This window comes from Neofelis nebulosa, chromosome 1 (assembly GCF_028018385.1).
Source record: "Neofelis nebulosa isolate mNeoNeb1 chromosome 1, mNeoNeb1.pri, whole genome shotgun sequence".
NCBI classification, from domain to species: domain Eukaryota; kingdom Metazoa; phylum Chordata; class Mammalia; order Carnivora; family Felidae; genus Neofelis; species Neofelis nebulosa.
The window spans coordinates 89616047-89688135 of NC_080782.1; the positions used below are offsets into that span (position 1 = coordinate 89616047).

General features: G+C 36.4%; 1 long non-coding RNA gene across 1 annotated transcript; it reads left to right on the top strand.

Annotated features, from left to right (window-relative positions):
* The first annotated feature begins 14899 nt into the window (after positions 1–14899).
* LOC131511645 (uncharacterized) lies at positions 14900–45938 on the top strand. Its single transcript, XR_009261646.1, has 4 exons — positions 14900–15053; positions 30613–30671; positions 45191–45364; positions 45826–45938. It is a non-coding gene; the product is annotated as an uncharacterized LOC131511645 (long non-coding RNA).
* Positions 45939–72089: the final 26151 nt, after the last annotated feature.

Sequence of the window (72089 nt, forward strand, 5' to 3'; positions counted from 1 at the left end):
TTTTTAATAGGTACTTGGAAAATATTGCAAAAATACTGGCACCAGGTGTCTATGAGCATTCCATCATTTACAGGCCTTGAGAGTGTCCTCTTGCCTTTATTCACCTCCAGCCGATTACAAAAACACAATTGGTTAGATGGATTTCCAGAGTATGTTATTTTATGTTAATTAAAATATCACTTGCAAAATGGTGAGGGAATTACTGATTGTGCCAAAAATACTTATAATTTGTACATAAAGGAATCGTACAAAAATAACAGAGCTGAAATTTCTCCGACTTCTGGTAGGAGTTCTTTGTCAGCCATATTATAAAGTAATTCAAAGATGACATAACATACAGTAAGAAGACGTTAAGAACAGAACATCATTCATAGCTAACCTTCCCCTAAATGTACATATTTTCCTTGAAATAGCCAATGAAAATGGAAGATATATATGCATAAAAATAAGTAGATATTTCTACACTGAGCTTGTATTTTTTAAATTTTTAATTAATGAGGTGCATGGTCAAAAGTCCAGGGAGTACTTTTTAAAATTAAGTAATTTATATTACTGGTTCTATTTTTAAGATAGTAATTCCTTATTTCAAAAATAAAGTTTCTAATGACCTAAAAATAATTATTTTCTCAGAAAAGCCAAATCCTAATTCTATAATACATGTTCAATATATGTGTTTTGAAGTGCGCCAATATTTCATATGGCCAACATAGGCAATATGTATTTCCATCTGTCTACATTATTGACACTTCCCCATTTTTCAGAATTGTACATCAGTTGCACAGAGTTGGATTAATCATAACCTATAGTTCATTATGTTCTCTCATTATCAGTCTAGGCATGTCCTATGTTTTAGTATTATTTAATTATTATTTTAAATAGTAAAATAAACAGTTAAGAACCCACCACCCAAAACAAAAGCTAGACACCGAACAATAATCTTACTTATGATTTTCTCCAACAGTCCGTTCTTTTGCCATCCTATGGTTTTGTTTTCATCAGGATGTCAACAGACTTTTCACATTTTGTTTTATAAACAGTGTCTCCATGTTTTCAAATTTTGAAAACCATTTTTAATCTTCATTTTAGTTTTCAAATGAATACTTTGGTTGGTTAGAAGTGAAATGGTAAAGTTTTTTTTGTTTTTAGTTTTGGTTTTTCTGTTCTAGAACCTAATCTGATGTCATATTTGAAATCCAATCCAAGTAAATAGTCATAAGCATGTTGGACAGGTTTTGGTGGCTTTGTAATGCAAATCATATAAATGGTGTCCTTTCTGCTGTAGAAAGTATAGAATTGCTGTGAACCGTCCCATTGGATCTAAAGCAGTGAAAGTTAAAAAAGGGCTTATAACAAACAATAGGCTTGTTTTAATTAAGTTCGTTAAATTTTATTAAACACCCACCAAGCAGGATGTATAGAGTTTGGCATTGGTGGTGGTGGCGGTGACTCAAAATGAGTAGGATAGGGGCGCCTGGGTGGCGCAGTCGGTTAAGCGTCCGACTTCAGCCAGGTCACGATCTCACGATCTGTGAGTTCAAGCCCCGCGTCAGGCTCTGGGCTGATGGCTCGGAGCCTGGAGCCTGTTTCCGATTCTGTGTCTCCCTCTCTCTCTGCCCCTCCCCCGTTCATGCTCTGTCTCTCTCTGTCCCAGAAAAATAAATTAAAAACTTTGAAAAAAAAATTAAAAAAAAAATGAGTAGGATAATGACTTCTTCCTAAGAACTTTAAATTCTAAGAAGGAACCTAGAAACAGAACCATACACATATTGACACTCAACGTATGAGAGAGGTAGGGGATTAGGCCAATGGGGAAAAGATGAATTATTCAATATGTAGTATTGGGATAATTATTAAATAATAATTGAAATTATAATATAATAAGAGAAATTATAGGGATTTTTATCTGTAAAATAAGATTGCATCTGTATATCACACCAATAAAAAAATTAATAGAAGAGAGACACACCTGTGATTCAAGAGAAAATGACGGTAACATGGAAAATGTGACATTTAATGTAAACCTTCAAGGCTGAGTGGGATTAAAATAGGTCTAAGAGATGGAGGTGGAAATATGGGAGGAGTTTTTCCAAAAGGTTGTTTTCAAGCAAGGTGACTAGTTCTAGCACCGAAAAGTCCCATGTCATGGGAAAAGGAAAAATCAGGACAGTTGTTTACCTACAAAAGAAGAAATGGTAGCCATACTTTCCATACCACTCCTCCCAGTTTCCTAAATAAAGAAGCAAACACACATAGTTCCATAAACCCAAACTGAACTCAGCCTTCCCTGCGCCTACCACCTTCTCCGTGAGAAGGGAGATTTAAGATTCCTTAAGTTCCTTGTCCTTTTCTGTTGCCTCCAGCAGTGTTTCTGTTGAAGCTTACTCAGGCCTTAAACCCTTCCACTGCTAAGATGTCAAATTTGGACCTTTCTCTGATGACTACTTCTCATTCTCTTTGGAGTTGGTCATCTATCTACACCTGTGTTATTTTGTATTCACCTCTGCCTTTTACTATCCATGTGAATTAAGCAATAGAGTTAACTTCTCTGAACATGTTTTCTCAGCTGGAAAATGGGAGTTAATATTGCGTTCTATTTTATAGGGTCCTTGTAGAAGTAAACTGGATCACCCATGAAATAGTGTTTTAAAAAAGGAGCAGGTTTCAGAATGGTATGTTCAGTATGATCATACTTGTTTCTAAAAAACATATCGAGTATGTCTTTGTGTATTAATGTTTACAAATGCACTAAAAAGAAAAAGAAAACCAAATTCTTACAATGATTACCTTCCATAAAGGATATGAAAAAGGAGAGACATGTTAAGTAAACTAGTTTTGTGAATATTATGCAATAAAGTTAGGTTAAATTAAAACATAAATGAAATCAGTACAAAAATGAACAAACATTAAGACTTCACAGGGGGAGTTGGCACTTGAGTCTCGAAGAATGCATGCTCCTTATGTGGAAGATAAGAAAGGGAAGGGTTTCCCAGCACACGGAGTAGTGGGAGCCACAGAGTTGATAGGGCTGTGCTGCCAGGACCCTCCAGAAGTCTTGAATGATGAGGGGATGGGTACAGATAGATGTGAGTGTGTGGGGTGGGGGGGGGGGAGGCTCACAAGACAAGAGGCTGGAGAGTTGGCCAGGGCTGGACCTGGGTGTCCTTTGAATGTCATCCTCAGGATTATGAGCTTAATCCTCATAGTAATGGGAGAACCTTGAGGGGTAATACAAATGGGAAAAATAATAGAAGCTTGCATTCTAGAATGCTTCTGTGTTGAGGATTGAGGGGGGTGGGCGAGACTATAGATTTGAAAAGGAAATCAGAGACTTCTAGTAGTCACAACAAGAGTCGAAAAGGGCCTGAGTTATCAACTGAGACCAAATAATATGTCAATTTTATGCTGTGACTAATATTAATAGCTAGGATTTATTGAGATATTTGTTTATGGCTAATATTTATTTAGCCAAGCTTAAATTTGATAAGAATTATAAATGGCTATGTCATTTATTTCACATAAGAACTCTGTAAGATAGGTACTATTAATATTACTAATATATAAATGAGGAAACCAGGATTCGGAGGGGTTAGGATAGTCGCCCAAGCACACCTAGATAATAAATGGTGTGGCTAGGATATGAATCCACCCCGCTTGGTTGCTTGGACACTCTTTTAAATAGTCATAAACCCTTAAAGGGTTTTTAGTGTCAGAGAAAATAGGCATGGAAAAATTTCTTTAAGACTATTGCAGTAAGGGAGAGAGATTGAACTCAACTCCACTCGGGGGAAAGCAGAGGATTTTTAAGTGCTGGTGTAAGTCAGTGAAAAAAATTTCTGAGGGATAATAGAGGGAATGTTGGTTAATGTGAGTAGGTAATCTGTGTTTTTAAATTGTTGTATACTGAAGTTATGCTCCACCTTCTCACCAAGGATGGGATATAGAGATGCTACATCCTTTGATGCTTACATTTCTATGTGTTGGCTCTCAGGTCCTTGAGACAGAAATTCCTGTGTTGTAAAATTGGTAAAAGTCTGGAGGAAGTTTTATATCTTGAAAAGGCAGAAAAAGAACTTAGAATTTCGTTTGTGAAACTCAATGCTCTAAGAGAAAGGATGTCAGAAAACCTAGAGTCAAGAAGAAGCCTGTCTAAAGATCTATAGTCTGAAAACTATAGAACTCTTCTGAAAGAAGTTGAAGAAGACACAAAGAAATGGAAAAACATTTCATGCTCATGGATTGGAAAAGCAAATATTGTTAAAATGTCTATATTACCCAAAGCAATCTACACAATCAATGCAATCCCTATCAAAAATTTTCACAGAGCTAGAATAAATAATCCTAAAATTTGTATGGAACCAGAAAAGAGCCAAAGTAATGTTGACAAAGCAAAGCAGGAAGCATCACAATTCCAGACTTCAAGCTGTATTACAAAGCTGTAATCATCAAGACTGTATGGTACTGGCACAAAAACAGACACATAGATCAATGGAACAGAACAGAGAACCCAAAAATGGACCCACATCTGTATGGCCAACTCATCTTTAACCAAGCAAGAAAGAATATGAAATAGAAAAAAGTCTCTTCAACAAATGGTGCTGGGAAAACTGGATGGTGACATGGAAAAGAATGAAACTGGGCCACCTTCTTACACCACACACAAAAATAAATTCAAAATAGATGAAAGACCTAAGTGTGAGACAGGAAACCATCAAAATGCCAAAGGAAAACACAGGCAGCAACCTCTTTGACCTCAGCAGTAGCAACTTCTTACTAGACATGTCTCTGGAGGCAAGGGAAACAAAAACAAAAGTGAACTATTGGGACCTCATCAAGATAAAAAGCTTCTGCAAAGCTGAAGGAAACAATCAACAAAAGTAAAAGGCAGCCTATGGAATAGAAGAAGATATGTGCAAATGGCATATTGGATAAAGGGCTACTATCTAAAATCTATAAAGATCTTACCAAACTCAACACCCCAAAATAAATAATCCAGTTAATAAATGGGCAGAAGACTTGAAAAGACATTTCTCCAAAGAAAACATACAAATGGGTTGACAGACACATGAAAAAAATGCTCAACATCGTTCATCATTAGGGAAATACAAATCAAAACCACAATGAGATACTGCCTCACACCTGTCAGAATGGCTAAAATTAACAACTTGGCAAATTAAAGATGCTGGCAAGGAGGTAGAGAAAGGGGAATCCTCTTACACTATTGATGGAAATGCAAACTGGTACAGACACTCTGGAAAACAGTATGGAGGTTCCTCAAAAAGTAAAAAACAGGACTACCCTATGACTTAGCTATTTCACTATTACACATTTATCTAAAAGATAGAAAAATACTGATTCAAAGGGGTACATGCACCACAATGTTTACAGTAGCTCTATCAACAATAGCCAAATTATGGAAAGAGTCCAAATATCCATCGGCTAATGAATGGATAAAGAAGATGTGGTATATATACACAATAGACTATTACTCAACCATCAAAAAGAATGAAATCTTGCCCTTTGCAATGATATGGATAGAGCTAGAATGTATTATGCTAAGTGAAATAAGTCAGTCAGAGAAAGATAGCATATGATCTCACACATACGTGGAATTTAAGAAACAAAACAGATGAACTTTGGGGAAGGGAAGGAAAAATGAAGGTAAAATGAAGAAGGAAACAAACCATAAAAGACTCTTAACTATAGTGAACAAAATGAGGGTTACTGGAAGAGAGGTGGGCAAGGGTATGGGTTAAATGGGTGATGAGTCTTAAGAGCAGCCCTTGTTGGGGTGGGCACTGGGTGTTACATGTTAAGTGAGGAATCACTAAACTCTGCTCCTGCAACCAGTATGACACTATATGTTATATCTTAACCAACTTGAATTTAAATACAATCTTGGAAGAAAAAAAAGATAAAAATGTGGGGTCCCCTGTTCAACAATTATTGAGCCTCAAGAGGCAAAAGAAGAGCATTAAAACAAACATAGGACCCTCTAAGTGCAGGGCACTGTGTGACTGCATAGGTTGTCAGTGCTCATGAAGCTGGCCCTGCCCTTAAGTTCATGCTTTCAACCTTTAGGTGGGCTATATTCCCTCTCTCCTGAATACGTTATTAAATAAGGAGGTCCCTGGGGGTAGCCAGAGTTCTTAAGTGGTTATCAATTGACCTTTTTTAATGCTCGGAAAAAAGAAACTTTCTCACAGACAGGATTTGGATATTTAATCCTACCTGTATCACACAGCTTCTCAGTGGGATATCAAAGTATTAGAAGACTTGAAACTCCCTACTGAGTTTCTGTCTGAAAATAGTAAATGCTGGGAACAAAGCAGATTCTTACATACAAATGGGAACTACAGCTAAATACTAGCCTATGTAGTGTGGCTCCTTTCACAATGTATTTTAATAGCAAGTATCACTGCATCCAATTAGAACTGAACTTGGGATGACCTAGTACAATATGTAGATGACAAAGAACATTAGCAATACAAACAAACAAAGTGGTTTTTTTTTTCATCATTAAAGAGAAAGATACATGATAGTACTGAAGCTACTACCGGAAAAGGGGTAGATTAGTACTGAATAAAAAAGTGTCCCCATTCTGAAGCACAGCATGGTTGAGCATTAAATGAAGACATTTTCTAGAGTACAATTCCATTGTTCATGGAGGTGAGTATGGTCCAAAGTGACTATTATCGCTACATGATGCCTTACTGGGGCTTGGGTAGCAACACTGTAAACAGCAATGACTGAGAGTGGCAGATTCAGATTTCATTATAAAGGAGGTTAGTTTTCATTGTAAAAGTCCATTTTGCTTTTTAATAGAGGTAGAACTAAAATGAAGCTAACCATGGACCAAATATAATATCCAATGTGAACTGAGGTAAAGCTTATCAATGTAAGTTTTTTTTATTTGTATATCTCTAAGATCAGCTACCTGAAACAATTATATGAATTTTATAATTGAAATTTGGCATTAGGGGAGTGCCTGGGTGGCTCAGTTGGTCGAGCATCCGACTCTTGATTTGGTTCAGGTCATGATCCCAGCATCCTGGGATAAAGCCCCATGTTGGGCTCCATGCTGAGTGTGGAGCCTACTTGAGACTCTCTCTCTGTCTCAACCCCTCATCCCTCTCTCCCTCTCTCTCTTTGAAAAAAAAATGGTATTAGAGAAAGACAAGAGAATATTGTCAGAGTGACACATATTCACATATTCAGTTGTTTGGCATTTTGCATCATTTTTTGAAAAGTAGTATTCTGAATATATTAACTAAATGCTAAGAAGACTTCTTGAATATTACTATGAGCCTTGACTTAAGTATAAATATTTTTGTTCAAAACGAAGCAGCTCTATTATGTAAGGTAGTTTGTTATTAACTTCATTAAGATATAATGGACATAGGGGAAGATGGCGGCGTAGGAGGACGCTGGGCTCACCGCGCGTCCTGCTGATCACTTAGATTCCACCTACACCTGCCTAAATAACCCAGAAAACCGCCAGAGGATTAGCAGAACGGAGTCTCCAGAGCCAAGCACAGACGAGAGGTCCACGGAAGAGGGTAGGAAGGGTGGCGAGGCGGTGCGCGCTCCACAGACTGGCGGGAGGGAGCTGGGGTGGAGGGGTAGCCTGCCGGCAAAGCAGAGGCCCCGAGACTGGCTAGCAAAAGCAGAGGGGCCAGATGGAGTGTGTTCAGACAACAAGCTCGACTTAGCATCTGGGAGGTCATAAGTTAACAGCCCTGCTCAGAAAGCGGGAAGGCTGGAGGACAAAGGGAGGGAGAGCTGCTGAGCCCCCGGACAACAGAGCTCAGTTTGGCGGGGAACTTGCCAGGGAAGTTCCTTCCAGGGAACTTGCTTGCTCCGTGCAAACACCCAATGCTGTGCTTCTGCGGAGCCACCCCTCTGGCAGCGGGTCTGACTCCCTCCAGCTGCCACAGGGCCCCTCCTGAAGTGGATCACCTAAGGAGAAGCGAGCTAAGCCTGCCCCTCCTGCCCCCGTGCACCTTGCCTACCCACCTTGCCTACCCCAGCTAATACGCCAGATCCCCAGCACCACAAACCTGACAGTGTGCAAGTAGCCCAGACTGGCCACGCCACCCCACAGTGAATCCCGCCCCTAGGAGAGGGGAAGAGAAGGCACACACCAGTCTGACTGTGGCCCCAGCGGTGGGCTGGGGGCAGACACCAGGTCTGACTGCGGCTCCGCCCACCAACTCCAGTTATACACCACAGCACAGGGGAAGTGTCCTGCAGGTCAGCACCACTCCAGGGGCTATCCAAAATGACCAAACAGAAGAATTCCCCTCAAAAGAATCTCCAGGAAATAACAACAGCTAATGAACTGATCAAAAAAGGATTTAAATAATATAACAGAAAGTGAATTTAGAATAATAGTCATAAAGTTAATCACTGGGCTTGAAAACAGTATAGAGGACAGCAGAGAATCTCTTGCTACAGAGATCAAGGGACTAAGGAACAGTCAGGAGGAGCTGAAAAACGCTTTAAACGAGATGCATAATAAAATGGAAACGACCATGGCTCAGATTGAAGAGGCAGAGGAAAGAATAGGTGAACTAGAAGATAAAATTATGGAAAAAGAGGAAGCTGAGAAAAAGAGAGATAAAAAAATCCAGGAGTAGAGGGGAAAATTAGAGAACTAAGTGATACACTAAAAAGAAATAATATATACATAATTGGTATCCCAGAGGAGGAAGAGAGAGGGAAAGGTGCTGAAGGGGTACTTGAAGAAATAATAGCTGAGAACTTCCCTGAACTGGGGAAGGAAAAAGGCATTGAAATCCAAGAGGCACAGAGAACTCCCTTCAGACATAACTTGAATCGATCTTCTGCACGACATACCATAGTGAAACTGGCAAAATACAAGGATAAAGAGAAAATTCTGAAAGCAGCAAGGGATAAACGTGCCCTCACATATGAAGGGAGACCTATAAGACTCGTGACTGATCTCTCTACTGAAACCTGGCAGGCCAGAAAGGATTGGCACGAGATCTTCAATGTGATGAACAGAAAAAAATATGCAGCCGAGAATCCTTTATACGGCAAGTCTGTCATTTAGAATAGAAGGAGAGATAAAGGTCTTCCCAAACAAAAAAAACCTGAAGGAATTTGTCACCACTAAACCAGCCCTACAAGAGATCCTAAGGGGGATCTTGTGAGACAAAGTACCAGAGACATCGCTGCAAGCATAAAACATACAGACATCACAATGACTCTAAACCGGTATCTTTCTATAATAGCACTGAATGTAAATGGATTAAATGCGCCAACCAAAAGACATAGGGTATCAGAATGGATAAAAAAACAAGACCCACCTATTTGCTGTCTACAAGAGACTCATTTTAGACCTGAGGACACCTTTAGATTGAGAGTGAGGGGATGGAGAACTATGTATCATGCTACTGGAAGCCAAAAGAAAGCTGGAGTAGCCATACTTATATCAGACAAACTAGACTTTAAATTAAAGGCTGTAACAAGAGATGAAGAAGGGCATTATATAATAATTACAGGGTCTATCCATCAGGAAGAGCTAACAGTTATCAATGTCTATGCGCCGAATACGGGAGCCCCCAAATATATAAAACAATTACTCATAAACATAAGCAACCTTATTGATAAGAATGTGGTCATTGCAGGGGACTTTAACACCCCACTTACAGAAATGGATAGATCATCTAGACACACGGTCAATAAAGAAACAAGGGCCCTGAATGACACATTGAATCAGATGGACTTGACAGATCTATTTAGAACTCTGCATCCCAAAGCAACAGAATATACTTTCTTCTCGAGTGCACATGGAACATTCTCCAAGATAGATCATATACTGGGTCACAAAACAGCCCTTCATAAGTATACAAGAATTGAAATTATACCATGCATACTTTCAGACCACAATGCTATGAAGCTTGAAACCAACCACAGGAAAAAGTCTGGAAAACCTCCAAAAGCATGGAGGTTAAAGAACACCCTACTAACGAATGAGTGGGTCAACCAGGCAATCAGAGAAGAAATTAAAAAATATATGGAAACAAACGAAAATGAAAATACAACAATCCAAACGCTTTGGGACGCAGCGAAGGCAGTCCTGAGAGGAAAATACATTGCAATCCAGGCCTATCTCAAGAAACAAGAAAAATCCCAAATACAAAATCTAACAGCACACCTAAAGGAACTAGAAGCAGAACAGCAAAGGCAGCCTAAACCCAGCAGAAGAAGAGAAATCATAAAGATCAGAGCAGAAATAAACAATATAGAATCTAAAAAAACGGTAGAGCAGATCAACGAAACCAAGAGTTGGTTTTTTTGAAAAAATAAACAAAATTGACAAACCTCTAGCCAGGCTTCTCAAAAAGAAAAGGGAGATGACCCAAATAGATAAAATCATGAATGAAAAGGGAATTATTACAACCAATCCCTCAGAGATACAAACAATTATCAGGGAATACTATGAAAAATTATATACCAACAAATTGGACAACCTGGAAGACATGGACAAATTCCTAAACCCCCACACTCTTCCAAAACTCAATCAGGAGGAAATAGAAAGCTTGAACAGACCCATAACCAGCGAAGAAATTGAATCGGTTATCAAAAATCTCCCAACAAATAAGAGTCCAGGACCAGATGGCTTCCCAGGGGAGTTCTACCAGATGTTTAAAGCAGAGATAATACCTATCCTTCTCAAGCTATTCCAAGAAATAGAAAGGGAAGGAAAACTTCCAGACTCATTCTATGAAGCCAGTATTCCTTTGATTAGTAAACCAGACAGAGACCCAGTACAAAAAAGAGAACTACAGGCCAATATCCCTGATGAATATGGATGCAAAAATTCTCAATAAGATACTAGCAAATCGAATTCAACAGCATATAAAAAGAATTATTCACCATGATCAAGTGGGATTCATTCCTGGGATGCAGGGCTGGTTCAACATTCGCAAATCAATCAATGTGACACATCACATTAATAAAAGAAAAGATAAGAACCATATGATCCCTTCAATTGATGCAGACAAGGCCTTTGACAAAATTCAGCACCCTTTCTTAATAAAAACCCTTGAGAAAGTCGGGATAGAAGGAACATACTTAAACATCATAAAAGCCATTTATGAAAAGCCCACAGCTAACATCATCCTCAATGGGGAAAAACTGAGAGCTTTTTCCCTGAGATCAGGAACACGACAGGGATGCCCACTCTCACCGCTGTTTTTTAACATAGTGTTGGAAGTTCTAGCATCAGCAATCAGACAACAAAAGGGAATCAAAGGCATCAAAATTGGCAAAGATGAAGTCAAGCTTTCACTTTTTGCAGATGACATGAAACTATACATTGAAAATCCGATAGACTCCACCAAAAGTCTGCTAGAACTGATACATGAATTCAGCAAAGTTGCAGGATACAAAATCAATGTACACAAACCAGTTGCATTCTTATACACTAACAATGAAGCAACAGAAAGACAAATAAAGAAACTGATCCTGTTCACAATTGCACCAAGAAGCATAGAATACCTAGGAATAAATCTAACCAAAGATGTAAAAGATCTGTATGCTGAAAACTATAGAAAGCTTATGAAGGTAATTGAAGAAGATATAAAGAAATGGAAAGACATTTCCTGCTCATGGATTGGAAGAATAAATATTGTCAAAATGTCAATACTACCCATAGCTATCTACACATTCAATGCAATCCCAATCAAAATTGCACCAGCATTCTTCTTGAAACTAGAACAAGCAATCCTAAAATTCATATGGAACCACAAAAGGCCCTGAATAGCCAAAGTAATTTTGAAGAAGACCAAAGCAGGAGGCATCACAATCCCAGATTTAGCTTCTACTACAAAGCTGTCATCATCAAGACAGCATGGTATTGGCACAAAAAGAGACACATAGACCAATGGAATAGAATAGAAACCCCAGAACTAGACCCACAAACTCATGGCCAATGCATCTTTGACAAAGCAGGAAAGAACATCCAATGGAAAAAAGACAGTCTCTTTAACAAATGGTGCTGGGAGAACTGGACAGCAACATGCAGAAGGTTGAAACTAGACCACTTTCTCACACCATTCACAAAAATAAACTCAAAATGGATAAAGGACCTGAATGTGAGACAGGAAACCATCAAAACCTTAGAGGAGAAAGCAGGAAAAGACCTCTCTGACCTCAGCCGTAGCAATCTCTTACTCGACACATCCCCAAAGGCAAGGGAATTAAAAGCAAAAGTGAATTACTGGGACCTTATGAAGATAAAAAGCTTTTGCACAGCAAAGGAAACAACCAACAAAACTAAAAGGCAACCAACGGAATGGGAAAAGAGATTTGCAAATGACATATTGGACAAAGGGCTAGTATCCAAAATCTATAAAGAGCTCACCAAACTCCACACCTGAAAAACAAATAACCCGGTGAAGAAATGGGCAGAAAACATGAATAGACACTTCTCTAAAGAAGACATCCGGATGGCCAACAGGCACATGAAAAGATGCTCAACGTCGCTCCTTATCAGGGAAATACAAATCAAAACCACACTCAGATATCACCTCACGCCAGTCAGAGTGGCCAAAATGAAGAAATCAGGAGACTCTAGATGCTGGAGAGGATGTGGAGAAACGGGAACCCTCTTGCACTGTTGGTGGGAATGCAAATTGGTGCAGCCCTTCTGGAAAGCAGTGTGGAGGTTCCTCAGAAAATTAAAAATAGACCTACCCTATGACCCAGCAATAGCACTGCTAGGAATTTACCCAAGGGATACAGGAGTACTGATGCATAGGGGCACTTGTACCCCAATGTTTATAGCAGCACTCTCCACAATAGCCAAATTATGGAAAGAGCCTAAATGTCCATTAACTGATGAATGGATAAAGAAATTGTGGTTTATATACACAATGGAATACTACGTGGCAATGAGAAAGAATGAAATATGGCCCTTTGTAGCAACGTGGATGGAACTGGAGAGTGTGATGCTAAGTGAAATAAGCCATACAGAGAAAGACAGATACCATATGTTTTCACTCTTATGTGGATCCTGAGAAACGTAACAGAAACCCATGGGGGAGGGGAAGGAAAAAAAAAGAGGTTAGAGTGGGAGAGAGCCAAAGCATAAGAGACTGTTAAAAACTGAGAACAAACTGAGGGTTGATGGGGGGTGGGAGGGAGGGGAGGGTGGGTGATGGGTATTGAGGAGGGCACCTTTTGGGATGAGCACTGGGTGTTGTATGGAAACCAATTTGACAATAAATTTCATATATTGAAAAAAAAGATATAATGGACATATAATAAACTGTACATATTAGAAAACTAGAATATAAGTTTTGAAATATATATATTAACCCATTAAAATGTCACCAAAACCAAGATCATGAACATATCCCTCACTCCTCAAAATTTCCTTGGGTTACTTGGTAATCCCTCCTTTTCCCCACCCGGTTACCCAGGCAACCATTGATCTGCTTTCTGCCACTATAAATTAGTTTGCATTTTTTTTCTCATTTCATAAAACTAATCCTACAGTATGTACTGCTTTCGCTAAGCATAATTTTGGGATTCACCCAGATTGTAGCACACATCAATAATTCATTCCTTTTAATTGTTGAATAGTATTTCATAATATGCATCTACCACATTTGTTCATCTCTTCACCTGTGGAAGGACATTTGTGTTGTTTCCAGTTTGGGGCTATAAAAAATGAAGCTGCTATGAACACTTGCGTATAAATCTTTGACAGGGTATGTTTACACCCTGAGTGCATAGTCAGGGTGGAATGAATGGATCATTTGGTAGATGTATATTTAAAATTTTAAGAAACTTCAAAACTATTTACCAAAGTGGTTGAACCATTTTATATTTCTTCCAACAGTGTAAGCAAGTTCTAGTTCCTGCACATCCCTGCCAATGTTGGTAGTAAATGCAGTTTATATTTCTTCTGTAAATGCTCATATTTTAATATTCATGTCAGATAATATGCATTGATAATGAAGATATAAAGCACAATTTATCTGAAGTTGAAGGGCAGAGGCAAATATATTTCATAGCATCTTGAGATATATTTCAGATTTCTGTTAATTTTCTTGTCACTATCAGTAGCCATAATACCTGAAATTTAAGTAGAGATTATTTAATGGTAGAACTATAGCTTCTATTTATGTATGAATGTAACAGTTACAAATAAATTGATCAGAACTATTGGCAAAGGTCAAAATGTAAACAAATTAGATAAAGTGCAACTTCTCAAGAAATAGGAATATAACTGGTATGGTTCTAATGCATCAGCTGAATGAGAAGTATCTATGTGGTAAGGACATTTGTGGTTAGATTAGAGTAGCATTTTTTTTCTCTCTTAAATAAATTTGTATTGGATTAAAATAATCCAGAGTACCTTGAGTCACTAGCCAGGCCAATTTTGTTTGGCTAATTACTAGCCAGGTAATTTCACATCAGTTTCCTTCAGAAGACGGAGTATGCTTTTGTGAAGATGCGAAGTAAATATCAGATCTCTATTTCAAAAGTTGGAGAGGATAAGGTTGGCACTTGTGACCCCACAAAACTCTGGTGCATTTTTCTCTTACTGGTTGATGTGGACAAAACATGAATCAATCCATGTGTAGCTCCCTGTGGGTGGTACTCACAATCCGACTCTGGTGTCTTCCCTTATTGCCCTGCAAGGCAACTAAAGATGAACAGCATCAGTCTGGTGTAGTCGCACAGTGGTGAAGGGGTTACGGGCCCATCTTTCCTTGCCTTCCCTGGGTGCTGTTAAGAGTGATATATACCTACCTGACTCTTTTGTTATAATACATTGAATTGCATGATAAAAATCCCATTCTTAATTTATTTTATCATGATTATAGAATATCATAGTAGACTCATATGATCTTGCAGCCAGAAGAGATCTCCTGAGAAAATCTGTTTTGCTTGAAGAGTGTTTAATAGATAGAAGGTGCTTCCTTTTTAGGAGCTGAAATTTACCTTCTAACCATTCCTTTCAGTCCAATGAAGATTCCCTACTGCAAGAAGGGTGTAGGAATACCACAAAAAGGGTGACTGTAAATCACTGTTCCACCATTTACTTCTCTTTACAAGTCCCAGATAATATTTATCTTTTTGAATCTCTGTTTCTTTATCTTATGAAAAGGAGATAATAATCACATCTTAAAGTTGTTCAAATGCTAAATGAAATTATTATAATGCACAGTCCCTAATTGGTAACTACTAGTTCCAACAACAAGTTCCATTATTCTCTCCAGTGCACCTGATAACCTAGCTTAAGTTAGAAAGGTCAGGCTTTATCATGGCAAAAACTGTTACTGCTGATATCATTTGATCTTGATTCACTTTTAGAAGTTTCCCACATTGGGACTTTTAATGAGAATTGAGTGTTAAACTTTGAGTGCTTCCAAAATGATTTCTGTGAGGTTATTTTGTTCATCAGTTCCTTTTTGGTTTTTAATTTCTAAAATTGAAAAGACTGTCTAAGTAAGAGCCATCGGATAAAAATAAACTGGGAATTTTACACAAGGGCCTAGAAAATATTTTCACCTTCTTTGGATACAACATTCTGACCACAATGGTCCCAGTGCCTGTCTACCTACCTACCTGCCTACCTATCCATCACCGGTGGTTTCACCTCTCACTGTGATCTGTCACAAATCAGCTATATTCCAGATAGGTTGGATTCCAGATTCCCAGTGGAATCAACAGTAAATACCGTTAAATCCTAGTAGTGTTGACTATAGCGGAAATGGAGTAAACTCCTCAAACTCAGTGAGCAAAATAGTTGATTTGTGTTTATCTGTGTGGTGCAAAAGTGCCAGTGTGTGAAATACCCAAAGTCTCACTGCATGCCTACTGTCAGAAGCTATTGACAACACACTTAATCACCGAGTTCTCTACATTTGGGAGGTTTCACTCCTTTTCTCTGGTATTCTTTAAAACATATCTTTCTCCTACCTTTCAAGCCATTCGCAAAGCTGTCAATTTTCTGTTATGTGCTCCTTCCTCTGAATGTCTATCTTTTTGATGGTACCCTATAACTCAAAAATAAAATATACCTAGCATCCTACTGAGCACTTTCAACTTATCCAATCTGGTTTTATACATTTTTAAGTTGTCAATTTTTTAAAAAATTTTTCTTACTATAATTAAAATTGCCAGTTGCCAGGGGACAAAGTGAAGGTCTGAGGCAAAATAAAAGTAGCAATATTCGACATTTATAATTTAGAATCCAGATCGTTTACATTGTTTACAAAATAATGATCATCCTATAAGTTATCATTCTTTATTTTTTCTCCCTCTACCTCCTGATTAGCCACTTAAAAGAAATACTCGCCACCAATAAGAATTCTTAATAGTATTCTCTGACTCCCTTTATCCAGTGACAGTTGAAAGGCAAAATCTTTTAAGGAAAGCTTTGTTCTCTCTGGATGAAATGAGAACATTTTATTGAGTACCTCAGTGTGTTATATTGTCACTCTGGATTTCATGTGCTCTATATGTTGACTCTAACCAAAATATTGCCACCACATCGCCTACATCAGCAAGTCTTCTCAGTTCTCCTAGCTGAGTATTTGCTGAATGTCGCCCCTTTTGACTTCTCAACACTACTCTCCTTAGTCCACTCCACATTCTTTCTTCCTTTGTCATCTACTACCTGGTCTCTCAGTTTCCTTTCAGCATCTCAAACACTCTGTCCTTTATCTTGTAGCCAAAAGAACAATTTAATATATAAATCTGATAATGCATTGCCCTGATTAAAACTTTCTGGTCACTTACCATTACCTTTGGAGTACAATGCAAACTCTTACTTTCACCCCCGAAATCTTGAGCAATCTGTTCCCTGCCTCTCTCTGGGTCCCCTCCCCTAGCACTACGCTTCACTCATGGCTGTCCAGACTTACTAGACTTCTGGCTATTTCTGGGATAAACTCAGGGCATCTCTAACTGGGGACCTGCAAGCCATTTTCCAGAGCTTCGTTTTGTTGGCTTTGCTACCTCCATGTGGAAAAATAGTTCTTCCTATCATTTTCTTTTCTACCATTCTGCTTTAAATTATTTCGAGAACTTTTTATTCTCATGATATAGAATTATATTATACATTCGAAATACTTGTTTGTAGTCTACTTTTCCAGTTAGAATAGTTCTTTGTGGTGCAGTTTTTGCCTTACTACCATCCCATCCGTCTCACCCCTCCCCTCCCCTCCAGCTTAGATCAATGCTTGCTGGGTAGAGGGTCCTCAAGAAAGATCTGCTGAATGAAAGAATGGAAGAGCAGCCTATTGACTATTATCACTAAACTTGTCACTGAGGTGTCCCCGCAAGACATTCTTCTAAAAATGCTCTTGTAGGTTGTAACAAGAGATGAAACTTTTATGTGTTTTCAGAAAACATTTATCTTGGGGCACCTGGGTGGCTCAGTGGGTTAAGTGTCTGACTTTAGCTGAGGTCATGATCTCACGGTTCATGTGTTCCAGCCCTGCATTGGGCTCTGTGCTGACAGCTCAGAGCCTGGAGCCTGCTTCAGATTATGTGTCTCCCTCTCTCTCTGCCCCTGCCCTGCTCAGGCTCTGTCTCTCTCTCTCTCTCTCAAAAAGAAATAAATATTTAAAAAAAGAAAACATGTATCTTATAAGAAGTGCTCATATAAATACCTTTTAACATTTTTTAAAAGTTTATTTTATTTATTTTGAGAGAGAGGGATAGAGTGTGCACATGTGCATGTGTGGAGTGTGTGGGGAGAGAGAGAGAGAGAGAGAGAGAGAGAGAGAGAGAGAGAGAATCCCAAGCAGGCTTTGTACCACCAGTGTGGAACCAAGCGCAAGGCCTGATCTCACAAACCATGAGATCATGACCTGAGCCGAAACCAAGAATCAGAGGCTTAACTGCCTGAGCCACCCAGGTTTTCCCCAAGCACCCTTTAAAAAAAACAAAACAAAACAAAACAAAGAAACCTTAAATATTCCAAATCAAAATACCATGTGTTATTCACTAAACAAGGATCTCTGGGTCATACGATCACCTAGTTAATACTTGAATAGCTTGTCCTAGTCTCAGCCTGGTGGCTAACATAACATGAAGAGATACTGTTCTTCTTTGCAAGGGTAATTGTACTGAAGAGAGAAGATACCCATAAACAATGACAATTACTAAAAGGCGGTTAATTCAACAATGAATTTGATGACATAGAAGATATGCTCTAAGAATTTAGAAAATGGTAGAACTGAAATCAAAGCAAATGTAGAAGATGTCATAACAGGAGTAGCTTGTCTTGAACTTCAGTGGGTAAGGGACTCCTCCTCTTGACTAGTTTATCCCTTCTGAATACCAAAAATTGCATAGGATGGCCAACCAGTTTCTCTAGTTGGGCATCTTTCCTCAAAACATTTCAAGCAGTCTTTCAACAGAAAAACTTTTAAAGCTGGAATGGCAGGGGTTTGTGGAAGTTTTGACTGAAAATAAACAAGTCCACATTTGGAATAACATCTCATTATATGTGTATAAATTTGTGTTTGTGTTAGAATTTATGTCTTTTGTACATATACATATATATACACATATACATATATATGTATATTTGGGTATCTGTCATAATTAGAAAGAATGGCATATTTTTAAAAACTGAAATAATTTAAGTCAGAAGCACATACGACTTTATTTTTCATGTAGCGGAAATTCATAGGCAGGCTTTCCTGAACTTTGGCCCCTCTGAGATTTCACCCATAAATCAGGCTTCTTTGATTTTTTTTTCCCTCTACATTTTTAGAATATTGTTTCTGTGTTCAAGTTGTCTCATGGTTTTAAAATAACTGCTTCAGCTCCAGCCATCATATCCATGTTTCATATAGTAGGAAGGAAGAAGGACAAAGTGCACAAGGATGTAGCCCTCAGTTAAAGAAGTTTTCTGGGAAACTCATCCATTGACCTTTGCTTACATTTTGTTGGATAACTCTCTTTTAAAGGAAAGACGGGAAATGTTTTATCTGTCTACATTGGCACCCTCACTAACAGAGATTTCTTTATGTAAAAAAAAATTTTAATGTTTATTTATTATTGAGAGACAGAGAGAGACAGCATGAGCAGGGGAGGGGCAGAGAGAGAGGGAGACACAGAATCCGAAGCAGGCTCCAGTCTCCGAGCTGTCAGCACAGAGCCCGATGCAGGGCTCGAACTCACAAACCGTGAGATCATGACCTGAGCTGAAGTCAGACACTCAACCGACTAAGCCACCCAGGCACCCAAAATTTCTTTAAAAGGAAAAAAGGGTTCAGTGGATATGGGGTAGGTAGCAAAGAGTCTCTACCTCTATACTAATATTACCAAACTTCGAAAAATATACATAAATAACTAAGGTGTGAGTTCTGAGGAAGAGATTCTGTGGTTTTTGTTCACTGTTGTATCTCTAAAACCTATCACAGCGTATAGATGTTAATAAATTATGCAACCCAAATGAAGGAAGGAAGGAAGGAAGGAAGGAAGGAAGGAAGGAAATAAGGAGGGAAAGAGGGAAGGAGTGCCTGGTGTAATAATCATCTTTAGTTAAGGTGTAACTAGGCACGATGTCTCTGGGGCTGTTCCGGTGTAACTGTTTCCTTTTTACTCATACGGCTCTGTGTCATTCCATGAGCATCATCCATGTCCCTTAGCACGTTGATCCAATCCAGTTCATGTCAACTGCTTACTCAAGTGAAACTTGATAAGCTAATAGCATGCTGTTCAAAGTTTTGATTTTAAAAGTTTAGAATATTCGCCAATTATAATTCTAGATAATAAGCTGTTTCTATTTCTGTGTTCTAATGCACAGAGATAGGCAAGTGCTGCAATTTCAGGCTAAGCTTTCCAATTCTGCAAGTAAGTCTACTACTAGGAACATGTTTTTAAACATGTTTTAAACATCTTTCTTTGATGCCGTGGCTCTGGCAAGAAGAAAACAACTCCAGCTCTTGTACCCACAAGTCGTGGGATCAAAGTTTCCTTTCTGTGCCAATTACCCACAACCAGAAAAGGTTAAATAAATTCTGCTTTCTACCTAATAACAGTTTTTCTATTTTCATGCTCATCTGTGTTTACCTTAAAGAAAAAGCATTTATATAGCTTTCTTGGAAATTATCTCCCCCCCATTTTTTTTTCTGAACTTCCTGCTTTCGACTAGGGTGTGTATAATATTTGTACTTTGTGGGGCAATGTCCTCTAATTTTCTGTACTTTTCCATCTTGTTAAACTGTTCAAGTAATCAGAGAATGAAGGCAACTGGTTTATATATGTAATGATGAATTTTAAGGACTGAGTGAAACTTGTAACAGATTAATATATATCCTGAAACATCACATTATTATATGATAGCATTGTAACCACAGAAACAAGTCTCCTTCACACACATAACAACTTTGAAACTTTTCATTCCATGCATTCTGATGCAAGAAAATAATGGAGAAGCGGAGAAATGTCACTAGGAATAGAAAAAAAAAAAAGAATGACTGTAAGAAGGTACGAGATAACCCCCATATAAAGTGGGTGTGTTAGGTCTTAGGCATAGAGGTAAGGATAAGAAAGCAAAGGAATATAAGAGAGATGACTGCCAAAAACAATTAAAAGAAGCTCAATAATATAGCCACCTACTCAGTCTCAGAATTTGCTGTTGATGTTATTTGTTGACTGAAGGGAAGTCTGTTTCAGGTAAACATATGAGAAACTTTATTCTAATGATTTTCTTGAAATTAAAAAAAAAAAAAGCCAAAGGAAGAAACTGTTTTACCAACTGGAAGATTAAGATACAATTTAAGTTTGATGTTTTGATGATCCTGAACTCTTGAATCAAACTAATGGTAGGTGAAGATTATCAAATAGGCATATTACCTGTAACTAATATTTTTCCAGGTAGTGTATGAGTTGGTTCTAGAGATAAAATTCGGTAGAATGTAAGTTCTATAGGGGCAGATGTTTCTATTTCCATCTCCAGCACCTAGAAGGGTACCTGGCCTATTATATGTACGCAATGAAAATTTGGTAAGTAAGTAAATAAATCTAGCAAAAAAAAGGGGGGGGGGTCGCAATTATTGATATCTAAAAGCAAAACAGGGGCTTCTGGGTGACTCAGTCAGTTAAGCATCCAACTTCAGCTTAGGTCATGATCTAGCAGTTCATGAGTTTGAGCCCCCCGCTGGGCTCTGTGCTGACAGCTCAGAGCCCAGAGCCTGCTTCAGATTCTGTGTCTACCTCTCTCTCTGTCCCTCCCCCACTCAAGCACGCACACTCTCTTGCTCTCTCTCTCAAAAATAAATAAACCTTAAAAATTCTTTTTTAAAAATAAAAGCAAAACATCCATTATCTATAATGTTTACCTGAGGTTGAAAAAATCTATTATCCACCTAATTAAGAAAAATATGGATTATATTAACTAGAAATGAAGTCTAGAATTCATAATTCCAACCATACCTGTTATATTTACAATAGAAATAATCTAAGTTTTATTTTAGGGATTCAGTACAAAGCATTTGAAAGTATCTTACACAATGTTTATCACATAATAAAAAGTCAGAAAAAGTTTTTTTAAAAAACAGTTTTTCTTCCTTTTGCCTTTTCTTTTTAAAAAGCAAAGTGAATTTTTAATCTTTCTAATTTAAAAATAACTGTATTCATGTGAAGGGCTATGAAGGGCTGGAGTTCACATGATAAAACACAAAACATCGGCTTTTGCGTTAGACTAACCCAAACTTCAATTTATAAGTGGGTGGTCTTGGATAAACTGTTTGGCCCTTCCTTTTTTTTTTTTGTAATTTTTTATAAGTCTATTTATTTATTTTTTGAGAGAAAGAGAGAGGGAGAGGGGCAGAGTGAGAGGGAGAGAGTATGAAAACCCCAAGCAGGCTCTGCACTGTCAGCACAGAGCTTGATGTGGGGCTCAAACTCACACACTGTGAGATCCTGATCTGTGACTGACCTATCACCTTCTCAACTGTAAAATGCAGCTGATATGCATTCTCATAAATCAGTGTAATTGGGGAGATAAAGTGAGATGATATATGATATATCTGAAAATTTTAACATTGTCTTAGACACATAGATCTTCAGTAGATATTTTTTAACTGCATCTTGTGACCAGAGCAACATGAAGTCATCAAATCTCACCTGATATTTCAGCTCATCTGTTGTTAAAACCATAGAAAACATATACACTGTTGCTGCAATGCAAAGGTGTGATGTTTTGTAACTATACATAGTTCAACAAATAGTTGGTTCTTTATTTTAGAAAGAAGGAATTTTGAAGGCTAAAGCCCCAAATTTGACCCAGACTCCACAGTAATTCTCCCATAGGCAAATAATGAACAACTTGAGAAATTCAGCACTGTTTTACACGGTCACAAAGCAAAGGATGATCAAATAGTGACAACAGAAAAAATGGTGTGTGGTGAATAGCTTTACTGCAGAAAATGTTCTCAAGGCATTTGACTTTCTAGAGAACGTATGACCGATCAGATTCGTTCAACCAGTCAATGACTGCCTTATTTCAAATCAATCAAAAGTGATGTGTTTATGGTGCCAGAAATTATACCTAGAAAGTATTAGGCATTTCATATTGAGTCATTCATGTTTTCCCTGGCATATATTCACATTGGTAAACTGATTACACGAAATACACACATCTACTTAACAAAACTTTTTCAGAGACTGAATGGTTCAGTGAAGCATTTCTGTTAATTTGACACTTTACACTTAACCCGTGTTTTCCATTTTAAGCCAAAATAAGGCGAGAGAGTAATAAAATATTCATTAACTCCATTGAAGCCCATTTATAGCAGATGGTCTCTGGAGGGTAAATTTCAAAACATTTGCTAGAGAGCACTGTGGAAAATGTGCAGTTGTCCCGACACTGCAACTAGTGTGAAGAACAGCAAACGCGGTGGCAGCTACGTTTTGTCACGCGGACTGAGAAAAGGAGGAGTCACGTTTGCTGTTGCTTATCATTGGGGGATTTGATAGGTACGTACAAGATGTGTCCATAGTCTTATCAATATGATGGTAACTCCTAAAAATTCTTTGAGACCTTCCTTCAACATTCTTTAAGTTCTTAGAGAATTAAAATGTTTAGGAACATAGGGCCATGGTAAGCACCTACAGGTATTGCAGGGTGGAAGGAAGGCGAGGAAGGAGGAAAATTACATATGCGTGGATGGGTGAATGGATGGGTGCTTGGAAAGTTAAAGGCAGCTGGAGAGCTAGATAATTAAAAATACCAGAAGCACACATGTGCTTACCTCCCACCTCGGCGTCTGCCAGGCATCAGTACACTTAGTCCACTTTTCACGCCTTTACGCCAGCCCTGCTTCCTCGAGAGCCTGTTTGTTCTTAGGGTCCTGCACACACACCTTGCAGGCAAAGGTGCCATGAGTCTGACTTCTACGTACGAGTTGAATAGATCACAACAGGTACCGTTGCTCCTGACACAGCTGCGATTGATTATCTAGCCCACAAAAGGTTTAATGTTAGAAATCATCACAACAAATCTATGGTAAAACCTCACATCCGGAAAGACAGCCCCAAGATAGTAAACACGCTTTTGACATGGAGGCTTTGGGAGATAAAGCTGTGTTTTGCCATCGTTGGAGGTCCAAAAAGTTCCCGTCCTGTAATGGATCTCACACAAAACACGATGAGGAGGCAGGCGAAAACATGAGGCCTCTGATCATTAAGAAAAAGGACTTAAATGGACAGTTTTGATGCTGCAAACCAACTTGTCGTGATGTTACCTGATTGTTTGATTAGAATAATGATCACTTCTGTCTAATTCATTTGTTCTGGGTTCTAGATGTGGTATATTACAAACTGCAGCTTTTATAGTCGCAGCATTTGTCTTCTTTATTGAACCATTGTGGGGCACATTTGTTTAAACAGAAAAAAAAGCAAAAAAAAAAACAGGAAAAAGCAAAAATATCAGAAACAAAAGATGATAAAAATTTTAATCAGACTGTACAACAAAAGATCACTGTGCTCTAACTCTCCAGGAACCAAATATAAGTAGATATATCTTAGAATAAAGTGGGCATTTTCCAGTTTGCTTAATTACCTATACCCAGATTTTTCAAACTTTAATTTCATGTATGTTACTGACTTCCTCTGTTAAACACTTTGAAATTATACTGTTCTTTCAGAAATTTGTTAATACTTAATTTTTTAACACATTTGAAACCATTTTTTAATGTTTATTTAGTTTTGAGAGAGAGAGATTGACAGAGCACAAGTGGGGGAGGTACAGAGAGAGAGGGCAACATAGAACTTGAAGCAGGCTCCAGGCTCTGAGCTCTCAGCACAGAGCCTGATGTGGGGCTTGAACTTGTGAACTGAGAGATCATGACCTGAGCTGAAGTCAGATGCTTAACTGAGTTACCCAGGCGCCCCAAACCATTCTTTCTTAATAATGAAAAGTTTGGCATAATTTGGGTTGAGTTATTAAAACTCTTGAAAATTTTTAATTGTGGTAAAAACAAAAAACAAAAAACACGTGACATAAAATTGACCATCTTAACCATTTTTAAGTGTACAGCTCAGTAGTGTTAAGTCTATTCACATTACTGCGCAGTGCAACGGAGCTCTAGAACCCTATCCTCTTGCAAAACTGACACTATTCCTGTTGAACAAAAATGCCCCTGTTTCTTCCTCTCCATAGCCACAGGTGACTACCATTCTACTTTTTGTTTCTATGAATTTGACGACTTTAGATGCCTTGTATTAGTGGAGTCGTATAGTATAGACTTTTTTTGTGATTAGCTTATTTCACTTAGTGTAACGTCCTCAAGGTTTATCCATGTTGCAGCATGTAAAAGGGTATCTGTTCTTTTTAAGTCTAAATAACATTCCATCGTGTATGTATATACATAGGGTATATGTATAGATGTGTGTGGGTACATATATATATGTGTATATACCACATTTTGTCTGTCTCTTCATCCAGTGATAGAGTTTGGATTTGGATTGCTTCTGAGAAAAATGTTGCTATGAACATAGATGTACAAATATCTCTTTGTGACCTTGCTTTCACTTCTTTTAGAAATGTAAGGATTTCTGGATCACATGGTAATTTTAATTTTTTAAGAAACTGCCTTATTGTTTTCTATAGAGGTTGCACTTTTTACAATCCCACCAACAGTGCACAAGTGCTTCTCTATTTCCACATCTTCTCCAGCATTTGTTATTTTCTGTTCTTCTGATCTTAGCCATCCTAATGGGTGTGAGGTATTATCTTATTGTCAATTTGGTTGGCATTTCTTCAATGATTAGTGATATTAAGGATCCCTTCATACGTTTGTTAACCATTTGTTTATTTTATGTAAAGCAATGTCTATTCAAGTTTTTTGTCCATTTTAAAATCAGATTATTTGTTTTTTGTTTTTGAGTTGTAGCGGCTTTTTATATACTCTGGGTATTAAATCCTTATAAGATATCTGATCGCAAATATTTTCTCCCATTCCATAGGTTTCTTTTTCAGTTGGTTGATTATCCTCCGATGTGCATGAAGGTTTTAAGGTTGATGTAGTGTTGTTTATGTTGAATTTGTTACCTGTGCTTTTGGTGTCATATCAAAGAAATATTTGTAAAATCCAATGTCATCAAGTTTTATCCCTATGTTTTCTTCTAAGAGTTTTATAGTTTTTGGTCTTACATTTAGGTTTTTAATCCATTTGAGTTAATTTTTGTAAGATAACATCCACTTCATTATTTTGCATGTAGATAATGCAATATTCTTTCCTTTCTCTCTCCCCACACCCTCCCCTAGGCATTTAGATGAAAGGGATGTTTTTTGATTTTTTAAAAATTCATCATCTGCTATTGCTTCATATTCTCTTCTCATGCTTGCATCTATTGTTTCGCATATTATAATCAGCCTCAGTAAAATTTATTTTATACAATTATCAAAGACTAACCTATTAGGTGGACAAGAACAGAAGAAACAGATGAATGCTTAATACAAGATTCTTCTATGTTTCTGGTAACATAAAGAGAAAAAACCTACAAATTTTGACATAAAGAAGAAAGTATTTCCAAGCAATGTTTTTATTATTTTTTTTATTGTGACTGCCATTTAACAGATTGCCTCACGTGAGGCTCAATACTTAGAGAAAGTTATTTATTGTTTATTTTTCAAAGAAAAAAACCAGGAGGGTAGAAGACATTCTATGCTTTATTTTATAAATAAATAATTTATACCAGTATAAATAAATACTGGTAATATAATACTGCATTGTACTTATAAAAGAATGAGAACTCTTTTCCAGGAGAGTCCTTATATAATTGCAAGATTTGGTATGGGATTTGACTCTCTTCCCAGCTTGTTCCTCTATGTCACACAAATCTTCCATCAAGTAAAAATCCTATCAGGTTGCACAAAGGTATGGTAAGTTAATTATAAGTAAAAACTCCCAAAATCTTGATATTACTACTTTTAAAACATCATTTATTGTCTCAGAGATATCAAGAAACAACCACTATTGAGACTTTATTCTCTGTTCTGTGTGAAATCAGATTCTCTCCAGGGTACTTTATGTGACTTATTAAAATAGTCTGTTGGTAGGCAAAATTCTTCTCACTGTAACCAGAAGACTTCAAAATTGGTGGCAAAGGAATTTGGGTAGTCTCAGAGAAAAAGAATCACTGAGTTGGGTATTTGAAGTTAGGTTTAATGGTCTAATTTAATGTGAAAATATAGGTGCAAGCTCAGACATATTTTGATACAAATATCTGGGAACGAGATATTGAACTAAACAATTTACAGACCTTGAAATAAGTAGAAAGTTGCTCTTGAAATCATGTTAAGAAGGAAATGTAAAATTGATCACATTGGAATGAAAATAATCATGGCTAAAACATATCTCAGTAATGTATGATTTGTATTTAAAATAAAGTTTTTCCTACATGTTTGACCACTTGTATATAGCACTAGCATTTGAATAATTATTTTCCTCTTCTCAAATTTACTTTCATTTTAAAAGCAGATAAATTAATCAGAGCCTTTTAAAAAAATTAACTAAAGTAGGTCAAATTCATATACTATAAATTTTAAAAAGTGTAAGGAGGCTATAACTGATGACAAAATTCTAATGTCATAGCTGTCAGTCAAGGTTACCATATTCCACAAGATTACTATATTATATAAAACACCTTTTCTCCAGAAAGTTCTTATTTTCTTTTTGGAATTTATTTCATTATATTTCTGTAGTTGGGGCACCTAGGTGGCTCAATCCGTTAAGTATCTGCCTTCGGCTCAGGTCATGATCTTAACGGTTTGTGAGTTCGAGCCCCACACTGGGCTCTCTGCTGACAGCACAGGGCCTGCTTCCAATTCTCTGTCCCCCTTTCTCTCTTCCCTTGCCTCTCTCTCTTAAAAATAAATAAATAAACTTAAAAATTAAAAAATAAATGGGTATGGAACTTAAAATATTTCCAACATGTAGCTTTGACTGCAGCATTTGTTTAGACCAAATGACTTATCATGTTACCAGGCTTAGAGGAAAGAATAAACGTTGGTATTCATACCAGTTCATTCTAGAAGAATTTTTGAACAGGCAACTAAACAATCACATAAGCGAACAAAACCAACTCTTGAAACAAGTAAAAATTCAGTCTGTGATTTTTATGTGTGTCTATTTATTAACTGAGAATTTAACTTAACTTAATGTTAAAATACCAAGGGCATGAATTGGATTTTACTAAGCAAATACTATCAAACCAAGCAGAGTAGAATACTGATGCACTTTTTCATTAGCTTTATCTGATTTTAAGATAATTTTGTGTTAGTGGTCCACTCACAAAATGGAGAAAGAAAAACACAAAATCCCAAGTAGATTAGTGATCTTCTGTGTGAGTCTAAAACAATTGTGTGTTGCAAGGGCGCATGGATGACTCAGTTGGTTGGGTGTCCAACTTCAGCTTGGGTCGTGAACTCACAGTTCGTGGGTTCGAGGCTCGCATCACGTTGGGCTCTGTGCTGACAGCTCAGAGCCTGGAGCCTGCTTCAGATTCTGTGTTTCCCTTCTCTCTGCCCCTCCCCTGCTCATACTCTGTCTCTTTCTCTCTCTCAAAACTAAATAAATGTTATTGTAAAAATTAAAAATAAATAAAATGTGTATTGCATTGTGAACTTTTCACAAATACTTTCTAAGAAATTAGGGTAATTGTGTTTAATTGTGAGCACAACATATTTCAAATACTATTTTGTGGACTATTTGAGCTCTTGTCAAAATGAAATGATACAGTTTTTAAAAAGTCACTAAGAAAAATCATGTTATCAGGATAGCAGAATAGGCGTCTTTCCAAGTAGATTGCCTCCAAGGCTAAAGTCTACTGATAGCCCTATGAAATGGTCTGGTTGTGATTATTTAGGATAAAAGGTTTCTACATAAAAAATAAGTTCACCAAGTTAATAATAGCATCCCACTCCATTTTCTGTTTATATGAGTGTTCCATTGGCTTCTAAACATAGGATAACTTTTTATAGAACCACAGAATTTTGAAGCTAGAGCAAAGCTTTGCAACAATTTCTCAGGAACTAAAGGCCACACAGCTATAAAAATAGAAATGAATGAAATTAAAGAGAAGGAAATGATATATATGACCCCAAACTACTTCTTGAAAGTATTGATAACAGATAAACCGCTTACTTGCAAGAGTGACCAAGGGAAAAAAAATAGAATATCACAAATAGATAAAATACAAAATGTAAAAAGGGACATGTCACACATATAGTAGACATTTTATAAATCATAAGAAAATGCAATGAAAAAGTTCATGTTAATGAAGTTGAAAGTTAGGTGCAAAGAACCTTTTTCTAGAAAAAATATAAATGATCGAAATACACACAGGAAGAAATAACCCAATTGATCACTACCACTCCAGAACTTGAATCAAGAAGAAAAAAACATTCCCCTCAAAAGATGCCTGGCCCAGTTAGATTTATAGGCATTTTTGTAAAACTTGAAGAAAGAGATAATTCATATATAACCTGTGTCAGAGAAAAGAGGAAATCTGCTCAACACATTTTACAAGGTTAATATAATTTTGATACTAAAACTTGACAAAAAAAATAGTTTTTTTAACCAGCCTCACTTAAAATTAGAAATGCAAGAACACTGCATATAGTACTCTTTGAATCCAGAGTAATTTGTTCAAGAGTCACGATAAAAAAAAAATTATAAATGTAATACACTATGCTAACAAATAAGAGAACACATGATAATCCTAAAAGAGTCTCTTGTTAAAATTTCTCCTTACAGCTCTATTTTAAGTAGTCATCCCAGGAAGATTCTCAATATATCATATATGTCCTTCATAAATGGTATGATAGAAGACTGAAAATGTTTTAGTTCCCTCAAAAATAACCTTTAAAATAGAATTTTAGTTATAAATACTTTTTGCTCTCCTCACCACTAAGTTCAGAGTGCCACTGGGTCAGTGGTACTTAGGAAATTGCAAACAAAGTCTGAACTTAAAATTTAATAAAAATATATACTACCTAAGCCAGTAGCATCTTTACTGATATTGGCTGATAACCTAAATATGACAAGGACTATATTATAAGAATAGCTATGAATTCATTACCCAATAACTTTGCAAACCCTACCTATTAAAATATTGAGTATACAAATTCTAACCAATAGAGTCAAGCCACCAGAGTAGTTGAGGGGAACTCCAATCAGAATAAGAGAACTCAAAAGTAAGCCAATTTGTCATCTCCTTTCCTCCTCCTTGGCCTCCTCTATACTAACAAACTTAATGGGATAACTCACACACAGTGTTATTAAACAAGACTTGGTCTATTTTGTCTAGATTTAAACAGTATTATTTCAGGAAAATGAAAAGAAAATTTCAAGTATATTTGCCAATGTAAATGATTGGGTTCCTTGGAGAAGAGTGACACTGGGTGGAGAGATTTGTATATGAGTCATGTCAATTAGACTAAGAACTCCTAAATGACATCCTAGATTTATTGAGAACATTCAGTCTTTTATAAGGATGCATGAACTTGCTAGGGGATCTGTAAAAGATAATTGATATCTCTTGCCTTAAGGTGATATTCAGTTCCAAAACTTCTGTATAGCCAAGTGTTCCTTGTACAGATAAGTTTAAGGCTTCAACTTAAGTAGACCAATCCAGGTTTTATTTTATATAGATCAAAGCACTGGTTGGTTGCAATATTCCTTAACTACCAATTGATTTAGTAATGACATATACACAGCTTTAATAGCTTAAATCCCATGAAAACAATTTTTGGACAATTTTCTGACAATTTTAATCAGAAGATTACATTGAGGATGGAAACATTACAGATAATAGTATCTGAATGTTTATTTTTTATCCACCAAATACAGAGTGATCAGATGTTAAAAAATCTTTTTTTAATGAAAAATGTCTTTTAAATGACAGTATAAACATATACCTAACTGCTTTTCTTCTTAGATGTCTAAAAATATAAAAGCACTACATGAAATGAGACTATTTGAAAGATACAAATTATTTTTCTTCCTTAGGAATGTAATGTATTATAATTTTAATTATATTTTTGTGATGATTACTTTACAAAATTTAAAACAAATGCTTTGTTTTCTTTATACAAAGCTTATGCAATACAAGATGCCTGCTGCCCTTCTAGGAAGAATCTCTTACTGAAATGAAAGGTAAATTTTGTGGTCATTCACTATCTTGGTGGTTTCCAACTTCATTTAAAATATGTTGTCTTCAAAAGAGCTTCAGTTATTATTCCAAATAATATAAAGGGTAAAAGCACAAAATTATATGTACCTAAAATAGAATTATAAACATGCTGTCATAGATCTAAAGAAGGATAAGATCTCTTCTGAAATTATAACTATTAATTTCTTGTTTAGAAAATAATTTTGACTGTTTTGAAACAAGTGAAAGGACTAAATATTGAAGAAATGTAAGTTTAGCTGATTTCACATGAAAAGTATTCGGTAGAATGAGCATCACTTGAATGAGAATGTTTGGTTAATTAGTTCCAAATCTATAATCTCTATATAGTATAGTAAAGATTGCTTGCTCTTTATTATAGCTGTAAACATTTAATGGCTGATAATTAAATAAACAGCATCCATACTGAATCCTGCAAGATTTAATTAAATATAGCACACTGTAGATGTGAGATTAATATTATTTATAATTAAATGTAAAACAAAATTGCTAATATAAGTACATGGAATTCTGAGAGATATTTGCAATTTTATCTCATTTTAAACAATTTTTGTTTTGAATTCCTTTTTCCATATCATTTATTATAAAGTATTTTGTCAACAGGTAAAATAATAAATATGTCAAATTTGCTTATGAAAGTTGATTCTGATTGAAGGAATATTATCTCAAAAATATTTTTTTAGTGTATTGATTCTAAAGATATAGAGAAGGAAAGAAAGAGAAAGGGCGGGAGGAAGGGAGAGAAAAAAAGGAAGGAAGAGAGGGAGGAAAGAAGAAGGGAAGGAAGCAGGGAGTGAAGGAAGGAAAGAAGGAAGGAAGAGAGAGAGAGAGAAAAGAAAGAAAGACTCTCATCTAACTACAAATAATTCAAATAAAGGGAAATGGAAACTAGTCCAACACTATCATTAGCTTTATAGAGAGCTAGAAAAGGAAATGAAAAGGTTTTCATTTTTCTTCAGCTTCAGCATCATATGAAGCCTCATATTTGAATACTGTTTATAAAAAGACTGAAAAATAATACAGTGTAATATTGATTTAGAGTAAACTTAAAAAATTATGTGGCAAACCTATGAAATACTGAGAAATTTTCAGCCTTTTTTGTTAGTTGCTAAGGATGCCTTTGGTATTTTTATCCATATAATATATAGAAAATACAATGAACTTGAAGTACTTTTTAGTTGATTACACAGACTGGTTATACATGTCATTCACTATACCTTTCATAACAGTAATTGTTCAACATCTTATTTGTGATACATTCCTGTATGAAGTAGGAAAACAAAAATGGAATGTGCCAAAGAGTAAATTCAATTTATACCATCCCCCAATCCCCTATTTCTGTAATGTTTCAAGATCACAAATGCTTACAGTGAGAATCTTGTCAGTGAGGACTCTGAGACCAGAAATGCAAATGACTAATGTTCAAGTAACTAACAAAGAATGGTGTAAACCTGCGTGTTCCTCATCTCCACAAGCGTAAAGGCATAATTTATTTTTAGTAAATCGTGGGAGTGAGTTACACCCTAATATCTTAATTAATTAGCTGGTCATTCTTAATTAACAGTTTTCCTGTCACTATCGTATGGCAAGGAACTACTAAATTTAAAAATCTGTAGGTGGGCTGAGAGGAAACTATAAATTAAATATTACACAAGAAATAATTTGTCAGATCATATATGCTTACTATATGCATATACAGTGCCATAATTGTCCATGGCATTTTAAAATTGATAAAAGAGCCTCAAAGTTATCTATTCAGAGAATATTCTGATAAAGAGAAATAGATGGATCCTAGCGATGGAGCTGTTCAGGGCTCCATATGCATGTGACAGTTTCTTATTTACATGTCGCTCATGTTTATGCATGTTTAGAAGAATACAGCTGCTACCCCATTCTCCAGAAATCATAGATACCGGTCAAGTCTACAAACGGTAGCCACATTTGAGCTCGTAATGTATTTATCATGAAAAGCTACAAGTTCTAATGTTAGGGAGGGAAAGAAGAGCACAATTTGCTTTGAAAAGATAACAGACATTTTTCAAAAAACAAATACTGTATATTCAATTCAGCCCCTTTAGGTGCTTTCATGTTATAGGAATTCTGCTGGTGATGAAAACAGCATTCAGCCAATCAAATGGCGGTACCCTAGTGCCATCCAAAGTAGAAGCCTAGTGTTTAAAATAACCCTGATGAATTATTCATAGATCTGATGTTTATGCAAATTAGAGAATCATGCACCCACCTGACCACCAAGGGAAGAAAAAAACACAGGGAAAAAAAACCCCACCATGCTTTTAGCATTCTCCAGAACCTATGTAATCAAATGATAATATTCTTTCATTAAATGCATCAAGGAATTACAATCCTTACCTGGTTAGTTTGTAGGGCCTTCAGATTTTCTGGATGAAATAACTGACTGTGCGTGCAACCAATAAAACTGAACTGAAAAGCTGATTAAGGGCACTTACTTAATGCAAAGCCACTCACTGAATATTCATATGATGCCTGTGTTTATGCAAATTAAAGCAAAAGCAAGCCCAAGGGGATTGGTTGCCATAGCCCACAAATAGTGTGTACAGCAGAAAATATAGAGAGTAGTGACAAATAAATCTTAAAATTCATAGCTTTGGAGCAACAAAGAAGAAATAGTAAAATATTAAAAAGGCTAGGTGAATTACAGTTTTAAAGTGCTTTATTTAATCATATTACTTTGGGGCTATTGACTATTCCTACCATGTAATGATCTATAATTATCTTAATGCCAAAAGATACAGTCACTTGTGTTTGTCAGCTTTATTTATCTTGCAGTCATTTATATGAGCATATCCCTTAAGCATAGAAGAGTAAAGAAGAAACAGTTAGAATAAAAACATAATTCAGTACATTAATAACTAAACCCAGGGCCATATGTGGCCCTTTGTTAAGTCTCATGTGATCATCCTTCAGTGGTTATATCTTACTAGGGAGTGACGTGTCAGTGGGAGATCTCCAACATTAGGCTCAGCTCTTTGCTTTCTTAATATTGATATGTATCTGCTTTATTTGAAATGGAGATTATTTTATATTAAATATATTTTATATATTTCACAATGGATATTGTGAATCTTTTGACCAAGATGATTTTGGCATATGCAGTTTCAAATTCCAAGGATTTTCACTTTTGGAGCCCAAATGCAATAATGTTTTCCGAAATGCATGCTAATATGTAGTGTTCTAATCATGAAATGATGTGAATCCTCACGTATGTATGTGAGAACTGATTACAGGCATTGACAGGATTCATAATATTTAAGTGATACAATGCATGTCAGGCATAAAATGCTTTCCATTGTCAAGGATATTCTCCACTTTTCACTTTTTTTAATAAGTAAGAATGGAGATGGCTAAAAATGCTGGAATACATCTGATAGGTATTTTTGTTTGCTTTTGATTTTCTCTTTGTTTTCTGGAACATACTTTGCAAACTTCACAAATAAGAGGTCAATGTTCTTCACTGCACTTGCCACTGACTGAAGAGTATTTATCATTTCCAATATTTTCCTAATAATTGTCGCATCTTCACTCTGGTCACTCTGATCTCCCTCACATAATGTAATAAATTTTCCAATACTCTTAAGACATAAAAATATTTAAAGCAACTTAAGCTTTTCTACAAAGCTGCCTATCCTTATCAAAGATGCTACAAACACTAGATCCAATGGTTATTATCTTGATTGTGGTGATGGTATCACAAGTGTATGCATGTGTCTAAACTCATAAAATTGTATGCCTTAAATGTGTGTGCAGTTTTTTTGTCTGTTAGTTAGACCTCAAGAAAGCCAGGGCAGGGAAAGAAGATCGGATCTAATTCCTGGACACTGTTTTCCTAGAAGGCATTTAGAAAGAAAGAGATTTCTTTGTGGTGCTTTATGGTTGCCTAAGTATGGCTTTCATGCTTTCAAATAATTTCCTTTCTTTCATAGTTGCTCATTGGCTTTCCATGAAAGTAATCCTCATAAGTGTACATTTATCAACATCCACATGGATTTTCTATAAGTGATATTATATGTATATGTTAATTCTAATCAATGTCTCCTTAAAATTCCCCTAAGTTTCAGAACTGTCTTGGGAAATGATGCAATTGGCATATCAAATATTTAGAATAAAGTTGGTGAAATTTTGGAAGCCATGACCTTCCATTATTTGTTTATTGGCAACTCCTTTCCTTTAATTTATTAATTTTTAATTTCATATCTGTTCCAAAGTACAGAATAAAAATTAATGGATACTGATAGTACACTTGCTTTTGATATCATGCAATTCTTTTTCTTCTACTGATTTAAGAATATATTGTTCAGAAGGTAGACCGGTAATTTCTTAGCTTCTAATTAAAGAATCCTAAATTTAAAACTTCTACTAAGAAAGAATATTTAGGTTAATCAGTAACAGTTGCCTTTTATTAAGCTTCTCTATCTCCATAAAGATTATTTTTAAAAAATCAGAGCACATAGTTAATTAACTGGTACCAGATCTTTCTCTAAAAAACATTTCTTCATGTAACTTAATCCCAATAGAAACATTTGCAGACAAAATACTTCATTGGTTAATAATAATAACGATGACAGTAATAATTATTGTTTTCAATATAAGAACCCCAATTTGAAGTTCTGGAAGAAGTCCTTATGTTGGTAAATTCATATTTTTCTTTTAAACATCAGAATTTTCCAACTTTCTAATTAAAATTCAAACACGTTTTTACCAACACCAATCATTGCTTATTTAAGCTGCATTAGCTATGCTTTGGTCATAAAAAAACTAAGCCTTCCTTCAGAAAGATATTTCTATTTTCAAATAAATACATTACACACACACACACACACACACACACATCTCAAATGAACTGTCAGAGCAAAATATAAGTGGGTATCATTAATGTCATCCTTTGTCCAATTCCTCATATCATTAGTGGGATTTCTTTTTTCTTTTCTTAGATTGAATCTCTTAATCTCTGGCCCTTGCACAACTCTGGGGTATTTCTGACATCTTTAAAATATTTGTAAACCAAATCCAAACTGCCCTAGGCCACGGTCTCTTCAGACCTTTATCTTGTACCTATGTAGAGCAAGAGTAGTTTATATTCAGTGAACTAGGTTCTACAGAAAACCAAAATAGTGTGTTCCACATGAAATAATCAGATGCTTTTGAGACTAAGTTAACTGGTTTAAATGATGGATTCACAATGTCCAGTTTCATAATTCACTCCATTGTTTACTCTGTGAACAAAATTAAATCCTAAATTACCTATTTAAAGTTCTAAAGGTTCCATAAAGAGATAAAGTTCAGCTCATTTGCCGATTATCTAAAAATTCTGAGTCTCTCTTTTGAAGCCACCCGTTGGGCTTTATATAATGAATCCAAAGAAAGTAAATGAATATATGGATGCAACTAAATCTCAATCAGTAAATCAATCAGATGAAATTGATAGTCCATTGGCCCAGATATAAAATTGGGCCAGAGACTGGCTTCTCCCTGAAAAACATAAACACATAAAACTTGTTTGGTCTATAAATGCTTTAAAATTAAAATAAGCCGACAAGATTAAAAATTACATGATTTTACATACAAACCTAATTTCCTTGGAAAATCAGAAAGTGTGTCGTTCTGGGCTGACATCCCCCTGAAGTAATGAACCTCTGGAGCCAGGTAGAACTGCTTCTTCCAAGCAGGTCCCAGTTATCCATCTGCCAGGAGTTCTTGCCAAGATGGTTTGTTCTTTTATACTATCCCTGGAGGCATGAATTTGTGACCTGAGGCATTTGAGTTGAGTTGTGAATTTGGGGTAGCACTGTTTTCAATCTACACATGTCTGATTTTTATATTTTTGATAGTTGTACGTTTATACATTTGTTGTCCAAGGAGTCATTTAGAAGAAAAATAATCCACATGAAGGGTAGGTTACCACTGGCTTGCCAGGCTGTTTCCATGGCTACACATTGACATTTCTGCTTATGTTAGATATGATCATGCTATCCTTTTTATAACACCATCATCAAGAACATCTGTAATAGAAAAATAAAATAAAACATCAATACTATTTTACAGATCTCTATTTATCATGGGGAATCAATCTCTCTGCTCTATAATCTCGCCTACAGTAACAAACAACCTTTAGGTTTTGGTTGAGGTTAATCGAAAGCAACATTTCTTTCCTGCTTGACTCCTTAGTAAGCATTGCCGGCATTATGAGCAAGTCCACCAAAGTTAGATATGTACCATGCTTTAGTAAGATCATTTGGTAGACTTTTTTTTTTTCCTAAAAAATGTTCTGTCTCCACACGGGAAAATATTTTAAATCAATTCAGGGAGCTTAACTGCTTACTGAACATTATAGTTTTGTTATACATAAGATGGGAAGCTCATACATAGACAACTGGGTCTTCTCTGCCTGAAATTGCTTGGTTTGTATGAACCCTACATCATGATTATAGAGATGCTGACTACATTCAGCTCTTGATTTTGCTTTATCCCAACATTTCAAAATTCCTTTTACTGCTTTCTCTTTTTAAGGGCTCTGACTGGCATCTAGTTCGTTGAAATTAACTTGATAAATTAGGTTGATAAACAGTTTACTAAAAGGGCCAGTGGCAGAGAAAATCCTGTTCAAATGAATCTTTCACATCACTCTGTATATGCAAGAATCAGCCAAAACAATATCGGCTCTCGTGGCACCTAAATTCATTGATGGCTTGATTTAACCTGTGGCTCAATACATGTGTAGGTGCTATTGTGGCAGCCCACAGTCTCATTTCCTAAGGTGATTTCTGACCTTGCATATTTTGGGAGAGATTGGTGTTTTGATAAGAATATTTTCAGAATAGTGAACAGTTACTGTCCTCTGGTTACTTCACTCCTGTGATACATCTGTTGAAGTCCCCCGTATCTGTTTGCATCATGACCATCCCATCTTCACGGCCATAACTTACAGGCTTCCCGTCTATTCTTTAATCTTATTTCAAATATTTAATTACTTCACTTAAAGGTCGGCAGATTGAACTTCCACTTCATGTATCTTCCAAAATTATGGATTTGGCATGCTTACTCTAAGTATCTCAATTCTGTTTCTATAGATTTGAACCTTGTCATCACCCATGGCATGCCTGTACCTTTCTTTCCCCTGTACCCACAGCTCACCTATTTCTTCTTTTTCATTTAACCGTCTTCTCATTTTCAATGCGTCTAGTATATCTCTGTTTTTATTTTGCTCTGTACCAATTTGAATTCTCTGAGTAGCCAGAGTAAATATGTTCTCACCCCCTGCACTATCCACCCTCAGAGACTTCCTATCCAGAAATAAACCCCACATTTATTTCCTTTACTCCAGTTTCCATATAGTCAGGCATATGAATGTTGAGGTTTTTTTGTTTTTGTTTTTGTTTTTTTTTTTTTTGAGTGTACTATGAACTCATGTTATCATCCTTGATCTCAGCAGTGAGATGGACATCTCATTTCTTCACATGCTCTACTTCCTGCCCAGGAGGGATGGGATATGACATTGAAAAGGGTATGCCAAGTGCCAGGCGTATATTTGACATTATGTACGTGCAGAAAGCTACCACTGCAAAGCAGATACAGGATATCATTACTATCCCAAATTACTCCTTTCTGGTCAATCTCTACCCCTCATGCCTGGTACCAGGCAACCATAAGCCTGCTTGCTGGCACTGTGACATATTATGTTTTTCTTGTTCTACATAAAATTCTTTATAATTTCATTTAAATAGAATGTAGTCTTTGTGTATGGCTTCACTTACTTAGCACAGATGTTTGAGGTTCATTCATGTTGTTGCATGTGTCAGTGGCTTATTCCCTGTTAGTACTGAAAAACATTCCATTGTATATACCTCATAATTTCACCAGTGACTAGACATTAGAATTGTTTCCAGTTTGGGGCTATTATAAATATATTTTCTATGAACATTCGCATACAGATCTTTATGCAGACATACGCATTAATTTTTCTCTGGCAAATATGATTAGAAGTGGTAGTGGGGTTATAGTGTAGACTTACCTTTCAGCCTGACTATGGAAGAGAATTTATGTTAACCCTCATGATTGCTGTCTCTTGGTGTTCATACTTTTTATAACTCCATGCCTTGAGTGTGTGCAAACTCTGTGACTGGCCCCTAACCAGTTAAATGTGGCAAATGTGAGTAGATATCATTCTTGTCAACACATTACCTTGCATACAAATCTGTGCTGAAATCACTTTAGAGTTGCTGTTGCCCTTGCTCATTCAAGTGAGCTTCCATGAATTCCACCATCAAATTAATTCTGCCAAAAAACCCGAGGGAGGTGGAAAAGGACCCCAAGCCTCAAATGAGAACCTAGCCCTGGCCACACTTTAATGGAAATTTTGTGAGACCCTAAGCAGAGGACCTCCCTATTTCTGCTCTGTAAAGACCATGAATTAATACTAAATGTGTTTTTTAAGCTGCTGCTGATGGTAATTCATTACGCAGCAAGAGAAGATTAATATGTTAGCTATATCACTTTGTATTTCCACCAATGATGTGCATTCCAGTTGCTCCATATCCTTGATTTGGTATTATCAATCTTTTCTATTTTAACCCAAAAACCTTGCTTGGATTTAATTCAAATGGCATTGAATCTACAGATGAATTTAAGAAGAATTGACTCTTAATATTGAGTATTCTGATGAATGAACATAGTAGATATCTCCATTTATTAAAATCTCCTTTAATTTCTCACAACAATCTTTGTGATTTTTCAATACCTAGGTCTCACATCTGGATATATTATGTGAAGTTTATCTCTAAATAATCCATGATTTTAATGCTAGCTTCAATGGTATTTAAAAATTTTAATTTGTAATCATTTATTTGCCAGTATATACACATAAAAATGGTTTTGTACATTGACCTTGTATTCTGCTATCTTGCTGGGCTTTAGATTTTACTTGTGGTTTCCCTGGCATTTTCAATACTTGTTGGGGTGGGCTGAAAATTTTGCTCTCCTTTACTGTAGGGATAGTTTAGTCTTACATGGTTCTTCTGAGGTTTTTACCAAATTCCCTGAGTGAACATCACAGGCTCTCACATCTCTGTGCGCTCTGGAAAGTGTTCAGCTTAAAGCCCCCGCCCCCTCTTTGCCCTTGCATACATAGTTGAGTATTCAGCAAAGATTCAAGAGAATTCTCGTGCTGAATTTTGAAGCTCCTTTTCTGCTTATCTCCCCTTCTCCACAACTGTAGCCTGCAACCCCTGGCTACCTTAGCCTCCCTGAACTCCAGTCTCTGGGTCATCACTTCAACAAGAGCAACATTCTGCTCTCCCAGTTTCACAGTTTGCAAAGCAGATGTGCCTCCAGGCAGAAAGCCAGGCAATTGTAGAGTTTTCCCATTTTCTTTACCTTAATGGTCCTAAGCCGCCTATTGGCCAATGTCTTAATACAGTTCTTTTAGAAATTTAATCCAGTTTTGTAATTATTTCCTATGGAAATCTAAATCCAAACCCTGTTACTATGTCATGGCAGGAAATGTACACCTCTGCGTGTGTTTCAGACGTTTTAAATTCTCCAGTTAGATCCTATTTTTTTTTTACCTTGTTTCACAGATTATTTGGAATTTCTGGTCCACCAGCTACCATTTTCTGCATTATAACAGAAGGGACAAAACATGAACACATTAAGAATTGATGTGTACACAGCCATTAGGCATTTTATGTGGATATCAACAAATAAAATAGACAAAAAATAAAGAAGGTACAGAGAATTTTAGTAACACATTTGATAGCTTTAATCAAGTTGATTTATAGAGGATTTCTTACCAATAACAGAAAATATACGTTCTTTTAGAGCATACACAAAACATTAAAAAGTTAACTGTTTGGTCTCAGCATAATCTCAAAAATTCCAAAAAACATAAACCATGCAGATTATAATACTAGCAATAGTGTGATAAAGTTTGTGATGAACAATAAAAAAATAGCTAAAAATATGCATTCATCTGAAATTAGAACATGCACTTTGAAGCAGCTTTTGTGTTAAAGAAGCCCTCGAAAGAAAAATTACAGATAATAATGGAGTTGCATCACATGCAAATTTAGCTTCTGCAGATTCAAATATGCTTACTTATATGAGGAAAAAAGAGTGAGAGTGAGATATAAATAACTATCTAAATAATGGGGTTGATTCTTACTGCCATTCCATTCAAAGAGCAGATGCATGTGAAAAGAGAGAGATGTTCTGATCTGTTAGCTCTGCTCCTCTTCATGATGTACTCACCACACTGAATAGCGTACATTCCTTTAAGGATCCAGGAAAGTGCCTTGAACTTGTAGTAATTGGTGACCAGGTAATTTGGACCAAACCACCAAGTGAAGCCTAGCAGAGGAGGATTTACCATGAAGCTTAGGTTCCAGGGTTTTTCACTTGTATGCTTCCTTTCAAGACTCTGTGTCTGATTTTGTGTCCTTTTCCAAAAGATGGGTCCACAAATCATATAAATTTCTGGGCCCACAAAACATGATCATCAACCAAAAGAAATATTGGAGTTCAAAATGATAGGAGTAACCATGTCAATATCCAGGAGAACATAGAAATCCAAAGATCTTTGGAGTTCCTTCTGTGCAGGGGACATTTTCAGATCTAGAAAGAACTTTGAGGAGTTGAGCAGTATCTTTGACGATTTCTTTGATCTAGAGCAACAAAAGCTGAGCCCAAGGCTTAGCAAAGGAGGGTAGCCCTGGTAAACAACCCCTAAGGGTCACCCACGCCTTAGGAGTAGGGACCAATAGAAAGTAATGCAATCCTTTCAAGCACTGAACAAGCTCTAAGGTATCTGGTTTCCACAGAAAACCTCAAATCTTGAAATTAACTTAAGATCACCTGTTTTGCTTGTGTCCCAAGATGCCTGACAAAAGTAATTGGAAATTCTTTCTGAAGGAAGATAACTTCATTTCAGCCTTCAAATTGTTTCTGCAATTTTTTTTCAAAAACATTAAGCACACAGCCAAAGATGAGGGGAAAAGACAACATAAGCAACAAGCAACACAATAGACAATGAAATAGATCCACAGGCACACTAGGCAATGAAATTACTGGTCACCGATTGTAAAATAACTATATTTACTATGCCCTTAGAATTACAAACATAATTTTCAAATGTAAATTAAGAACTGGAAATTATGGGGTTCCTGGGTGGCTCAGTCGGTTAAGCGTCCGACTTCGGCTCAGGTCATGATCTCGCGGTTCGTGGGCTCGAGCCCCACATCGGGCTCTGTGCTGACAGCTCAGAGCCTGGAGCCTGCTTCAGATTCTGTGTTTCCCTCTCTCTCCGCCCTACCCCTGCTTGTGCTCTCTCTATGTCTCTCAAAAAATGAATAAATGTTAAAAAAAATTTAAAAAAGGAACTGGAAATTATGAATAGTGATATAGCCTGGAAATTCTGGAGCTGAAGTACACATTGAAAAACAGGTAGTTTCTGGATATTACAGTGGCAAATAAAACATACACACACAGGGAGAGAATTAAATCAATGAGAGACAGAGATCGGAACAAGTGTCCTCTTTCAGAGAAGATGGCTTTCTGGCCTATACAAACCACACTGGAGACAAAATGGTCTTCAAGTTCTTTTGTTATGATTACAATCTCACAAAGAAGTTGACACTCCTCTCTTACTCTCAATTCTAATTTGGACTTGAGAAAGGACTCTGACTGGGCTGTGTAATATCAAAGATCTACCCTTGGTCTAATCACAGTTGATTAGGAGATATCCACATTCTGAAATATTCCTCAAACACAGGTTAAGGCATGTATACTATAATTGTAAATGCAGAACCTGAAGTCACTACTCTAGGTATAGACTCCTTTCCATGATTGTAATTTTGCCTTACATTCAACTGAAAATTGTAATTAAAAATCTTAAAAGATATTGCATTATCTTTATTAGAATTCCCCAGCATGTCACCCTTCTTTTGAAAAACTGCAATATGGCCATACTTGGTGAATTTTGTTTCATATTTAAAGAGGGACCTTTACATCATGTATCTAAGAGACACTTATTTTTCTTGATCTTTCTATAGCATTTGATAACCCCAACTACTCCTTTCAAGAAATACTCTAGCACTGGCTTATGTAATACTATACTTTCATGGTTTTTCCTATATTTTTGGCCATTATTTTCTCTCTATTTACTTTGTAGTCTCATTCCCCCCTCTATCTAGCCATTAAGCATTGGGTTTCCTTAAGGTTTTCCCCTAGATTGTCCTTGTAAATTTACTGCCTAGGCAGCCTTATCCATGGTGAGAGCTTCAAAATCTATATATTATCATAATCCCACATTTAATCTCTAGTCAGAATCACTCCTCTCATTTTGGAAATATTTAAGTCTTCTAACCAATGTAATGTGAGATGTTAGTAACAGAGGAAAATGAGTACAGAGTATATGGGAAGTGTCTTTGACCTTCAAAGTTTTTCTATACATCTAAAAAAAATTTAAACAAACTTTATATAAAAAAAACTTAGAACCAAATTACTTAGTGGTTAAATGGAAAAACTGTACTAAGGAAGCTAATTAAATGTTCAGTGCCAGAAAATGGACTATCAACTCCTACACAGGTGTGAGGGAAAGGACGTATGACCCGTGAATTTTATGCTTGGCTAAATTATCATTTGATTTAAAGGTCAAAACAAATATTTAACTCTTCTGGAAAAGACAAATGAAAAAACAAAATCCAGTGTTGAAGATATAATAATTTTTTTTAATTTATGTATTTAAATTCAAGTTGGTTAACATACAGTGTAGTATTCGTTTCAGGAGTAGAATCCAGTGACTCATCACTTACATATAACACCCAGTGCTCCTTCCAAGAAGTGCCCTCCTTAATGCCCATCACCCATTTAGCCCCTCCCCCCACACACTTCCCTCCAGCAACCCTCAGTTTGTTTTCTATAGTTAAGAGTGTCTTATGGTTTGCCTCCTTCTCTGTTTCTACCTAATTTTCCTTCCCTTTCCCTATGTTCATCTGTTTTATTTATTAAATTCCACATATGAGTGAAAGTGTATACTATTTGTCTTTCTCTGACTGACTTATTTCACTTAGCATGATATACTCTGGTTCCATGAACATTGTGGCAAATGGCAAGATTTGATTCTTTTTGAGCACTGAGTAATTGAATCAAAATTTTTATAATTTAGGAATAAAAGGCTGTTTTAGCTATCTATTGCTACATACCTTTGTAAGTCATAGTTTCTGTGGGTTAGGAATTTGGGGATGGTTTAGTGAGATGGTTCTGATTCAGTGTTTCTCATGAGTCAAGATGTTGGTTAGGACTGAGTCCTGAGAAAGCTTTATTGGGGCTGGAGGGGCAGCTGGAGGATCACCAATGGCTACTGGCAAAGGACTCAGTCCCTAGCTAATGTTCCCAAGGAGCCCCAGTGGCTCACGAAGTAGATGTCTCCCTAGAACTGTTTGAGTGTCTTTATGATATAGTATATGGCTTCCCTCAGAATGAGGGGTCCAAGGAAGAAAGAAAAATAAAAGTCACAACACCCTTCATGTCCTAGTCTCAGAGGTTACTCTTTCCCATTCTCCAGGTGAGTTAGTTTTATCTTTTGTCAAAGAATTTGTGGACATATTTTTAAAAATTTCTGGTGTAAACAAGTGCCAAGTGAATTACTTTTATTTAATACCTGGGAGTTAATTGGCATCTAGAAATTTTTAATGCAGTTAAGATTTTATTTTAATGCCTAAAGAATTTGCAGTCTTTCTCCCCCCTCAACCTTATAGGTATATTTTAGAAACTAACATATCTTGTGGTGAGGAAATGTTTTTGATTTGTTTTTTTTTTTAATTTTTTTTCAACTTTTTTTATTTATTTTTGGGACGGAGAGAGACATAGCATGAACGGGGGAGGGGCAGAGAGAGAGGGAGACACAGAATCGGAAACAGGCTCCAGGCTCCGAGCCATCAGCGCAGAGCCTGAGGCGGGGCTCGAACTCACGGACCGCGAGATCGTGACCTGGCTGAAGTCGGTCGCTTAACCGACTGCGCCACCCAGGCACCCCTGGTGAAGAAATGTTTATGTGAAGTTAGCAGTTATTCCAGTGTCACTTCATTTCCTTTTTCTTTTGTTGCATTTAAATAAAACTAATTTAATACTTTATTTTAGAGTGACATGTGCAGTGCATTTCTGTTTATGAAATTGTTTCTCTTATTTCTACATTTCTCTATCCTCCGTCTAGAGATGTGACTAAAGAGATGTCATAATGATATGTGCCTAATACTTCTTCTATATCTAGGTGATGTTATTATTATTTTTTACTTTCTAATTTTCACTGTTCTGTATTGTGAAATTCGGACCATGTGTATTTGTTTTTTGTGTTTTGACCATGTGCGTCTTGCCTTCTCAGAGGTTACATAATCTTAAATTCACAGGATTCTTGTTAGGTAGTGACATAAAATGCCTTATAAATTTTTGTTCACAGAAACAAGACCAACCAGATGACATTGCCTGCTGGCGGAGGGAGGATGCACACTAGCAGGGAGAAAACCATACTAGCTCTCCTAGGGTGATGTCCATCTCCAAAAAATGAACATTTCATGTGATGTCCCATAACTGCTCCTTGCTCTGGTCTATCTTCGTTTTAATTAAAACTCAGGTACATGGAATAAATAAAAAAGCTTACTATCATCATCAGTCCATTTATGACCCTGCTTCTATTTCATTTATTTTGTTTTACTTTTTGTTCCCTTTATCCCTGCTGCCTAGTCCCATTCCCCACCCACTCTATTCTGAGATAACTATTAATCAACTACGATTGTTTTATTTTAAAAATATGCTGTAGAATTAGGTTATACAACATTTCAATTCAGGATTTTATGTATTTTTTTTAAGTGGAATTAGCACGCATTTTATTTTCTTTTACGGTTACAATTCTGTTTTGTATTAAGGTAGTGTTCATTTAATAAAATGGGATTTTTTCTATCTATTGAAACAGCTTGCATGAAATATTAATTATTAATTCTAAAAAGTTTGCTCCAGTTTTTATGTATACCTGGTGAGGTCTTTGGAGAAGACTTGGTGAGTAAGTATGAATCCTCCCTGTGTCTGTTCTTCTAGATGTTCACTATCCTCACATTAGCCCATATTTGGCCTCTACCAATTGGTTGAAATTTTTGGCTAAATCATTCTTACTGGACTGTGTGGTGTTAAGACAGTAAGTGCTCATATCTTGTCTTTCCTTGAAGGTTCCTGTGTTTCCTTAGATTTCAGGTTAGTTACCCTGAGACCTTAACTTCAAAAGTAGTTGTGGGTTCAAAAGTAGTTGTGATTCTATTGAGTATCTGAATGTTTTTATTATTTTAAGGCTGGGAGTGATGTGCTTTTCTGCTTTGTATACCCTCAACAGAACCCAAAACTTCACTCTTCTGTTATGAAGAAGGTCAAAGCCAAATTCTAGACTACAATGTAATTATCCTATAGAAATCTGTGGTGTGCATTATAGGTTTCACTTTTATATTTGGCCTCATTTTATTGTGTTGCATATATTTGTTTAAAATAACCTCAAACCTTTTAAGAAATTTCTGCCTAATAAACAAAAAGATAGGTAGGAAGGTCTATCTGCTTTTCTGTCACCTCCCTTTTAAGAGAATTCTAGCTTTCCCACTTAGTTTCTCTTCTTTTCTTTTTTCCTTTTGCCTATGCTTTTATTTGAAATGAGGACCCAAGAAGAAAAGGAAAGTGGAGACAGTAGCATCCAGATTAGAATTAAAGTAGAGGTTTTTAATAGTCATTAAAAATGAAACACAGAAACATCTTGAATGTGCGAATAAAAAAAAGGGAGAAAAAGGAGAACTTAAATGAGTACCGCTATGGAACGTGTATTCTTGCATGAGGTATAATGAGAGACAAATAAAGACATTATTTTAAAGGTTCTTTTTGGCTGAGAGATTTTTTTCTCTTACGTGAGATGAGGCCATGCACGTCATGCAATGGCTTTATCGTATCATATAAAAAATGTTTGGGGATTTTGTGAAAGATTGTTAAAACAATTCAAAGATTTCTTTCATCTTTAACATATATTGTTCTGCATTGTTTTATAAAATATATAATATTCCCTCCCACTAAGTTATATATATATATATTTTTTTTTTGTAAAATCTGTGTTTTAGAGACTTTTCATTATTTTTGAAAACTGCTGTAATGATGATATATATTAAATAAAAAAATAAACACACTTGACATGAAGTCCTGTTTGGGGGAATATATTCCCCCAAAGCAATAGTATAATATCAGTAAAAAGGTGTTTATTTCAGTATTATTTCTGAAGCAATGCATAGAAATAATCTAATGTACAGTAAGACAGAATGGGTGAATAAATTATGATGTGTCATATAAAGTGCAAATTATACAAGAATTAAACAGAATGTGATAATTGACATATATATATATATAGATTTGGAAATTTGTGCATATTATATTTTTAACCAGAAAAAGCATTGCATTGAGCAATAAACATATTTTTCTAAAACCATATCTATACAAATACATATATATATCAGATATATATGTATAAAGTTGGAAAATAGGGAAAATGAATACCAAACCAATTATTTCTAGAAGTTGCATCTGAAGAGAAGGAGGACAGAGAAACTTGCCCTTTATTCATATACTTTTTTAAAGCGATGACAGAATCAGGAATGATCTGGGTATTTCACTAAACAGTTACAGATACAACTTCAGTCAATGGTCTAAAAGAGGTACATACTAAATAATTAATAATGATCATACCTGTGGGTTAAGGTGGGGAAATCAAAGGGAGGATTTTCATCAGATCATTATATACCTGTTTAATTTTTTTCAATAAATACAAATCATGTTTGACTAAAAATAAAAACAATCTGAACCAATCTGAACCACTGTCTTTTCCACTGTAGAAGCTCAAATTGAGTAGTCATGGTGTTGGGTTGGCAATTATGCAAAGACCCAATAGCACAGGCTTCTCAAAGAGGTTGAACGTCCGATGCATCAGAAGTGGAATCTGATGTTATTTACTCAATATTTTATTAACTCTTGAGGAGACCTGTCAGCTATTTGGTGACAACTTAATTTAAGCAAGTTATGTCTTCTCTGAGGTACATTTATGTAACTGGGATAAACTAAGGCATAACTAACACTCCAAACTTCTCTTTGGATCAGGCTGACACCACCTTCCAGGGCCTTTGCCTGAAATAGCGCCTGATTAGCTTCAACCTCTTCCTTGTCTTGGATCCTGCACTCCTGTATTGATTTCTCCTGGAAGCACTTTCCTATTAAACCACTTACACCTGAATCCTCGGGTTAGGATCTACTTCCGGGGAATCCAACCAGAGACCCTGGCAAACCCAAGGCTTTTCCACCAGCCCCGTCTCCTCAGGATTTGTCTGCTGCCTTCTGTGTCAATCTCCAGCACTGCAGCACGAGAATTCTGGGTAAGTGTGTGGAATTAACTTCTACCTAATGCTATAGTTCATTACATGTAGAACTGCAAATATTCCTACAAAGGTATCCTTGTGCCTTGGCATGTTCCCGCCAAGTCCAATAGTGGTGACTTACAGAAGGATTTATTTTCAAAGGTCACGTTAATTTCTCCTGATGTGTTTGGCACAAGAGGTATGAGAAAATCACTCATCGGGTCTTTACTATTATGCAGTCTACTTAAACGTTATGCAATGTACTTAAAACTGAAATTTTAATTTAAAAAAATAATTAAAAAGTATACAAAGCTGAATACAATGAGTTTCTGGCACTGCTGATATCTAGCCAACAGTCTAAATATGGGGAATTACCATCTAAAAATAAATGCTAGTATTGAGTAATTGCTCTGGTTAAGATTGTTTTGAACAATCACTACATGTCATTCTCAGTTGTACCTTATTTGCTGAAAGAACATTCAGATTTCATTCTTCCTAATTCAAATCTTCGTTTAAGAACAAGCATAATTGGGAAGTGAACTGAAATAACTTTGGATTCACTTTCTCAGCTAAACTGATTTTTTTTCATGTTTTAATTGCTCCCTAATTTCTGTATTATTGCTACATGTCCTAAAATAAATTTTCCATCTGCTTTCCATGTTTGATTGTCATGTTGCCTCCCTTTGAAACTGCTAAACAAGCAGCTTTTCTAATCGCAATTTGTGGCTGTAGTGCATTTCAATGCTCACTATGCATATGGAAAATGCACTTGCCATTCAAAAATACAGAATAGATTGAATATAACTAGATAATTTCATTTGTGGATATAGATTGTACTCTGCAGCAGTTTTATTCCCATATTTAGTAAATTCTGGTGAAAGGAACAATTTCTGGGAAAAAGTGATTAAAAGGGAATAGCAAACATCTGTGCATCTTTCTTCCAGTTTTTTTCTCTAACTTTTTCTCTAAATTTTTCTCTCACCAGACCCTCAAAAGTTTTTAGTTTAATTTGAAAAGGATAGCATATGTTTTTTTTTAAAGAGCATAATGACATATTCCATAATTAGACACCTTTCTTAAAAGATAAGGAAACATGTAGTTATGTGAATACATTCCATATTTCTAAGGCATGAATTTACACTGAAGTGATTGAAATAGCAATGAGTTATTTCAGAGGCTTACCGGTATACAAGATTAAAAGATAATTAAAAGTATAAAAGTAAGTTTATTTTCTTTCTAAGATTATGCTGGAAAAGTACAAGAATAAAAATAAAGGAGTATACCTTCTTCCATAGTAAATTTAGTTTTATATATAAGCTAATAGAAAAATCCAATAGCTGGAGCCTGAGTTAAGGCAGTCCATTGTCCAATGGTAGTTATGGTGTTAATTTCATCATTCAAAGATATGAATATAAAGTAAAACTAACTCTACTTTGAGGGTAGTAAATTTGGAAAAGGTGATTTGGCCATATACTGTGTATAAACCTTAAAAATTTCAGTATCTTTTGGTAATCCACTACAAACAAGTTAATCTAAGAAGATAGAGATACTTACAGAGACATGTTCAATGATACTCATTTCAATGTTATTTGTGGTCATACATAGTGTAAATTGGCTGTCCAATAGAAAGGGAATGGCTTAATAAACTAGATGTGTTCATTTATGGGCAATAATTTAGGAATCATTTTAGGGGAATATTTGATCTCTTATAAATGTTCACAAATAAAAAAAATGAAGTTATAATATATTCATAGGATTACAATTTGTTAACATGAATATAGGAAAATTATGACAAGATTATATAAAAATGTTAATGGTGATTTTCTCTGGTATGAAATTATGGATAATTTTTATTTTCTTCTTTCCATGGTACATATTTTCCCAACTTCTGCAGAGTAATACTCCTTTTAAGTAGAGGAAAATTACAGAAATGGTATTTTAAGCTTTTTATGTTGTAATGCTAAATAACTACTTTCTATATGTACCAAAGAGATGATTGAGGGCTAGCTTAATTAATAGGATTGGTGTGGAAAGAAAAATGCAGACGGGTAACTATTTTCAGGTGAAATGTGCATGAAGGAAGTCAGAAGTTTTTAGTATTGTTTAATTTTTAGAGTAGTTTGTTACATGAAGAGACTAAAAAACTCTTACCTTTTCACCTCTAGTTTCAAATAGAAATGTGTGTGTGCAGCCTGAATCTCTGGGATGATATTTCTGTACTTCAAGCCTGTCAATCCCTCACCTTTCCAGAACACTAAACCAATAAAGTGAATTATTTTCAAGAACAACGAAACAGAGAAAATGTGATCCATAAATTGACTTCTTTGTTCTCCCAATTGACTAAGTGACACTTAGTCATCTCTAAGTGCCTGGAGAAAATAAAAGGCATTTCTTTAGTGACGCTGATGAACAATTAGGCAATTGTAAAGCATTGAACGACAAAGTGCAGAATGCAGCGTAATATTGTTTTAGGCGTCTTCCTTCCCTTTCTCTTTTTATTTTTATTTTTGGAGGAAAAATGCTTGAGGCCCATATTTTACTCCCCCTCCTACTCTCTACCTTTTAAAATAATGAAGAACATTTGCTATGGCTAACTTAGAGGGATGCAAGCCACGGTTCAAATATAGAAGTTGTTTTCTAAGTCAGCCAACACATTGTTTAGTGGGATAAACTGTTGCCAGGCTTTCTAACTTTGTTCAAAGTTCAGAAGGTCTGGTAGGTACTTCCATATCTCATTCCCTGCAACAAATACAAGGGTTTCTTATTAGGGATTATAATACACTGCTGTTTGCAATATTCCTTATCAAACTGAGCTGAGATGGTTAGAGAGCGTTCTCTCTACAACTACAGAGGCTTTGAAAGGTGTCATTTGTAAAGGATTATTTGGTTTAGACAAAATAACCTAGCTCTCTTTATAAGGTTAGTGCTAACAAAAATTATATTATGTGGAATCATAAAACCATGCACTTGTTTTATTTCACTGGATAACTTCAAATACCTACACCAGTGCAAAATTTTTTTAAAAAGCAGCAAAAACACAAAAAGCAAAAACAAACAAACAAAAAAAGCAAATGTGTGGTTCATTTGGTTAAGCCTCCAACTTTGTCTTAGGTCATGATCTCATGGTTTATGGGTTCAAGCCCTGCGTGGGGCTCTGTGCTGACAGAGCCTGGAGGCTGCTTCAGATTCTGTGGCTCTCTCTTTCTGCTCCTCCCCCATGTGTGCTCTGTCTGTCTGTCTCTCTCTCAACAATAAATATTTTAAAAAATTAAAAAAAAAATACCTACATGTATGTGTGAACATATTTTTATATTTGATGACAATTGCTATGGGTAGACTACTCTGTAAAGCAACATAACAGATTGAACTCTGCAATATGACCCTACTTGGTAGAAATAGAAATGCTGGATAAATACAGACAAACAGACCCACTAACAAATGTTCTTTGGGTCACAAATGGATCAAAGTCAAAGGATAGCAGTAAGCATTAGGTAGCCACAAAGTGTTAGATAGTGAATATAGACTAAAGAGAGTCGATCTGGGGTTCTAACATTCACAGAGATATAGAAAATAAGACCTTAAGGCTAAATCACAATGAAAGATACAGAAATGTACAAATTTCAGAACAATAACAAGAATTAAAGAATGAAATTTCTAATTCAATAGTTAAAAAAACAGGGATAAGAGGAATCTGGAATATTATAAATGTACAACTAAAAGTATATAAGTTCAAATAACAGTAATGTCAAATATCAACTTAACTGATAGAATAGGTTCTCAAATAAGCCTAGATATTAGAACAAAAGGAGACAGAGAAACCAAAAATTGAAAGGAAGAAATCTTTATTGAGTGAATTGAAGTATTTTTCCAAGAACTGAAGGAAAGACCTCTTTCTAAATGAAAATGGGTCATAAAAATGGAGTAGAATACATACATGCCAATTTACATTATGAAATTTTGAATAACTGAGAGAAAAGAGAACATCCTAAGGGTTTTCAGAGGTGGGCGGAAAAGGTTTCATACAAAGGATCAAGAGGGCAGACCTCTTGATCAATAGTGATACTGGAAGCTAAAAGAAAATGGAGGTCTGCATATGGAATGGGAGAAAATATTTATAAGTTATATATCTTCTAAGAAACTGATCAGAATAAAGAACTCCTACAACTCAACAAAAAATAAATAACTCCAATTAAAAACTGGTCAGCAGATTGAGTGGACATTTCTCCAAAGATGATATATAAATGGGTAACAAGCACCTGAAAAGATGTTCAACATCATTATTAGAAAAATGCAAATCAAAGCCACATGAGCTCATCGCCGTTAGAATGGCTACTATATAAAAAAGTTAAAAGGTTTTGGTGATAAGGAGAAGTTAGAAGTCTTGTGCATTGTTAGTGGAAATGTAAAATGGTACAACTATGGATAACAGTATTGGGATTTCTCAAAAAATTAGAATTACCATGTGATACAGTAATCTCACTTGTGGGTATGTGTATCCAAAAAACTGAAGGCAGAGTCTCAAAGTGATTAGCATACCCATGTTCATAACATGTTCATAATAGCATTGTTCACAATAGCCAAGAGGTGAAAGCAATGCAACTTCTATCAGTGGATGAACTGAACAAAAATGTGACATATATATATATATATATATATATATATATATATATATATATGTATATATATTGGAATATTACTCAGCCTTAAAAGAAGGAATTTCTGTCATGTGCTGAAACATGGGTAAACTTTGAAGAGAATGTGTTCAATGAAAGGAACCGGTTACAAAAAGACCTATACTGTGATTCCAGTTGGGTGAAGTACCTAAAGGAGTCAAACATAGAAACAAAAAGCAGAATGGTGACTGGAGGGAAGGGAGAAATGAGGTGTTGTTCAATGGGCAGAGAATGTTAGTTTTGCAAGATGAGAAAGTTCTGGGGATCTATTAAACAACAAAGTGAATATGCTTAACACTATCAAACTGTACACTTAAAAATGGTTAATACGATAAACTGTAAGGTTTCTTTCCACAATTAAATTTTTAAAATTATTTTTCAAAAGTAGAAATACTTTTCTTGTCAAGATGGAATAAGCATCCTCTACCCTTGTTTTAGCAAATGAATGCAACCAACATTTCTGGACAGAAGGCATGGGATGGCTGAGAACTGAAAAATAAATGTTATTTCTCTTTTTGATTTCCTACCCTGAATGAATTGTAGCCTGAAACCCAACACAGCACATCAAGTACAGACAGAAAGAGCTCCAACAGAGTCTCTCTATTTACTTTATGAGGGTTGGGAAAGTGGGCTCCTATGTGTCAAAAGAGTAATTTTATGCCTTTAATTTTGTTTTTCAGTTCCTTTCTTCCATCCTATCCCCACCACCACCCCCCTCCAGGTCACCCCCACAGTGGCAGTAGTGAAAACAGCAGTGATAGTTGGGCAAATGTGTAAAACTTGAATGTACAAACCTCTTCGGGAGGTCCAGTGGTTGCAAGAGCATAGGGAAAATCCCCTCTGCCTTTTTTCCCCCTCTGTTCTTTTTACCACTTTGCCCTGCTGGCATCTATAATAATGGGAAGTACATAGCAGAGCCATGGAACCAAAACTCCAGCTTTACAGCCAAAGAATCAGGAAGAGAGGGCTTCTGGGAACTGCAGAGGATTGGAGAGATAGTAGAAAGGAGTGAGCTCAGGGAAACAATCCCACAAAACTGTATGAATCCCCGGGTTCACTCCTGAACTGCACATGCATGGACATCACACTTAATAGCATACACAAAGCTTTGAGAACTGACTGTAGGTGAGGCATGCCCCAGGTCCTAGACTGGCCACTGGACAGTGGACATGCGGGAAATGGCACTGCAGAGGTTTTGAAAGCAGACATTGAAGCCACAACAAAAAAATGTGGAAATAATCAACATTTTGTATAGGATTTGAACAAGACTCCAAGTTTCATAACATGATATTCAAAAGAGCTGAGATCTTGTAGAGAATTATTTGGTATACAAAGAACCATAAACATTTGCATATTATATGGAAAAAATATTAGTGTGTACACAAAGATAAGACAGGGGAATCATAGATATTAAAGAAAAAAAGGTATTAAAACCATGTTCTTGAAAGTAAGGGTCGGAGGAGTTCCGGAAGATGGCGGCGTAGGAGGACGCTGGGCTCACCGCGCGTCCTGCTGATCACTTAGATTCCACCTACACCTGCCTAAAGAACCCAGAAAACCGCCAGAGGATTAGCAGAACGGAGTCTCCGGAGCCAAGCGCAGACGAGAGGCCCACGGAAGAGGGTAGGAAGGGCGGCGAGGCGGTGCGCGCTCCACGGACTGGCGGGAGGGAGCCGGGGCGGAGGGGCGGCTCGCCGGCCAAGTAGAGCCCCCGAGTCGGGCTGGCAAAAGCGGAGGGGCCGGACGGACTGTGTTCCCACAGCAAGCGCGACTTAGCGTCTGGGAGGTCAGAAGTTAACAGCTCTGCTCAGAAAGCGGGAAGGCTGGAGGACAAAGGGAGGGAGAGCTGCTGAGCCCCCGGAAGGCAGAGCTCAGCTTGGCGGGGAACAAAGGCGCTCGCCGGCGCCATCTCCCCCGCCCATCCCCCAGCCAAAATCCCAAAGAGAACCAGTTCCTGCCAGGGAACTTGCTCGCTCCACGCAAACACCCAACTCTGTGCTTCTGCGGAGCCAAACCTCCGGCAGCGGATCTGACTCCCTCCCGCTGCCACAGGGCCCCTCCTGAAGTGGATCACCTAAGGAGAAGCGAGCTAAGCCTGCCCCTCCCGCCCCCGTGCACCTTGCCTACCCACCCCAGCTAATACGCCAGCTCCCCAGCACCACAAGCCTGGCAGTGTGCAAGTAGACCAGACGGGCCACACCACCCCACAGTGAATCCCGCCCCTAGGAGAGGGGAAGAGAAGGCACACACCAGTCTGACTGTGGCCCCAGCGGTGGGCTGGGGGCAGACATCAGGTCGGACTGCGGCCCCGCCCACCAACTCCAGTTAAACACCACAGCACGGGGGAAGTGCCCTGCGGGTCCTCACCACTCCAGGGACTGTCCAAAATGACCAAACGGAAGAATTCCCCTCAGAAGAATCTCCAGGAAATAACAACAGCTAATGAACTGATCAAAAAGGATTTAAATAATATAACAGAAAGTGAATTTAGAATAATAGTCATAAAATTAATCGCTGGGCTTGAAAACAGTATACAGGACAGCAGAGAATCTCTTGCTACAGAGATCAAGGGACTAAGGAACAGTCACGAGGAGCTGAAAAACGCTTTAAACGAAATGCAAAACAAAATGGAAACCACCACGGCTCGGATTGAAGAGGCAGAGGAGAGAATAGGTGAACTAGAAGATAAAGTTATGGAGAAAGAGGAAGCTGAAAGAAAGAGAGATAAAAAAATCCAGGAGTATGAGGGGAAAATTAGAGAACTAAGTGATACACTAAAAAGAAATAATATACGCATAATTGGTATCCCAGAGGAGGAAGAGAGAGGGAAAGGTGCTGAAGGGGTACTTGAAGAAATTATAGCTGAGAACTTCCCTGAACTGGGGAAGGAAAAAGGCATTGAAATCCAAGAGGCACAGAGAACTCCCTTCAGACGTAACTTGAATCGATCTTCTGCACGACATATCATAGTGAAACTGGCAAAATACAAGGATAAAGAGAAAATTCTGAAAGCAGCAAGGGATAAACGTGCCCTCACATATAAAGGGAGACCTATAAGACTCGTGACTGATCTCTCCTTTGAAACTTGGCAGGCCAGAAAGGCTTGGCACGATATCTTCAGTGTGCTAAACAGAAAAAATATGCAGCCGAGAATCCTTTATCCAGCAAGTCTGTCATTTAGAATAGAAGGAGAGATAAAGGTCTTCCCAAACAAACAAAAACTGAAGGAATTTGTCACCACGAAACCAGCCCTACAAGAGATCCTAAGGGGGATCCTGTGAGACAAAGTACCAGAGACATCACTACAAGCATAAAACATACAGACATCACAATGACTCTAAACCCGTATCTTTCTATAATAACACTGAATGTAAATGGATTAAATGCGCCAACCAAAAGACATAGGGTATCAGAATGGATAAAAAAACAAGACCCATCTATTTGCTGTCTACAAGAGACTCATTTTAGATCTGAGGACACCTTTAGATTGAGAGTGAGGGGATGGAGAACTATTTATCATGCTACTGGAAGCCAAAAGAAAGCTGGAGTAGCCATACTTATATCAGACAAACTAGACTTTAAATTAAAGGCTGTAACAAGAGATGAAGAAGGGCATTATATAATAATTACAGGGTCTATCCATCAGGAAGAGCTAACAATTATAAATGTCTATGCGCCAAATACCGGAGCCCCCAGATATATAAAACAGTTACTCATAAACATAAGCAACCTTATTGATAAGAATGTGGTCATTGCAGGGGACTTTAACACCCCACTTACAGAAATGGATAGATCATCTAGACACACGGTCAATAAAGAAACAAGGGCCCTGAATGATACATTGGATCAGATGGACTTGACAGATATATTTAGAACTCTGCATCCCAAAGCAACAGAATATACTTTCTTCTCGAGTGCACATGGAACATTCTCCAAGATAGATCATATACTGGGTCACAAAACAGCCCTTCATAAGTTTACAAGAATTGAAATTATACCATGCATACTTTCAGACCACAATGCTATGAAGCTTGAAATCAACCACAGGAAAAAGTCTGGAAAACCTCCAAAAGCATGGAGGTTAAAGAACACCCTACTAACGAATGAGTGGGTCAACCAGGCAATTAGAGAAGAAATTAAAAAATATATGGAAACAAACGAAAATGAAAATACAACAATCCAAACGCTTTGGGACGCAGCGAAGGCAGTCCTGAGAGGGAAATACATTGCAATCCAGGCCTATCTCAAGAAACAAGAAAAATCCCAAATACAAAATCTAACAGCACACCTAAAGGAACTAGAAGCAGAACAGCAAAGGCAGCCTAAACCCAGCAGAAGAAGAGAAATCATAAAGATCAGAGCAGAAATAAACAATATAGAATCTAAAAAAACTGTAGAGCAGATCAACGAAACCAAGAGTTGGTTTTTTGAAAAAATAAACAAAATTGACAAACCTCTAGCCAGGCTTCTCAAAAAGAAAAGGGAGATGACCCAAATAGATAAAATCATGAATGAAAAGGGAATTATTACAACCAATCCCTCAGAGATACAAACAATTATCAGGGAATACTATGAAAAATTATATGCCAACAAATTGGACAACCTTGAAGAAATGGACAAATTCCTAAACACCCACACTCTTCCAAAACTCAATCAGGAGGAAATAGAAAGCTTGAACAGACCCATAACCAGCGAAGAAATTGAATCGGTTATCAAAAATCTCCCAACAAATAAGAGTCCAGGACCAGATGGCTTCCCAGGGGAGTTCTACCAGACGTTTAAAGCAGAGATAATACCTATCCTTCTCAAGCTATTCCAAGAAATAGAAAGGGAAGGAAAACTTCCAGACTCATTCTATGAAGCCAGTATTACTTTGATTCCTAAACCAGACAGAGACCCAGTAAAAAAAGAGAACCACAGGCCAATATCCCTGATGAATATGGATGCAAAAATTCTCAATAAGATACTAGCAAATCGAATTCAACAGCATATAAAAAGAATTATTCACCATGATCAAGTGGGATTCATTCCTGGGATGCAGGGCTGGTTCAACATTCACAAATCGATCAACGTGATACATCACATTAACAAAAAAAAAGAGAAGAACCATATGATCCTGTCAATCGATGCAGAAAAGGCCTTTGACAAAATCCAGCACCCTTTCTTAATAAAAACCCTTGAGAAAGTCGGGATAGAAGGAACATACTTAAAGATCATAAAAGCCATTTATGAAAAGCCCACAGCTAACATCATCCTCAATGGGGAAAAACTGAGAGCTTTTTCCCTGAGATCAGGAACACGACAGGGATGCCCACTCTCACCGCTGCTGTTTAATATAGTGCTGGAAGTTCTAGCATCAGCAATCAGACAACAAAAGGAAATCAAAGGCATCCAAATTGGCAAAGATGAAGTCAAGCTTTCGCTTTTTGCAGATGACATGATATTATACATGGAAAATCCGATAGACTCCACCAAAAGTCTGCTAGAACTGATACATGAATTCAGCAAAGTTGCCGGATACAAAATCAATGTACAGAAATCAGTTGCATTCTTATACACTAACAATGAAGCAACAGAAAGACAAATAAAGAAACTGATCCCATTCACAATTGCACCAAGAAGCATAAAATACCTAGGAATAAATCTAACCAAAGATGTAAAAGATCTGTATGCTGAAAACTATAGAAAGCTTATGCAGGTAATTGAAGAAGATATAAAGAAATGGAAAGACATTCCCTGCTCATGGATTGGAAGAATAAATATTGTCAAAATGTCAATACTACCCAAAGCTATCTACACATTCAATGCAATCCCAATCAAAATTGCACCAGCATTCTTCTCGAAACTAGAACAAGCAATCCTAAAATTCATATGGAACCACAAAAGGCCCCGAATAGCCAAAGTAATTTTGAAGAAGAAGACCAAAGCAGGAGGCATCACAATCCCAGACTTTAGCCTCTACTACAAAGCTGTCATCATCAAGACAGCATGGTATTGGCATAAAAACAGACACATAGACCAATGGAATCGAATAGAAACCCCAGAACTAGACCCACAAACGTATGGCCAACTCATTTTTGACAAAGCAGGAAAGAACATCCAATGGAAAAAAGACAGTCTCTTTAACAAATGGTGCTGGGAGAACTGGACAGCAACATGCAGAAGGTTGAAACTAGACCACTTTCTCACACCATTCACAAAAATAAACTCAAAATGGATAAAGGACCTGAATGTGAGACAAGAAACCATCAAAACCCTAGAGGAGAAAGCAGGAAAAGACCTCTCTGACCTCAGCCGTAGCAATCTCTTACTCGGCACATCCCCAAAGGCAAGGGAATTAAAAGCAAAAGTGAATTACTGGGACCTTATGAAGATAAAAAGCTTCTGCACAGCAAAGGAAACAACCAACAAAACTAAAAGGCAACCAACGGAATGGGAAAAGATATTTGCAAATGACACATCGGACAAAGGGCTAGTATCCAAAATCTATAAAGAGCTCATCAAACTCCACACCCGAAAAACAAATAACCCAGTGAAGAAATGGGCAGAAAACATGAATAGACACTTCTCTAAAGAAGACATCCGGATGGCCAACAGGCACATGAAAAGATGTTCAACGTCGCTCCTCATCAGGGAAATACAAATCAAAACCACACTCAGATACCACCTCACGCCAGTCAGAGTGGCCAAAATGAAGAAATCAGGAGACTATAGATGCTGGAGAGGATGTGGAGAGACGGGAACCCTCTTGCACTGTTGGTGGGAATGCAAATTGGTGCAGCCGCTCTGGAAAGCAGTGTGGAGGTTCCTCAAAAAATTAAAAATAGACCTACCCTATGACCCAGCAATAGCACTGCTAGGAATTTATCCAAGGGATACAGGAGTACTGATGCATAGGGGCACTTGTACCCCAATGTTTATAGCAGCACTCTCAACAATCACCAAATTATGGAAAGAGCCTAAATGTCCATCAACTGATGAATGGATAAAGAAATTGTGGTTTATATACACAATGGAATACTACGTGGCAATGAGAAAGAATGAAATATGGCCTTTTGTAGCAACGTGGATGGAACTGGAGAGTGTGATGCTAAGTGAAATAAGCCATACAGAGAAAGACAGATACCATATGGTTTCACTCTTATGTGGATCCTGAGAAACGTAACAGAAACCCATGGGGGAGGGGAAGGGAAAAAAAAAAAAAAAGAGGTTAGAGTGGGAGAGAGCCAAAGCATAAGAGACTGTTAAAAACTGAGAACAAACTGAGGGTTGATGGGGGGTGGGAGGGAGGGCAGGGTGGGTGATGGGTATTGAGGAGGGCACCTTTTGGGATGAGCACTGGGTGTTGTATGGAAACCAATTTGACAGTAAATTTCATATATTAAAAAATAAATAAATTAATTAATTAATTAAAAAAAAAAAGAAAGTAAGGGTCAAACACATGTATAACATATGGAAAGACAGTATTAACAGAGAAATAAACATGGAGATAAAAAACAAGTGGAAATTTTAGAACTGAAAACAACATAAGCAAGGTAATTTCCTTGCATGGGTTCAACAGCACAGTGAAGATAAGAGGAGAAAGATGAGTGAACTTGAATATAGATCAATAGCAATGATCCAATCTGAATGACAGAAAAATAAATTCAGGGATCACTGGCAAAACATTTTTAGAAGGTCTAATACTATATTTACAGATGTACAGAAAGAGCGTACAGAACAAAACGTTTAAAAATATAACAGCTGTTCCTCTCTGGGTTCAGACCTAGTATGCACGGGCATGGCTAAATGCACCAAGAAAGTCAGAATCGTCAGTAAATATGGGACCTGTTATGGTGCCTGCCTCGGAAAATGGTGAAGAAGATTGAAAAAAGCTAGCACACCAAGTACACTTGCTCTTTCTGTGACAAAACCAAGACAAAAAGGGAGAGATGGGCATCTGGCATTGAGGTTACTGCATGAAAACGGTAGCAGGTGTTGCCTGGACCTGCAACACCACTTCTGCCATCACAGTAAAGTCTGCCATCAGAAGACTGAAGGAGATCAAAGACTGAAGGAGATGAAAGACACCATTGGAAACATTGCTAGCTTAGAATAAATGGGTTAATTTATGAACCAACACAACAAAAATATAATGACTGAAAACTTGCCAAATTTGGTGAAAAATGTAAATGTAGAGTTTGAAAATGCTAAGCAAATAACAAAGATTATACCGCCAAAGGAATGTATTAAATGTACGTTATAAGCAAAATACTAAAACCTAAGGGCAAAAATTCTTGAAAGCAGCCATATGAAAATGACCTATTGAGATTATAGATTTTGTATCATAACCCATGAACACTAGAAACAGAGTAACATTTTAAAGTGCCGAAATAGAACTATAAACTGGGAATCCTATATCCAGTGAAAATACCACTCAGGAATGAGGGTGAAGTGAATACATTTTCAGATTTAAAAAAAAATAAGAGAATTTGTTGTAAGGACATATAATCCAAAAGAATTGCTAAATTAAGTACTTAAAACTTAGCATATTTGTATATATCCAGAAGGTGAAAAAATCTCAAAAACTAGAAAACATTCTGAACTATAAAAATATGAAAATACAACACATGAAAGTTAGTGGGATGCAGCTAAAACAGTGATGAGATGGAAATTTATAGCATTAAATGTTGTCTATTAGAAAAGAAAGGTTTCAAGCCACAGTCTAAGCTCTCATGTTAATAAACAAAACAATTTGGAAAAGATCTTAGAAAAGATCTAATTGATAAACCTGCACCTAGACTAACAAAGGCACAGAGAGAGAGAGAGAGAGAGAGAGAGAGAGAGAGAGAGAGAGACAGAGAACACAAATGACCAAAATCCGGAAAGAAAGATGCATAAGAATTCATATTCCAAAATGATTAAAAGAGTTACAAGGGAATACTATGAATAGTTCCATGCACATAAACTTGACAAATGACATAAACCAATTGCTTAAAAGCCACAAACTGTAAACATTTATACATAAAGAAATAAATGACTGGATTTGTCCTATGTATAGAAATTTCAGGGGGAGAACATCTTTCCAAACCCAAATTGTACTTGAAGAAGAAAAAGAACAGAAAGTAACAAATTCTATACAATTACTTTTAGAAAGTAAAAGAAGTATGAGAACTTGCCAACTCATTTGGTGAAGTCAGCGCTATTCTGATGCCAACACCAGACAAAAACAGAACAAAGCATAACTATAATACTTCTCACAAATGCACAAAAAATTCTCAAAATATTTGTAAATGGAATTCAGCAATATGTAAAAAGAGACAGCATGATGCAAGGTTGGCTCAATATTTGAGAGTAAGTTGATTTGGTCTATCATATTAACAGACTGAGAACATAAATTATATGATCACATTCAATGATGCTCAATAGCATTTGAAAAAAAATTCAACATCTCTTCATAAACCAGAGAAAACTAGGAATAGAAAGTAATTCCCTTAATCTGGCAAAGAGAATCTCCAAATAAATTCATAACCAGCCTCATAGTTAGTGGTGAAAGACTGAACACATCCTTTTAAGATTATAAACAAGGCAATGGTGTCCACTGTCATCACTCTTACTCAATATTTAATAGCAAATATTATCGGGGCACCTGGGTGGCTCAGTCGTTTGAGCGGCTGACTTCAGCTCAGGTCATGATTTCACGGTTTGTGAGTTCAAGCCCCACGTTGGGCTCTGTGCAAACAGCCCAGAGCCTGGAGCCTGCTTCTGATTCTGTGTCTCCCTCTCTTTCTGTGCCTCCCCCCACTAAGTTTGCAATAATTTTTTTGGAGCAGCAATTTAAAATAAGTTAGAGTATAAATCTAATAATCTAACAGAATATGTAAAGAATCTATATGTTGAAAAAATTTAAATGCTGATGAAAAATTTTAAGAAATCTTTTGAAAAATGGGGAGACATACCCTGTTCATAAATTGGAAGACTTAGCATAGTAAAGATGTAAATTCTCCCCAAATTGATCTATGGATATGATTCAGTTTTAGTGGGAACCTCAGTAGAAATTATTGTAGATATAGATCAGCCAATTCTAAATTACAGATGAAAAAGAAAATGAATTAGAATAACTAAGACAATTTTGAAAAACAAAGTTGAAAGAATCAGAGTACTCAATTTTAAGACCTATTATGATACTATAATAATTCACACACTGGTTTTGGTGAAGGGGTACATTGATCAATGAAGCAGCAGAGAGAGTCTAGATTTAAACCCACACCAATATGACCAGATATTTCTGGCAAATGTGCAAATGTAATTAAATGGGTAAAGAATAGTCTCTTCAAATGGTGTGAACAATTAGTCTTCCATTGGCCAAACAAACAAAAACCCAAAGCAAAATATCATCCTAAACTTCTCATCTTCTGCAAAGTAAACTCAGTAGATCAGTGAGCTAAATGAAAAATACAAAATCTAAAACTGTAGAACGTGGAATAAAACCCTTTTTTAACCCTTTAACCCTTTTTACTTATTTTTGAGAAAGTGAGAGAGATCGTTAGCAAGGGTGGGGCAGAGAGACGAGACACAGAATGTGAAACAGGCTCTGGGCTCTAAGCTGTCAGGACAGAGCCTGATGTTGGACTCGAACCCACAAACTGTGAGATTATGACCTGAGCTGAATTGGACACTTAACCGACTGAGCCACTCAGGCACCCAGGAATGTGGAGTGAAATCTTAATGATATAGCATTAGGAAAGAAGTCTCCGATCTGACCTTGAAAGTTCAATTCATAAGAGAAAAATATGATCAATTGAACTTCATCAAAATTAAACCTGTGTTTTGTGAAAGACATTAAGAGATTGGATTGAGAAGCTATAGACAGAAAGCATTGGAAAAGAGTTAAAGAACTTGTATTGAAAGGATTCTTAAAACTCAATTCTTAAAACTTAATAAAAAATGGATAAAATATTTGAACACATACTTCACAAAAGACTGTCTCTGGATAGCAAATTATCGCTCGAAAAGAGGCTTCATATTTGCTGTTAGGGAAATGCAAATTCAAATCACATTTGGACACCATTGGTCCCCTATTTAAATGGCTCAAATTAAAAACTGACACAACCAAGTGCTGATGAGGATGTAGAGCCACTGGAACACTCACACATTGATGGTGAGAGTGCAGAATAGTATAGCTACTCTGAAGAAGAATTTAGAAGTTTCTCATAAATTTTTTAATGTTTATTTATTTGAGAAAGAGAGAGAGGGATTGCATAGTCAGTGAAAAGAGAAAAGATACGTATCTCATCTGTCTTGTAAATTAGCATTTTAGGTGTATAAGGAAGGCTCATTTTCATTCATTTGTAATTACTAGAAATTTTTAAAAAAATGATATTTTCCATTAAATCATGAATCCAGTCAACTTAGTTTCAAATCAGACTCAAAATAGCTAACAGACCTATTATGAGCTTTTAAAAAGGCCAAGGTTAGTAAATACTATTTTCCACAACACCATAAATATTCTTACACAAAATAGAGATAAATTCTCATAACAAACAAAAAACCCACTCACCTCTACTTTCCTTTGGTGGGGAAAAAATTCTTCTCTTAATTTTAAGGGGCACTTTGGTTTTTATTTTCCTATCTTTAAAATAAAACCTTTTAAAAATATGTGGTTCATCTGCCTGAGCAGAGTATGAAGGACCAATTTACAGTTGAGGCCATGTAGTGCGGATGAAAATCTTACTTGGTCTTTACACTGGGCATCACACTGCATCTGTTTTTATGACAGCATTGGATTCATAAATTAAGCACAGCAGGAAGAAAAGTCTTGTATAGATTCAAAATATATTGCATGTCTTGACATTGTAACCTACTTCTACAGGGGAAAGGCCAAAACACCCCTCTTCTGTATTTAGAGGAAGCTAAATCAGGGGCAAACTGTAGTCTTCCTTGTAAAGAACATTCACCAGCAGTTAATCCCAGTGTATCTTTCTGACAGGAACATGTACAATCACACAATTATTTCCAGTGTTGCAAATAACCTAAATTATGTGATTGAGAAAAACAGTAACCTGTATGTTGAAAAAATATTCTATAGTACTATATGACACATATAGAAACACATGTATCTCAGGGAAATAACATGAAGTGAACATCCAGTTTAGAACACTGAAATAGATCAAGTAACAGAACACTGCCAGCACTCAGAAATATCCTCATGCCCCTTCAAAATTAATACCTGTGTCTCTAAACGCTTAGTATTGAATATTTTAAAAATTGTATACAGATAAAATCTTAGAATGCATTTTATTTTATTTCTGGTTTCTTTTACCCCAAGTTATGTTTGTGAAATGTATTCGTGGGTGAATATAACTAAAATACCTTACTTTTGTTGCCTTTTTGGTGGTCCCTTAGACAAACGCACACAACCTATTTATCCAGTCTACTGTTATTGGGATTTATGGATTGTTTCCAGTTCTTAGGTATTAGGAATAATGTTGCCACAAACATTGATGTACACCTTTTTTGGTGCATATGTGTGTGCATTTTTATATACCTGGAAATAAAATTGTAAGATCACATTGTAGATTCAATTTTAGAAGATAATCCTAAAAGATACCCAATGTGTTGAAAGAAATTTGCATTTTCCAACAGATTATGAGAATTCCTATTCCTCCATTTACTTAGTGACTCACCACTATTTGGTAACATCAGTCTTTTTCCTTTAAGCCTAGCCAATTTGGTGATATGAGGTGTGCAACACTCTAGTGTTAGCTTTAATTGTCCTTAATGATGTTGAACATCTTTTCATAGGTTTATTGGTCACTTACATATCCTCTATTGTAAAGTTCCTGCTCAAATATATTTTCTATTGTTCAACTGGATTATCTATCTTAATGACTTGAAAATGTTTTTACATGTTTGATACATAAGCTCTTTGAATATTATATGTGGTGATTATATTCTTCCCCTTCAGAGATTACATTTGCACTTAAAAAAATTAATGTATTTTTAAAATGCCAGTATAATTAATGTACGATGTTGGTTTCAGGTGTAAATACAGTGCTTCAACAATTCTCTACTTAGTGCTTATCACAATAAGAGGACTCTTAATCCCCTTCATCTGTTTGACCTGTCCCCCTACCACCTCTCCTCTGGTAACCATCAGTTTGTTTTCTGTAAGGTCTGTTTTTTTGGGTTTGTCTGTCTCTTTTTTTATTCATCTGTTTTGTTTCTTAAATTCCACACATAAGTGAAATCACATGGTATTTGTCTTTCTCTGATTCCATCTATGTCATTGCAAATGGCAAGAGTTCATTCATTCATTCTTTCTTTCTTTTCTTGGCAGCTGAATAATATTCCTGCGTGTGTGTGTGTGTGTGTGTGTGTGTGTGTGTGTGTGTGTGTATACCACATATTCTTTATCTGTTCATTTATCAATGGAAACTTGGGCTGCTACCATATTTTGGTTATTGTAAATAATGCTGCACTAACCTAGGGGTTTATCTTTTTGACTTAGTATTTTTGTATTCTTTAAATAAATAATCAGGCTGGATCATAAAGTAGTTGTATTTTTAATTTTTGAGTAACCTCCATACTGTCTTCCACAGTGGTTGTATCAGTTTGCATTCCTACCAACAGCACACAAGCGTTCCTTTTTCTCCACATACTGGCCAACACTTGTTGTTTCTCATGTTACTGATTTTAACCACCCTGACAGGTGTGAGGTGCTATCTCATTGTGGTTTTGATTTGCATTTCCCTGATGATGTGTGATGTTGAGCATCTTTTCATGTGTCTATTAGCCATCTTTATGTCTTCTTTGGAGAAATGTCTGTTCATGTCTTCTGCCCATTTTTAATTGGATTATTTGGGGGGCTTTATTTTGGTGTTGAGTTGTATCAGTTCTTTATATATTTTGGATTCTAACCCTTTACTGGATATGTCATTTACAAAAATCTTCTCCCATTCACTGGTTGCAATTTAGATATGTTGATTGTTTCCTTTGCTGTGAAGAAGCTTTTTATTTTGATGTGGTCCCAGTACTTGATTTTTGCTTTTATTTCCCTTGCTTCAGGAGACATTCTTTGTTATACGACTGAATAATATCTAGACATATCTAGAAAAATGTTGCTATGGCCAGTATCAGAAAAACTAATGCCTATGCTCTTTCCAGGTGTTTTATGGTTTCAAGTCTCACATTTAGGTCTTTAATCCATTTTGAATTTATTTTTGTGTATGTGTATAGTGTGTAGGAAATTGGTCCATTATCATTCTTTTGCCCGTAGCTTTCCAGTTTTCTCAACCAACTGTTTAACAGATGGTCTTTTTCCCATTACATATTCTTACCTCCCTTGTCAAAGATTAATTGACCATATAATCCTTTATTTCTAGGTTCTCTATTCTGTTCCATTGATCTATGTATCTATCTTGTGCCAGTACCATACTCTTTTTGAATACTACAGTTTTGTAGTATATCTTGAAATTTTGGATTGTGGTACTTCCAGTTTTGTTCTTCTGTGTCAAGATTGCTTTGGCTATTTGGGGTTTTCTTATGGTTTCATATAAATTTTAAGATTATTCTAGTACTTTGAAAAATGCTACTGGTATTTTGAGAGGGATTGCATTAAATCTGTAGATTGCTTTGGGTAGCATGGACATTTTAATAATATTCTTGCAATTCAACAAGCATGGAATATTCATTTCTTTGTGTCATCTTCAATTTATTTTATCAATTTTTTATAGTTTTCTGAGTACAGGTCTTTCACCTTGGTTATGTTTATTCCTAGGTTTGCTGAAATTGTAAATGGGATTGTTTTCTTAATTTATCTTTCTGCCATTTCATTAATGTATAGAAATGCAACAGATTTCTCTATATTGACTTTATATCCTGCAACCTTACTAAATCCATTTATCTGTTCTAGTAGTTTTTTTGTTGTGTCTTTAGCATTTTCTACATATATAGTATCAATGTCATCTCCAAATAGTGAAAGTTTTATTTCTTCCTTACCAATTGGATTCTTTTTTATTTCTTGTGTAATTACTATGGCTAGGACTTCCAGTACCATGTTGAATGGAAGTGGTGAGAGTAGACATCCTTGTCTTGTTCCTGACCTTAGGGGAAGAGCTCTCAGTTTTTCCCCATTGAAGATGATTTGTTTTTTTTCCATCTTCAATGAAATATATGTTTTTCATATATGGTCTATTATATTGAGGTATGTTCCTGTAAAACTACTTTGTTGAGGGTTTTTATCATGAATGGTTGTTGTACTTTGTCAGATGTTTTTTTTGCATCTACTGAAATAATCATATGGTTTTTATACTTGTTAATGTGATGTATCATGTTAGTTTGTGAATGTTGAACCACCCTTGCATCCCTGGAATAAATCCCACTTCACTGTGATAAATGATTTTTTAATGTGTTGTTGAATTCTGTTTCCTAATATTTTGTTGAGAATTTTTCTATCTATGCTAATCAGAGATATTGGCCTATAGTTCTAATTTTTTAGTGTCCTTATCTGCTTTTGGTATCAGGGTAATGCTGACCTCATGGAATGAAAGTTTTCCTTTCTCTTCTATTTTTTGAAATACTTTGAGAAGAATAGGTATTAACTCTTCTTTAAATGTTTGGTAGAATTTACCTGTGAAGCCATCTGGTCCTTGACTTTGTTTGTTGTAAGTTGTGTGTGTGTGTGTGTGTGTGTGTGTGTGTGTGTGTGTGTGTTTAAATTACTGATTCAATTTCATTGCTGGTAATCAGTTTGTTCAAATTTTCTATTTCTTTCTGGTTGACTTTTGGGAGATTTTATATTTCTAGGCATCTACCCAATTCTTCTAGGTTTTCCAATTTATTGCCATATAATTTTTCATAGTATTTTCTTATATCCTTTGTAATTCTGTGGTGTTGGTTATTTCCCTTCATTTCTATTTTTGATTGAGTTCTCTCTCTCTCTCTGTCTCTGTCTCTCTTTGATTAGTCTGGATGAAATTTTATCTTTTTTGTTGATCTTTTTCAAAGAACTGGCTCCTGGTTTCATTGACGTGTTCTATTGTGGTTTTTTGTTTTGTTTTTGGGTTTTTTTTTGTTTGCTTGTTTATATTTCATTTATTTCTGCTCTAATCTATATTTCCTTCCTTTTACTGGTTTTGGATTTTTTTGTTCTTTTTCTAGCTCCTTTAAGTGTAAGGTTAAGTTGTTCATTTGAAATCTTTCTTGCTTCTTGAGGTAGATCTGTATTCCTATAAACTTCCCTCTTAGAATAGATTTTGCTGTATCCCAAAGATTTTGGACCATTGTGTGTTTCATTTTTATTTATCTCCATGTATTTTTGTATTTCTTCTTTGATTTCTTGGTTGACTCATTCATTATTTAGTAGCATTTTACTTAACCTCCATATATCTATGTTCTTTCCAGATTTTTTCCTGTAGTTGAGTTCTAGTTTCATAGTGTTGTGGTTGGAAAAGATGCATTATGTGATTTCAGTATTTGTGAATATGTTAGGACTTGTTTTGTGACCTAACATGATCTATTCTGGAGAATATCCCACGTATACTTGAGAAGAATATGTATTCTACTGTTTTAGGATAAAATGTTGTGAATATACATGTAAGATTCATCTGGTCTAATGTGTTACTCAAAGCCATTGTTTCCTTGTTGATTTTATGTTTCAATGATCTATCCATGGATGTGAGTGGGGAGTTAAAGTCCCCTACTTTTGTATTACTATCAGTTATTTCCTTAATGTTTGTCAGTAGCTGCTTTATGTGTTTGGGTTCTCCCATGTTGGGTACGTAAATATTTGCCATTGTTAAATCTTCTTGTTTGACTGTTCCCTTTTTGAGTATGTAGTGTGCTTCTTTGTCTCTTGTTAAAGACTTTGTTTTCATGTCTGTTTTTTTCCTATACAACTATAGCTACCCCAGCTTTCTTTTCACTTGTATTTGTATAACAAGTTTTTCCAACCCTTCACTTTTCATCTGCATGTGCCTTTAGGTCTAAAATTAGTCTGTTGTAGACAGCATATAGATGAGATTTGCTTTTTCATCCATTCTATCACCATGTGTCTTTGGAGTGTTTAGTACATCACATTAAAAGTAATATTGGTAAGATGTGTATTTAGTGCCATTTTACTTGTTTCATGGTTGTTGGGTTGTTTTTTTTTTTTTAGCTCTTCTCTGTTCCTTTCTTTTGCTCATTTCTTTCAGTTTTCTGGCTTTCTTTAGTGATATATTGGATTCTTTTCTCTTTATTATTTGTGTATCCATTATTGGTTACCATTAGGTTTGTACATAGCATCTTAGGCCTATAACAGTGTATATTAAGTTGATGTTTAAGTTGGAATCCATCCTAAAAGCATTAAATTTATACTCCTGTCTCCATATTTTAAGTATATAGTGTCATTCTTTGCATCCTTTTATGTTGTGAATCCCTTGACTGATTTTTATAGATATACTTAATTTTACTGCTTTTGTACTTCCTACTTTTCTTACTCCTGCTTATATTCTCTCTAGTCAAAGAATCCCCTTTAACTTTCTTGTAAGGCTGGTTTAGTGGTGATGAACTCCTTTCACTTAAGTTTGGGAAACTCTTTATCTATCCTCCTATTCTAAATGGTAGCCTTGCTGGATAGAGTATTTTGGTTTCAGGGTTGTTGATTTTTTCCTCAGCACTTTGAATGTATCATGCCACTCCCTTCTGGCCTGCAAAGTTTCTGCTGAAAAATCAGCTGATAGCCTTTACTGGGTTTCCCTTATATGTAATTGTTTTCTCTTGTTTTTAAAATTCTCTGTCACTTTTTGCTATTTTAATCGCTATGTGCTTTGGTATCGACCCTCTTGCATGGATTGTGTGTGTGTGTGTGTGTGTGTGTGTGTGTGTGTGTGTATGGGGGGGGGCTCTCTGTTCCCCTGGATCTAGATTTCTGTTCTTTTCCTCAGATTCAAGAAATTTGCAGCTATTTCTTCAAATAAATTTTCTGACCCTTTTTCTCTTCTCCTTCTGGGATCATTGTAATGTGAATGTTATTACATTTGATGGTGTCACAGAGTTCCCTTAGTCTATACTCATTTGTTATTATTTTTTTCTCCCTGCTGTTCAGCCTGATTGCTTTCCATTACTCCATCCTCCAGGTTACTAAACCATTCCTCTGCTTTCTCTATTCTAGTGTTCATTCCATCCAGAATGTTTTAATATGAATTAGTGAGTTCTTCATCTCTGATAGGTTTTTTTTAAAATTGTTTCTCTCCACTGAGAGTCTCAATCAGATCTTCCACTCTTTCCTCAAGTCCAGTGAGTATCTGTATTATAATTATTTTAATATCTCTAGCAGGCATATTACTTTTTTTCTGTTTTATTTAGCTCTCTTGGTATGATTTTGTCCTTTTCTTTGAAATGTATTCCTCTGTATCCTCATTTTACAACTCTGTTTCTATGTGTTAGGCAAGTCAGCTATGTCTCCTGCTCTTAAAAGTAGTGGCCTTATTGTAAAGGAGGTCCTAAGTGTCCCGTAATGAAATGTCCTCTGTTCACCAGAACCTGGTGTTTCAGGAGTGTCTCCTATGCATGTTGGGTGTGCCCTATTATTATGGCTGAGCCACATTAGCCTTCAGTCCAGTTGTATGTAGTGGCTGTCTTTGCCTGTTGTGGGCAAGGTTTGATTTTATTAATGGGCCAGTCTGGGCTGCCTTGGGCTTAAGTTGGGTCAGACCAGGCATTTGTCAGAAATGTAGTAGCACTGACCTACCTATAGGGTACTCTCCCTAGGTTGTCCTCCTGGGAGATTTTCACTGGTGGGCTAGACCTGCCATCAGACCAGGTGTCTGTCTGCCCCCAGCCCACTGCTTGGACTTCAGTCAAACTGATGTGTGTGAGTATCTTCCCCTCTCCCAGGGACAGTCACTTTAGAATGATCTGGCCCCTATTGAGGCTCCTGTGCAATTCTAAACTTTTAGCACATTTTTGGATATATTTATTTTGAGGCCAGGTTGGAGGTGGCAACTCTGTAGAACAGTATGGTGGCAGAGTACATGACATTGGCATGGTTTGTACAGGTCTGTGGTGGGAGGACACCTGGTACCAGATTTGGAAAACTGTGGAGGGTTTGTTGGAGGTACTGGGTCCACTGAAGAGTGTGGGAGCAGGGTGCTCTGTTAGCAAGCTAGGTAGAGAGTGTGCTATGCTGGTTCCCACAGGTATCTATCTAGACTGGGTTGGTGAGGGAAATGGGGGAGGAAAATAGGGCTCACCAGCTCTTTTGTTCTTGAAGAAGTCTCCCAAAGATCCATGCCCC